At 41.3% G+C, this 55,000-nt stretch overlaps 3 protein-coding genes, 1 long non-coding RNA gene and 3 pseudogenes across 4 annotated transcripts in view; 5 read left to right on the forward strand and 2 right to left on the reverse strand.

Annotated features, from left to right (window-relative positions):
- The first annotated feature begins 10,383 nt into the window (after positions 1-10,383).
- On the forward strand, positions 10,384-12,854 carry LOC148725131 (zinc finger protein 862-like). Its single transcript, XM_088730259.1, has one exon. The coding sequence runs from the start codon at positions 10,674-10,676 to the stop codon at positions 12,852-12,854; it is 2,181 nt and encodes a 726-aa protein (XP_088586385.1). The 5' UTR covers positions 10,384-10,673.
- On the forward strand, positions 12,794-16,993 carry LOC148725132 (uncharacterized). Its single transcript, XM_088730230.1, has 2 exons — positions 12,794-14,789; positions 15,326-16,993. Exons 1-2 carry the CDS (start codon positions 12,904-12,906, stop codon positions 16,143-16,145), a joined length of 2,706 nt encoding a protein of 901 aa, XP_088586356.1. The 5' UTR covers positions 12,794-12,903; the 3' UTR covers positions 16,146-16,993.
- On the reverse strand, positions 16,622-22,112 carry LOC148725133 (uncharacterized). Its single transcript, XM_088730231.1, has 3 exons — positions 18,112-22,112; positions 17,716-17,814; positions 16,622-17,203 (listed from the first exon to the last, which is right to left on the reverse strand). The coding sequence occupies exons 1-3, from the start codon at positions 18,241-18,243 to the stop codon at positions 16,913-16,915; spliced, it is 522 nt and encodes a 173-aa protein (XP_088586357.1). The 5' UTR covers positions 18,244-22,112; the 3' UTR covers positions 16,622-16,912.
- On the forward strand, positions 22,015-23,717 carry LOC148725134 (uncharacterized; annotated as a pseudogene).
- Positions 23,718-31,981: 8,264 nt separating this feature from the next.
- On the forward strand, positions 31,982-33,445 carry LOC148725135 (uncharacterized; annotated as a pseudogene).
- Positions 33,446-41,069: 7,624 nt separating this feature from the next.
- On the forward strand, positions 41,070-42,862 carry LOC148725136 (uncharacterized; annotated as a pseudogene).
- Positions 42,863-53,262: 10,400 nt separating this feature from the next.
- LOC111335741 (uncharacterized) overlaps positions 53,263-55,000 on the reverse strand; it is a 2,439-nt gene continuing 701 nt past the window's right edge. The window contains exon 2 of the long non-coding RNA XR_002695376.2: positions 53,263-55,000. This exon is cut by the window's right edge and continues 123 nt beyond it. This is a non-coding gene — a long non-coding RNA (uncharacterized LOC111335741).

The following is a 55,000-nucleotide window of genomic DNA, read 5'->3' on the forward strand; positions in this document are numbered from 1 at the left end:
GCCCGCAGTGCACCAGAAGCGGGAATGAGGCACATGCCAGCAGGGACACATGCCCAGCCACTGGAAGGAAATGTCTCAAGTGTGGGCGTCTGAACCACTTTGTCCAAATGTGCAAGGGCACGGCCAACTACAGGAGAGACAAGCAAGCCAATGCAGTGGATTGTGAGCAACACACCAACACACACTGGGGATATCAAGAAGAAGAGTTTTTAGAAGATATGTACTTGTACCAGCTGCAGCGAGGCAAATCACAGACTCCAGTGGTCGCCATTCACATCAATGGCATTCCCATCAGTTTACACTTGGACACGCAGGCTGATGTCACAGTCATCACTGAAAAGCATTATGGAAAGCTTCGGACCAAGTGTCCCCTACAGCAAACCAGCATGGCGATCAGAAGCTACTCTAGAGAAGGCAAAGGCCCGGTGCTACCCCTGCTTGGAAAATTCACAGCGGCACTAGTCCAGGGGGAAAAGGAGACGTACGTAGTTAAAGGACAAGGTGACACAGCACTGCTAGGCCATGGGGCCGCTGAACGTATGGGCCTCGTGGAGCTCCACCTGGACCTGACAACAAGCCCACTATTACCAGTCATGGGGGAAATGCTACAAGAGACCGTTGATCTGGTTGAAGAGTACAAGGAAGTGTTCACGGGTTTAGGAAAGCTAAGAGGAGTAACGGTGAAATTACACGTGGACCCCGACGCAAAAGGTGCAGTGCAGAAATAGAGAAGAGTATCTTTACCACTCAGAGACAAATTTGATGAGATCTTGGACAAGTGGGAGAAAATGGATATCATAGAATGGGATGGTGCAGCAATGTGGTTCTCACCCCACAGAAAGACAGAGAAAACATAAGGGCAAGCTTGGACATGACAGATGCCAACAAGCTCATAAAGAGAACTAGACATGTCATCCCTACCTTAAGAGAGCTGGAGACAAGACTTAACGGAGCCAAATATTTCTTGCACCTCGACATGAACGATGGATACATGCAGCTGGAACTGGCCAAAGAAAGCAGAAAGCTTACCGCATTCTACACGCACAGAGGGCTCAAACGCTTCAAAAGTCTACACTTCGGGGTCAACAGCACAGCTGAGATTTTTAACAAGGAGATTAGAAAGATCGTGGCCCAAGAGCCCAATGCCATAAGCATCTATGATGACATATTAGTCTTCGATGCAACGCATGACGATGCACTCTGACATATACTCAAGCTGTGGCACGAGCACGGGCTCACACTTAGCCTGAAGAAGAGCAGGCTCAACCTCTGGGCAGTGAAGCTCTTCAGCAAGGTGTTCTCAAGCGAAGGAATATCACCAGACCCAGATAAGGTGGCAGCCTTGAAGGCTGCAGGTCCCCCACAGTCTGTAGGGAGGTGCGCTCCTTCCCATTCTTCACTGGCACAAATGTGGACTTCATGCAAGGATTTGCACAGGCCACCGCACTGCTGAGAGAGCTACTCAAGGTGAATGCTAAGTTCCAGTGGACACCAGAATGCCAGAGATCATTTCAACGGGTCCAGGAGATGCTGACGAGTGACACGGTGATGGCATACTTTGATCCACGACGAAAGACAAAGCTGAAGACCGACGCAGGACCAGGCAGAATGGCAGTCACCATGAAGCAGCTCGATCCTGAGGCCAAGCGATGGCCACCGGTCACCTATCGGTCAAGAGCATTCACTGACACTGAGGGCAGATACTCTCAGCTTGAGAAAGAAGCAAAAGCGGTGGAGTGGGGCATCTTTGCTAACCAGATATACCTATATGGCATCGGAGACACATTTGAGGTTGACACGGACCACAAACCACTGGTACCGCTGCCCTTGGGCTACAGAACAACAGCACCACTCCGTCTGGAGAGGATGTGCATCCGCCTACAAGGCTTTAACTTTTGCCTTAACTACGTGCCGGGAAAGAAAGAGGGTGCGGAGAACAAAAAAGCAGACTACCATTCACGGCATCCAGAGCCACTGACCACACTTAAAAAAACCCATCCAGTAAAAAACAAGCCGAATTTGAGCTAAAAGAGACCATAGAAGAGTTCAAGAAGGGTATCATGGCTATTGTGAAGTCCTCAGTGCCTGAAGCAGTCACCTCGCAGGAGCTGCTCGAGGAGACACAATCAGACACTGAAATGTCGGACCTGAAACAAGCCATAGCTAGAGGATACTTCACAGCACAAGAGAAGAAAACACTCGGACCGCAGTTCGACTCTATCTTCAGCGAGTTTGCTGTGGTAGGAGGGCTGGTGGTCCGAGGACCAAGAATTGTAGTTCCCAGGATACTGCGGAACAAAGTAGTCAAACTAGCGCACAAGGGCCACCAAGGTATCACCAAGACCAAGAAATATCTGCGTACCACACAGTGTGGTTTCCTGGGCTAGAGAAAATGGTTGAGGTGCACATTCAGCAATGCCACCCGTGCCAGGTAGTGAACGTGTCACCGGAACGGAAGCCATTACACATGACACCCATACCCAGTGAGCATTGAAAAGAGGTTGCTGTAGACTTTTGGGGCCCCATACATACTGGAGAGTATCCGCTGGTTACGGTGTGCAAGCAGTCCAGATGGGTGAAAGTGGAACTGGTCACCTCCACCAGCACCAGGGCGGTGATACCCAAAATGGATAAAACTTTTGCCTCGTTGGGCATACCAGTGTCGGTGAGCAGTGACAACGGACCTCCGTTCAGCAGCTAGGACTTCTGCGACTTTGGCAAGTACTTGGGCTTTCGTCATGAGCGAAAGACGCCACTGAACCCGCAGGCTAATGCAGAAGCTGAGCAGTTCATGAGAGTACTGAAAAAGCTGTACCAAGTAAGCAAGTTCACTGGATCGAATTTCAAGCAGGAGATATACAGATTTCTGTGTGCCTACAGAGCGACTCCTCACTGCACCACTAAAATTGCTCCCGCAGATCTGATATATCCCGGTCGCAAGTTCCGCACCAGACTTCCCATCGGAGTTGTTACTCGTGAGCATAACTTTGAAGAACTGTTTCAAAGAGATTTAGAGAGGAAAATGCAAATGAAAGGGTACGCAGACAACAAGAGATATGTCAAATCCTCTGACATACAGGTGGGAGACTCTGTGCTAGTCTGAAGGGAGGCAATCAACAAGGCCATACCCGCCTGAGGCAGAGCTACTGCAGATGCAGTGCAGGAAAGGCACCAGGGTGATAGCCGAAAGGCCTGATGGCAGTTCCATCACAAGGACCACAGCCCACTTTAAGCAAGTTCCTTTCAGATCGAACGAAGAGGCCCACAGGTGGTCCAGTCCGAAAAGCTTAGTGAAGCATCTCAACGAGTCACCACTAAGCACAAGAGAAGGTGGGCCGCCTGGTTTGGAGCAGACCGACAAAAACATGATTGAGACGGTGGCTGAAGAATCCATCCCAGCCAAGGATGCCCTCTCAGACAGGGCAGCCGCACCACCTGCTTGGGGTCAGGGACCGAGTTGAAGTGAGAGGCACCAAAAAGACCCAGACACATATTTAAAGCAAAACTACCCAGACTGTCAGCTGTGAGGCTGAAGTTAGAGAACTGTTCCCGGTCCATAATGGATCTGAAACATTGACTTCTTTCGTTACGAGTTTTGTTATAATTTTCTTCCTTTTTGTATGTCTGTTGTGTTACCTTTTTCTTTCTTGTGTGCCTCTCCCCTGAAACTGTGTGTAAGCAAGGGGGGAATATAGTATCGTACGTTAGGACTGGGTCCTAGGCCCACTGCATGCTGGGACAATGGAGGCCCGGTTACGGGGCCCTTGTAGTTTACTCACTAGCATGGCCGCTTTAGTCTATTAAACCTATGGCCTATCCTATGGCCTACCAGTGGTCAGATTTTAAAAGCATAGCATTGCTGCAAACCTGTTAACGTTGCCCTGGGGACTATCTTACCAACGACTTTCTTCTGCTGCTCTTACGGACATATAAATATCCGATAAATATGAGTTGTATATCTGCCAGTGGACTGGGTTCCACTTTCTGTCAGAAAGCTTACAGGATATCTGGGGAGTGTCAGAAAGCTTACAGGATGCCTGGGGAGGATTCGGATGTGAGGTATGTAAAGTAATAAATATTTTCATTTTAAGAAGTGCCAAATAATCTAGTGTAGCAAATCCGGCAGTATTCTGAATGTTAATCAAATGTTGCAGCATTGTAAAAGAAGATATTACGTTTTCGCATTGCTTACATCATCCTTAATGTAATAACATCTGGTAGTCTGAGCATGAATGTAACTATTTGCACACATTTTTAAATGAAGATGTAAGTAAGTAAGTTCAGCTGAGGTTTTGGAATTCCTTATATTTTCACTAAAACGATAACTCTGGAAGCTGTGGTTGGAACTATCAGTTCAATGTGCCTCTCCATCCTTGAATGAACATAATCAACTGCGCGTGTAGTAATACTGTGGGAACATATATAGCAATGAATGGTTGTAGTTTCCCTGAATTGGCATATTTTAGGGAAAATACTGTAAGCTTCCTCCGGTTTTCATTGGCTCTTGAATTCTGGAAGACGTTCAAATACTGGTTTTCAAAATATTATAAGCAAGATGTTTGTGAGAAAAGGTTACAAATATAAATACTAAATACTATCCTACTTTAGCGTGGAGGAGATAGTAGCGCGATTAGATGATCTTGAATCACCAACGAAAAAAGGAAACGGTAACCAAAGGAAGGGAGAAGTAAAGTAAGTTACTTCAAAGCGTTATATAATCTCATATGTTTTTAAGAACGCACTCACAGTCCCCTTTAGACCACTGTAAGTTTTGATTAAATTCACTCATTCAGCTTGGTATGTTTCTAGGGGAGGGAGGGGGTACTCAGTTATATTAGTGACAGTCATTTACGAAGACCGGCTTTTGGGATTCAAAAAGCCATCTGATGACAGTTTTGGGCTTAGAATTTTTGTGGCGACATTTCCAGGATTAGAGATTTTGGAGTGGATTATTTTAAGGTGGTGAGGGGGGAGGGAGGGGTCTGACAAAAAGCAAACCCGGGATAAATTCCGAAGATCTTCAACGATTAGGGGAGGTCGCCAAATATTTCCTACAGTCTCCCGAAGATTGTCGAAAACCACCCGATGACTGCCACATGAAGTTCACTTTTTATGATATTCACAAGTAATCATTTGTTTTCTCGTATCTCCAGAATTTGTAAGTGTCTGAAAACAGGCGTAATATTAATATCCTAAGAAAATGATGTACACTGCGTTAGTTCGCCCAATCGTCGAGTACGTATTCTCTGTATGGTCTCCTTACACAGCAAAGCAGCGTAGGCTAATCGAAAATATACAACGAAGGGCTACTAAATTTATACAAAACTACCCAGATAGGGAACCCAGATAGGGAAATCAGCTACACTGCGGGACTGAAAACTCTTAGCCTACTTCCGCTTGAATTCAGAAGAGAAGTCCATGATCTTGTCATTTTATACAAAATTAGGCCAGGTCTTATCAACGCTAGCTTTGACCATCTTCTGCTTCCTGCCAACCATACATACGCAACCCAACGTCATCATCCCGCAAACATCCGCCCTTTATTTACTCATACTCAGTGGTATTTTACAAACTCTTTCTTTCCTCACACAATTAAATTATGGAACGATTTACCGAGCAACATTAAGCAAGCAAGCTCTTTACATAACTTTAAAGCCTTAGTTAAGCGGTTTTACACAGAAAAGCTCACGTTTTATACTCTGCCCTAACCAAGTGTCACAGTTGGTCGGCAAATTATTTTATTCTGTAGACAAAGTACATAAGTGCATGTGTAACCTATATTTTTTATTCTTTGTATTTTGTAAGGGGACAAATGTCAATTGGGGCTCACCCTGTATTTTTCTCCTGCCATTATATTTTTGTTTATTTATTGCGTGTCTCTGTTCCTGTATTTACTTGTAAACTATATTTTTCAGTGGCAAATCTCAATAAACTAAACTAAACCCTACCTCAGAACACACAGGAGCACAGTGACAAAGATGAAGGATGCTTTAAGCAGATATAAAGGTGGATTGAAGAGAGTTGTTTACCAAGTAGAAGAGGACGTCGGGGGCCTTAAAAACTGCAAGTCTGGTGGTCAGTTACCTCGCAATGAAAGACAAGCCAAGTACTTGAAAGTTGAGTGTCAGCCACGCAAAGCAGTTAACCCATTAATGGCCGCAGCTTTTGTGGAAAACTGTGTTTTGAAGCTAGTCCAGCAGATTTCGGGTCACTGTTGGGGTTTTAAAAGCTCGAACTTACCAAAAACCACTTGACAGCTCGTGCACTCGACGGCCTTTCGATCCAAATGTAAAATGGCGGCCTGGAAATCTCGGGCACGCCCCACTTACGACTTCTACTTTTCTCTCTTTCTCCTTCCCTTTTTTTCCCCTCTCCTTGCCTAAAGTTTCTCCTCACTTGCTGGAAATTGAGTAGGCTTCATTTTGGTGTAGAGATTTTTCAGAAACTACTCATTATTTTCAAAGCACATGCTCGGAAAGGTAGGTGGGTAGTGAAACACGATCTTCGTGCAGATTTTCCGGTCAAAGTGACACGGTTTTTTGGCTATTTCTCCAATCTCCTCCACTCAATTGCGCTCATTCTGGTATCGTCTGCAAGATATTTTCAACCCGTTCAAGTACATGCTGGAATTCGTGCTCCAGAGTTAAAATTGATGACGTCACAGGGCGTAGAAAGGGTGTGGGTCCCCATGGGCGCATACGGGCGCACTGGACGTTAATGGGTTAAGGATCCAAAAGCAGCGTAGGCTAATCGAAAATATACAACGAAGGGCTACTAAATTTATACAAAACTACCCAGATAGGGAACCCAGATAGGGAAATCAGCTACACTGCGGGACTGAAAACTCTTAGCCTACTTCCGCTTGAATTCAGAAGAGAAGTCCATGATCTTGTCATTTTATACAAAATTAGGCCAGGTCTTATCAACGCTAGCTTTGACCATCTTCTGCTTCCTGCCAACCATACATACGCAACCCAACGTCATCATCCCGCAAACATCCGCCCTTTATTTACTCATACTCAGTGGTATTTTACAAACTCTTTCTTTCCTCACACAATTAAATTATGGAACGATTTACCGAGCAACATTAAGCAAGCAAGCTCTTTACATAACTTTAAAGCCTTAGTTAAGCGGTTTTACACAGAAAAGCTCACGTTTTATACTCTGCCCTAACCAAGTGTCACAGGTGGTCGGCAAATTATTTTATTCTGTAGACAAAGTACATAAGTGCATGTGTAACCTATATTTTTTTATTCTTTGTATTTTGTAAGGGGACAAATGTCAATTGGGGCTCACCCTGTATTTTTCTCCTGCCATTATATTTTTGTTTATTTATTGCGTGTCTCTGTTCCTGTATTTACTTGTAAACTATATTTTTCAGTGGCAAATCTCAATAAACTAAACTAAACCCTACCTCAGAACACACAGGAGCACAGTGACAAAGATGAAGGATGCTTTAAGCAGATATAAAGGTGGATTGAAGAGAGTTGTTTACCAAGTAGAAGAGGACGTCGGGGGCCTTAAAAACTGCAAGTCTGGTGGTCAGTTACCTCGCAATGAAAGACAAGCCAAGTACCTGAAAGTTGAGTGTCAGCCACGCAAAGCAGTTAACCCATTAATGGCCGCAGCTTTTGTGGAAAACTGTGTTTTGAAGCTAGTCCAGCAGATTTCGGGTCACTGTTGGGGTTTTAAAAGCTCGAACTTACCAAAAACCACTTGACAGCTCGTGCACTCGACGGCCTTTCGATCCAAATGTAAAATGGCGGCCTGGAAATCTCGGGCACGCCCCACTTACGACTTCTACTTTTCTCTCTTTCTCCTTCCCTTTTTTTCCCCTCTCCTTGCCTAAAGTTTCTCCTCACTTGCTGGAAATTGAGTAGGCTTCATTTTGGTGTAGAGATTTTTCAGAAACTACTCATTATTTTCAAAGCACATGCTCGGAAAGGTAGGTGGGTAGTGAAACACGATCTTCGTGCAGATTTTCCGGTCAAAGTGACACGGTTTTTTGGCTATTTCTCCAATCTCCTCCACTCAATTGCACTCATTCTGGTATCGTCTGCAAGATATTTTCAACCCGTTCAAGTACATGCTGGAATTCGTGCTCCAGAGTTAAAATTGATGACGTCACAGGGCGTAGAAAGGGTGTGGGTCCCCATGGGCGCATACGGGCGCACTGGACGTTAATGGGTTAAGGATCCAATTTTTCAAATCACTGAAAAGATGAAAGAACAGTCACAAACGGGAGAAAAATTCATTCGCGCGTACTCATTAGATGACGGTTCTCCAAAGGTCATCTTGTTTACCGACGAACAAGTAGCAGATATTGCTAACTTTTGTTGTAATGATATTGACGGGCACAAGTCTCTCCTGTACGCTAACGTTACCTTCCAACTTGGTCCATTCTTTGTGCTTGTTACGTCATACCGTACAGGCCTGATTTTTTTCAGGTCTGATTTTCGCTCTTGCATAAATAGCGCTCTCTACTGCGAGGATCGTGCATCATACGTATTTTCCGTTAACAAAGCAGCAGGAAAAAAGAATCCCAATCATCAGACCAGACAACGCAAGAAGTCGCCTGATGTGATGAAAACAATGGCATCATGCAGTAACACTCTCGGTGATGCTCTGGCCAACACTGTCACTACACAAGAATACTCAGCTGTTGCCACATCAGATTTGCGCATGACCATAAGGAAGAGCATACCTCCAAAGCCCTCTGTTAGTCCCACAACAACCACGCCCTTCAAGTTAATTGAAATCAAAGGGAAAGTACGCAAGTGTGCAGGCTGTGAAGGAGATTTGAAGGATGGTCCTGATGAGTACACCAAGGATGACTTGGACGAGCTGTTCTGTGTTCACCACAAAGAGCATGATTATGTTTGGATTGTGAAGCACAAACTCCATAAAAAGACATTTGAGAACAAGCATTTTCATGTGTATCGCAATTGCTTAGTTGGCCGGAATCCTGGCTTTGACATGTTCAGATGTGTATTTCTTACACTCTCTTTGCCCATCAACTCAGTTTCATTAAGGATAGGTTGAGTAGCCTGTCATCTTAAGGGCCTGTTTACATGAGTGAGGGTGCCCCTACATAGTAGGGTTACCATAGCTAGTAGGGTGACCCTTCTCTATTGTAATTATACTGCGTGTTTACATGTGAGGTAGGATGACCCTAGGGGTAGGGTGACCCTACTGTGTAGGGACGAGTTTTGCCGCCATTAGCCCATGTAAACGCAAAACCTAGGGCTATCCCTAGGGGTAGAGCTATGTCCAGTCATACCGCTGACACACAGCGCAGGCATCTCAGCGAAACAAAATGGCGGACAGTGGAACAGCATCCACAGCTAGTGTTAGCTACAAACCAGGTGAATATTTTCGCTGTTACCAGCTTACAAAACTCGTTCCTGACTCGAAAGATAATGGAGAAGATGTTGATAGTCTTTTGGGAACCGAGAATTCTGCGGAGAACGTCGAAAATGTCCAGCAACTATCCAAAAAGAATCAAATTAACCGCCAAAACTTTATCTCCCGCCGTCATTTTGGTTGTTTTCCTTGCTGGGTGACCTGGCTATAGTGTCAGCCCTCACCCCTAGGGTTTCAAATTACCATGTAAACGCTCGGTATCTTCAAACCTACCAAGTAGGGTAACCCTATCCCCTAGGGGCACCCTCTTCCAATGTAAACAGGGCCTAATACTTAAAAGCATACACTTTCATGGGGTGACAAGAGTCTCATTTATTATGAAACCGTTCCACTTGATTGCACAGTTCAAACTAGTATAAATAATGTAAGATTAGACAAAAGTTTGAAACCTTGTGAGCCCTATTTTTAATGGAGCTCATTTACAAGGCAAATTTCCATTTTCGATTTCGTAATAATTAGTATTAAATCAAGAGTGGAAATGCTCAAAAGCTAAAAGTACTCGTAGTGATGGAATCTAATTTCCCCAATAATGGTTGTGGTACATATAGATATTTTCATATTCCTAGAAGTTCGTAGATTTTCTTGATATTTCACCAAAGGATGAAGAACTTATCCACTCCCTTCCCTCAAGTCCAATCATCAATACAATACAATCAGAAAAGGTGGTAAACAGTGTTAAGAAGTCAACTATGTCACCTGTTTTCGAGACAAGCCATTACAAAGGTAAATTGCTTAAACGACTCAAAATTAGCGTTTGTCTGTGTTAATATTTTTTGCATAAGTAAGGATGATTAGCATCATCTATGCTCTAGTTACAGTTAAGAAAGATTATTATTATCGTTTTCGAGGAACAAGCCAATAATTAATCATTAACTAACCTTGGGACGTTTAAATTGCAATTTAAAAAAAGAAGAAAAATATTAAACAGATTGCTAAATTTCTCAATTAGCAGTGCTCGAAACTAACGGTCGTTCACTCGTCAAAAACGAGTAAAATGTACCATTGGACGAGTGAGAATTACGATTACTCTTACCTTTGGACGAGTAGGCAGTTTCTTGTTTTTATCTGCTTTGTATTTTACGAATTTTAAGTCAATAAAAACATCCATTAAATGTGTGCTTTGTCTTTATTTACGAACGTGCAAAGGGGCATGCCGTGACGCCATTTTGAAAATGGAGAGGAACTGGTTCGAGCAAAGACTTCCTAGCATGCGCAGTAGATAGCAGCATGGCGGGAAATTGATTCGCATCATGGCCGCTCGCCGTTGTTTTTCTTTGCTTGGCTATTTCAGAGGAACAGAGCAAAATACAAAGCAAAGTACAAGCAAAAATAAAGAAGCTTCAACAACAACAGACTGTGAAGATTCTGAGCCAAAAGCTAAAAAAGCCAAAAAGGAAAGGGCTTTTAAGGAAGCATGGAGAAAGGAATTTGCGTGGTTGATGTACGATGATGAGTCAGGGAAAATGTTCTGCCAATATTGCCTACATTTTCCAAACAGCAAAAACAAGCAGTCTTCGTTTTGTTGCGGGAGTCAAAATTTTCAGCTGGACGGGCTAAGATCTCATGAAAGATCTGCAGGACATGTATTGAGTGTGGATGCTAAAGTTGCTAAAACCAAAGGTGCAAGAAAAGGGACAATCGATGCTGAATTGCTAAGACTAGAGAAAGATACTGTTGCAAAGATGGAAAAGCTGTTTAATACAGCCTACTACGTATGCTATCTCAAGATGCCTTTTTCCAGTTTTCCTCATTTGTGTTCTCTTCAAACTAAAAATGGACTTGTGTTAGGACAAACATATAGAAATGATCATGGATGTAAAGAATTTTGTAAGCATATATCCCAGGTCATGAAAGAAGAACAAGCAGCTATTATTAAGAATGCACGATTTCTGTCTGTATTGGCGGATGGAAGCACAGATTTTAGTGTGACTGAGGAGGAAATTGTTTATGTGAGATGTGCTTTGCCATCAGCAGAAACCATAACATTTTATGTGGGACTGAAAGAGGTTCCTAGTGCAAAAGCACCTGGAATTCTTCATGCCATTGAAACAGTGATGGACGAAAAAGATGAGCACTGGAAAGAAAAGCTTATTTCTACCGGTACAGATGGTGCTTCAGTCATGATAGGTAGACTAGGTGGTGTTGTGGCAATGTTGCAAGCCCAAGTTCCACATGTAATTGGAATCCACTGTGTTGCTCATAAATTGGAACTAGCTTTTGCTGACACAGTCAAGTCATGTGAGGTCATGAAACAGGTGAAAGAAGTGCTTACTGGCTGTTGGAAACACTACAGGTACTCTGCCAAGGCAGTAAGAGAACTGAAGGAGCTTGCAGATGCTATGGAGGTCAATGTGGGAAAACCTACAAAGGCTGATGGGACCAGATGGGTACCACACTTTTTACGAGCAATTGAAGTATTAGTTGGGAAAAACTACAAGGTGATAGTTGCACACTTTGCTCATACAGCAGAAGCAAATGATTCTTCTGCTGAGATGCAAGGAAGAGCGAAAAATGTCTACAAAAAACTGACTAGCTACAGATTTTTACAGTACTTGCATTTGTTGTGGGATATTGCTTTTGAAATATCCAAAGTCTCCCTTGTCTTCCAGAGAAATGAAGTTGCAGTATCAGATGTGAAACATGAACTAGACAGGGTTGACCTTGCCCTGCATAACATGGCCAGACGTGGAGGTAGGCATTTGCAGTCATTCCAAGAAAAAGTTGGTGATGGAGAAGTATTTCAGGATGTGAATCTCAAGAGAGCAGAGAATGATACAGAAACATTTGCTAGAAACAGGGAAAATATTCTCAGTGATTCAAGGAGATTTGTGCAGCAAAGGTTTGAGAGTTTCTGCTCTCCTGTTCTGAAAGCAGCAGCTGTGATTACAGATCACAATTCATGGCCAAGAACAAGGGATCAGCTAGGAATGTATGGTGAGGAGGATGTTGTGGTCCTGGCCAATCACTACAGAGATGTGCTGAACAGAAATGACTTTGATATTGATGAGGCAAAAGACGAATGGCTATCCTTGAAACTACATGCCTTGAATACCAGGGCCATGGAAACCCTGACAAAGCAAGTCTTCTGGAACCAAATATACAAAGTAAACCATGCACAGTTCTCACATGTGCTTATGCTCGTGGAGATAAGCTTTACCATGGCTGTTTCAACCTCTTGTTGTGAAAGGGGTTTTTCTTGTATGTCAAGACTTAAGACTGAATACAGAAATTCCCTTGACGTGTCCACAGTCGACCACTTAATGAACATTTGTCTGAATGGTCCCAGTCCAGAAGAATTTGTTGCTGAGAAAGCCATTATTCACTGGGTGCAAGAATCACAGAGGGCTCGCCGACGCAAATTTCCCTTTCGTAAACGGTCGTTGCCATTTGAAACGGTCGATGCCATTTCTCGGAACGGTCGTTGCCATTGAAAACGGTCGATGCCATTTCTCATGACGGTCGATGCCATCGTAAAGGTCGATGCCAAGAAGGAACCGATATTTCCGACTCTCTCCGACGACATGCGTGACAATTAGAGCAATGCAGACTAGCTTTCCCACAAACCATCGCGATTTTTATCAAATCAAAATGGCGGACAAACCCGACAATTTTCTCAAAGATCTAATATCTTCAGCTATAAAAGAAGTCGAATCGAAAAGAAAATCTTTTGAATCGACCCAAATTACAAAGGAGAGTTTTCTGGCTTCGCTTCCAGATGATTCATTTTACTACCTGAAGGCAATTTCAGGAAATGGAGAAAAGTTCAAAGTGCACTTTTTGACCGAAGATATAACGAAAGAAAACCTGGAGCAATGGATATCCGAATATGAAGTGATAAACAGCATCTCAGTGAAGTTAAAGACAAAGAAGGCACCAACAAGCGGCTATGTGTTGCAAAACTACTATAGATGTCAACACAACACTCGCAACTGGAGTCCAAGTAAAGATCCACAGCAGAAATTGTACTTGAATCCATCTGCCAGAGTAAAGAACACCAATTGCCCCTTTCAGATGATAGTCAAAATAGACAGCGAGGGATGTTGTTCTGTGGACATAGAGTGGGACCACAACCATTCACTTGAAACTCTGGAGACCTCTAATTTCCGTGACCTTTCTCCTGAGTGCACAGAAAGGGTTTTGAAGCTGTTTGAAAGTGGGCATACACCAGCAACCGCAAGGCAACAGTACTTGAAAGAACTCAAAGAATCATGTCAGGATGAATTGGAATTTCACAGGAAAAAGGCCAATCGGGCAGTTATGCCAAGAAAAAGGGACTTTAGTTACCTCTACACGCAATTTGGTAAGGATAGGTATGGTGGACAGGGCGTTATGATGTTTGAAAGACTTGCCGAAAGGCTTGAACAATACAAGAAAGACAACCCTGAAGCTACTACTTGTTACCAGATATATGAAGGTGATAATACGCCTCTTATAATTGCTATTGTAACACCTCTCATGAACCGTGTACACAAGGAAGTGCAGCAGTCTGGTGAGATGGTTTTTGTTGATGCTACTTCTAATACAGAAGAGCACAATCTTAAAGTGTTTTTAATGTGCACAAACAATGTGTCTGGAGCACTTCCACTTGGCATCTTGATCACCAGTGATGAGCAGGAGCGTACACTTAAACAGGGCTTTGAAATGTTTCGGTCCTGTTTACCAGAGTATGCATTCAATGATCGTGGTCGGGAACAAGGCCCCCAAGCCATCCTTACAGACAACTGTAAAGAGGAAAGAAATGCTCTGAAGTCTGTTTGGCCAACATCTGTTTTACTTCTTTGCATCTTCCACATGCTCCAACAACTTTGGAGATGGCTTCACGAGAGCAAGAACAGTATCAGCCAAGCAGATAGACCCTATTTTCTCACCCTTTTCAAGAGGTCCTTGTATGCCGAGACAAAACAAGATTTTGAGAACTGCTTCAGTGAACTTTTGAATGATGGCCGTTGCAAGAAATACCCAGATCTAGTCAGCTATTTGCAAAATCTATACAATGACAAAGAATCTTTTGCTCTATGCTTTAGAACTGAACTGCTTGTTAGAGGTAACCACACCAACAATTTTGCTGAGGCTCAGTTTTTGGTTCTTAAGGATGTAATTCTGCAGCGCACTAAAGAGTACAATGTTGTTGGGCTTCTAGACAAGCTGACTATTGATTTAGAAGATCACTACAAGAATAAGCTCCTTAGTATTGCTGATGGGAGTTTTGATGGCGTGTACAGACATCGTTTCTTTGGCAAAGGGAAAAACGGAAGCACAGGGTTTAAAGTCCCCGATAAAAAAGATCTTGATGCCTACCTCTCAACTGTGGAGAACTTTGGCAATAATGTATTCAAAGTTGGAAGCTCTTCAGATAGCAGTCACAGGTCAGTAGTGTTTTTTCTTAGCCGTCACAATAGCATAATGCTCTGATGGTACAAGAGGGCATGTGTGGGTGGGCATTATTTTCCTATCTTTCCCCCACTGTCTGATTCAAATTATCTTGATAGGGGAAGCAGTGCAGGGGGGGGAGGGGGCAGTGTTTCTAGGCTCCTCCCCTTTGGAGCAAAAATACATAAAACATAGGGACATAACATGCATAACATATGAGATACATGTAATTCCTGCAGTTCATCCATATGCTGCATTCCAAGGATGTTGATTTAGCATAAGGAAGACCAAAACATGAGTAATATATTGTCCAGGGGGTGGGGTACCTTTAGTAATTTCCCTTCTTGGCAGGGTGTTGAGTTTTTTATAGCAGAGTAAGAGCAAGTCCTTACTCTGCTGTTAGGAATATTTCTATTAATATCTTAGTGGATCAACCAGTTGAAGGTCTAGAATGTATCTATTACAGATTGAAAAAACAAAAATTCCAGTTGTATTGAGATATTTATGAATTGTCTCATTGGTTCTTTGTCAGTTATACAGTGGACATGACTCTTGGGATATGTACCTGCACGGTTGGTAAAAACGGGAGCCCATGCAAACACCAGTATGTCCTGTGGGTGGCAAATCTAGCAGACTGCATAAACTTTATTCCAGTCAGTAACCCACATGAGAGGCAGAAATTGGCCTGGCTAGCAATAGGAAAGACACTTCCTGTTGCTTGCTATAAGCCATTACGCTCTAGTGATGCTGGACAAACATCACAAACTGATGGTTCTAATGGTTTTGTAACAGAGGCATCCACTAGTATGGAAACAGCACAACAAGGGCCAAACTGCTCAACTGCTGAACTAATTCAGAGCAATGATGATGAGGATGAACATTCCACTGAACCAACTCAGAGCAATGATGATGATGAGGATGATTCCATTGCAAATGCTGAACAATTGTTGAGAAACTCTTGTGAAAAAATAATTCAAAAGCTCCAAAGCTCAAGAGACCTTAATTTGGCTAAAGGTGTAATCAGGTTTGCAAAAAGGGTAACATCCTTAACCGCTGCTAGATCTATGCATTCTAATTTGGCAAGCGCTCTTTTTTCTTTCGGGTCCAGTGAGGTGAAAAAAACCGGAAATGGAAAAAAGATCCGAGTCCAGCCCAACAGAAAACGAAAGTGTGGTAGTGGAAGCCATCAGGTTGTATCAAAAGGGCGACCAGTACAACTACAAGAACCAACCTCCAAGAGGAAGCGCACCCATGACTTGGCTAAAGCAGTACAAACAAACACTAAAAGTAGTAAGAAGTCTGGGTCCCATACTATGAAATCCAAGACAAAGCACATGCAAAGGAAAAAATAGGAAAACAGAGAAATCTTAGTGAATAAACAATGGAATGTTTGCATAATGTTTAACATAGAGGGAAATTCACTTAAGGCAAATTGCCTAGATTAAAAACCTCTCTTCTTGGATCTGCCCCTGAACAACAAGGTTATTAAAAAGATTGAGGTTTTGACATTGTAAATAAGTTTTAATTCATTCTTTCCTGTTAAAGTCTAACACAACATTTGTAATGATTTAAAATTTGGTTTGAACAGTAACATGATGTACATGTGCCAGAACTTATGGATTCTTCCATGGGTTCAGATAATTGGTACAATGCCATACAACCGTATAGTACCTTGTGGGTATGAAGGTTTGTTTGCTGATATCCTGATTGAGGAAAATTATAAGCAAAATTCAGCCATTGATTCACATGGGGCGCTAACTAATACTCAGGTAAATTAAGGCCTGGGCCTCCAGTTATTTCACCCAAAAAGTGGGGGGGGGGGGGGGGGTGGTCTATCTGAAGATTAAGCTGTACAAACGTAAAACTTTGAAAAGATTGAAGGTTTGAAATTGTAAATAAGTTTTCATTCATTCTTTCTTGTTAAAGTCTAACACAACATTGTAATGATTTAAAATTTGGTTTGAACAGTAACATGATGTACATGTGCTGCAATGACCACAATTAATTTCAAAAATCGATAATAATAATTTAAAAACAAAAACAATTATGTATTATAGATTGATCCAATATTCCTTTCAAATCATCTCCAGTTAAAATCACTAAATGCAGGATAGGTTAATTAAGCATGTGACTTTTGGTGTCTTATAAGATTTCGTTTCTCTGCAAAAGTCTTTTGACAATGATCACACTTGTTGCTGTCTTTATGTTTCTTGTCTTTATGCCTCTTTAGCTTTTGCTCATGGTCAAACGATTCATTGCATTCCTCGCAAATGCACTCATGACAACCTTTCTGGTGGTATTTGAAGTCCTTCTCCCTTGTGAACTGGGTGCTGCAGGTTGGACATTTTTTTATCTCTGCTATTCCCATATCAAGGTCTTCCCTCAAGCTCTGTGCTTTATCTTTCCAGTCCTATGAAGATCATAGCATGATATTTTAAAAGGGGGGAAATATATTAGGGAACAATCGTGTATTTTTGATCCCCCCTATTTTTTATATAAACTAGATTGCAAAGACAGTTTTGTTCACCCTCTATCATAATTTTTTGAGGATAATACCCCCTTGCCTCCCCCCCTTTCCTCAAAACCTGGATCCGCCACATGTAGGTTATTTCTGATTAAAATTTAAGTTAAATTAATTGGTACATTATAATGGGCCTTGCTATCCCCAAGGTATATTTAAGAGTTCTGTCTGGAAAAATAACAAGTCTGAACATTATATTACAAAATTGACATTGAGCTTGAGGTCCCAGCTTGATTCAAGATCAACATTCATAACCTAAAATACTTTTAATTGGAAAGTTTGACGAGAACATTTACACTCTCGGTCCTTACAAAGTTAGCCACGTAAACCACACAGCAGTCCACTGAAATGGGGCAGGGTTAATACACAAACATTCACAATGTTAGAAGTTTATAACTAACCTTTCGTCTGTCTGTCGGCAATTTCTTCCACATATTGCCAACCACTTTGGAAACCTGCCCGATTCCCGCCCCCTTTCCAAGTTGTTCCTTGACATCTGGCTGTGGAATGATACAAAGTACGAGGAAACTATATCAGCTTATATCGAATGTAATTTCAAGGCCTACAAGAATAATGAATACAAGTGCAACACTTACAGATAAGATATTTGTTAATGACATAAACGAAAATTTTAGATGCGGTTTATTTTTCACTGATATTTCTGATCACTTAATCTTAATCACTTGTAATCGGATGTAAAGGATGTAAGGGAAACAACATGTTTTAGACTATTTGAACAAGCACTTTATCCAGCCTGAAAATGATTGAATATTTCGGGAAATACAAAACAAACTCACCGCAACTGACTGCATAAAGGAGTTCCACCCCGTTGGCTTCTTAACTGATTTTTTTTTTGTTTCTGCACAAGAAGAATGGGTTCGTTCTGTTTCAGCTGGCTCAACTCTCGCGCACGTGGATTGCTCCGCCATCTTATAAGCAACACTGCCCGGAAGTGACGTCCGAGCGTGCCAACAGCGTACGAGCTATTCACGAGGGCTGTCGTCTGCTCGGCTAGTTTGAGAAATGGCATCGACCGTTTTCAATGGCAACGACCGTTCCGAGAAATGGCATCGACCGTTTCAAATGGCAACGACCGTTTACGAAAGGGAAATTTGCCTCGCCGACCTAACTTCTTGGATTAAAGTTTAAGGGACAGTGACAGATGAAAACACCTCACAATGTTGATTTTCTAGTTATCCTTTATTTCAAAACTATTTATATTACTGTGGATAGATAAGATATCATGGTACTGACAATTTCAGGTCCATCATTTTCCTTGGAAGATAGATGTAACTGCGTATACTTCTGAGTGAATGATTCAAAAAAATATATGGGACTAGTTAGATTCCTTCCAGGACTACTGAAAATTTCCTACTACTTGTCCCGGGAAAACCATTTCAAAAAGTTAGTTTCGAGCACTGATTAGTATGTGTGTTTTATCTTTTTGAAACAATGTCATGCAATAATTATATAGTATCCCAAATGAACTTCCTGTTGCACAGAGAACAGCTAATACGCCACTTGTATTGTTATGCTACCATGAACACTTCATTAAGAAAAGCAAGTAAAGTTTGTGAATGTTTATGACGGCGATGCCTGCGTGTCCCGGGGTGCTTGTTGCGAATTTAATACTCTACAGTAGTAAAGAGGCAGTTAAAAATTGGCCTGGCTCGTACTGTTTGCATTTTCTTACCTGAACATTTTGTCCCATATAACACCGTTCTTTACATTTTTACACTTGTGCTCCACTATATGCTATCAAACTGACAGCCTGTATCGTAAAGACCGCCATTTTTTATATCCTCAGTGACCACGCTATATTGGCCCATCCTCTCCCCTCCCCCTTAACCTACCATTATGGTTGAGTGCCCAGGTAAGGAGGAAAGAGTTAGGATGTTTCGAGGCTGAGTGCTTTAGAGCACTCATTTAGAGCACGCATTATTTGCACTCATTATTTGCTTTGTGTTATTCCCTCGAGCATTGAAAATTGTGTTAGTGACTTTTTAGTATACCTTTTAGTGACATAGAATTGTACGCCAGCGTACTCATTCAACTCGTACTGATTTTATTTTTTATGTTTTTAAAAATCTGACCACCGGTAGGCCACAGGGTAGGCCATGGCCTAGGCCAGGTTGTGTCCACACCTTCATATCACTGCCGGATTTGCCACACTAGATTATTTGGCACTTCTTAAAATAAAAATATTTATTACTTTACATACATTGCGTCTGAATCCTCCCCAGGCATCCTGTAAGCTTTCTGACAGAAAGTGGAACCCAGTCCACTGGCAGATATACAATACAGCTGATATTTATCGGATATTTATTTGTCCGCAAGAACAGCAGAAGAAAGTCGTTGGTAAGATAGTCCCCAGGGCAACGTCTAAAGGTTTGCAGCAATGCTATGCTTTTAAAAATCTGACCACCGGTAGGCCATAGGGTAGGCCACAGGGTAAATTTTGTCCACACCCCCTGTGGGAGGAATGTATTGATACACAGGATGTAAAGGTCTAAAGGTCTCAAAGAACAATAGGTATCTTAACGCTCCAACAAGGGATACCTTTAGCAGATAATATCATGGCTCCAAGCATGTTTGCACGGCAGTATTACAAGATTGTATCGCTTGGAGATTCACTCTCTCTCAACAAGTGAAGTAATTGAGCAGAGGAAGGAGATTCTCAAAAGCATTATGCATTAATGAAGATGCTTTCTATTCCTTTGAAGATGTGGCCTCTAGAAATAAGACTGCTGTTTTGGAAAATAACTGATTGGAGACCAGCAGGCCTTCAACCTTTTGGCTGATTTGCATTGGTAACAGTTGCACTCCTGATCTGACTTGTCCATGGATTCTTTTATCCTAATCATGAAAACCTGCTAAAGCAGAAAAGTGGGCATGCCAAGTAGACTTTGCGATAAACATGACTGTAGTGACTACTTCCGGTTGTCGTTTTGTTACTCGTCAATCATGTAATTTCCCAGTTAGTAAGTGAGAGAGAGTAGAGCTCAGCACGGTTGTAAAACTTGGAGTTCAACAAATAAACCATTTCGTAAAATAACATTCTAGCGTGCAGTCAATACACTACACTGGCGACGAGTGATTAAAAGCAACACTGAATCAACGGAAGTCCACTCAAGCCAATAGGAACACAGAATCAAAACAACCCAACTAAAGCCGACAGCTTACGCAGCCATGAGCAACCCCTACCACCGTTTCCCTCATTCGACCTTTCTCAAAACCAAGGAACACTTGGCACTGGGTGGAAAAAGTACATCGCACGGTTCCCCAACCTTATTGTGGCGTTGAATGTGACCAACAAGAAGCGACAGCAGGCTCTTCTGTTACACTATGCAAGCAAAGAGGTCAAAGATATTGTTGAAATGCTGCCCGACGCTATTGCAGGAGCAGACGAAGACCCGCTCGGAAAAACAATCATGGCTCTCACAAACCACTTCAAGCCAAAGACTAATGTAGCCTATAAAGTGTACAAGTTCTAATAAGGCGTGACCCCTCCGGAATTAATTCCAGAACACCTTATCGTCCTGAACCCTATGTCATCACTCGCCGGAAGGGTACGATGATTACTGCCAAGGGCGGGGGGAAAAACATCACCCGAAACTCTTCGTTCTTCAAGAAGCTGGAGCCAGACGTCCAGGTTACAGTTGGCGGACCTGTGCATGACAGCTGAACTCCCCCAGCTCTGCCTATTGATGCTAAGGAGAGTACGCTGTCAAAACCTGTCGAGTGTGGACCCCGCCGCAACCCGCAGAGACACAGACGACCTCCTGCATACCTCAAGGACTTTGTCTAAGACCTCTTGAAACCCAATGAGGGACGTTTTCATATGTTTGTTCACTCTGCACTAGATGCTCAGAGTCGGTTTTATATTTCGTTGTAGTTTCGGTATAGCTTATATATATATATTGCAAGGTGGGGAGGAATGTAGTGTCCACTTCCGGTTGTCGTTTTGTTACCTGTCAATCATGTAATTTCCCAGTTAGTAAGTGAGAGAGAGAGCAGAGCTCGGCACGGTTGTAAAACTTGGAGATCAACAAATAAACCGTTTCATAAAATAACATTCTAGCCTGCAGTCAATACACTACAATGACCATTAGGAGATGCTTGGTTCTACTTAGATGTTGACCATCGAAGAATGCTTTGTCTAAATGGACACAAAAAGAAAAGCAACTTTGAGCACAAATACAACCCAGTTCATGCAATTTAAAGGGAAATATAACCGAAATGGGATGGTAATTGTTCATATCACTCAAACTTCCCTGTTTAAATAAATGAGTAACTTTAGCACATTTCCAGTCATCAGGGAATATGTCCAAAGAACAATTAACAATCTTGCAAGAATGAAGGAATGTCAGTTTCCATAAAAATCAGTTAAATTCCTCTAAAAATTGAGGGGATCAAATGTGATAGTTTACCAGGCATGCAGAAAGAAGAGGGAAGAAGCAGAGGTCCAGCAAAGCCTATGTATCAAGTTCAGGGTGAGATGATTAAGGATGTCACTCGAGAGTGCACTGCTATCTTTTCTTTAAGGAATCGAAGTTGTCAGAGATCTCAAGTGTTGCATTGGTAAGGATGGTCCCCAGAGAACTTGATCCAAAAGAGCCCATATAGAGTTCTAAAGTTGTTACGTCATGTTTCTAGGCAGCCAAACAACTTAGGTCTAAACAAAACGGCCAGGAGCCAACATGGCAGCGCTCTCTATATCATCGTTGGCTTCTTTTTTCGCAGATGAGCAAAAATCTTTAACCAGAGGTCAAAATCACTATCAATCTAATCATATTGAAAGTTTTTTCCATAACAATGGCGTGATTCGGGGAGCGGTTCATGCCAGCATGAAGAAAATAGTCTACAAAGTGATGGTGAGTAATCGACACGTTCTGCCATATGTTGTAGTACGTTTGATTCATTCTTAAACATGTTCTTGTGCACAATTCATGTGTCCATTACCTTTGTCGTCTAAATAACGTTTTCAGTGGACAGTTATTTCATAGAAAGCCGTAATTGTGATATCAAAGTCTAAATACAGCCGATGTTTCGCCACTCTTACTTAACCCACTCACAGATGCCTTTCAGTTCGTAAAATAACATCTGGTTTTACCACTTCTTTTGATTTATTTAGATGAAGAAAAGAACATCAAGTCAACGGACTGTCAATGCCCGAGAGGAAAGTTTAAGTGTAGTCATGCTGCTGCTTTGTTTATTCATGGCCTTTATGTCCTTAGTCGAACTGATGTTGAATGCCAGTGGAGAAAGCGTAAGGCCACAAACGTGCTGCTCCCATCAGTGCAAGAAATGTTCCCGCCAGCAAAACCCGGATATAGGGCTCTTTTGAGAGACCCGACTTGCCAAGAATGCAGCGACCTTTTTCAGAAGTTGAAGAACTATGGTAAATTTACCGGTTTATACTGGCTCATGAGCCCTGAACCTGAAAACCAGTCTGGTTCATTGCCAGTTGCTACTGTGGATGACGTGATCTTCCAAGAGGAATTTTTGCAACTGCAAGGCGCTGGAGTACAACGGCAGTATTTCCTGGAGAAGGTCAAAGTCGACTGGAAGACAATTGAAGATGTAAGTCGCCTCACTTCAGGACAAAGGGACAATCCCTCTTGGCAAATGATCAGGAAGGGTCGATTGACAGCAAGCAATTTTGGGTCAGTTCTAAATGCTAAGCGTGTTACCCCTTCCTTGATTAAGAGCATCTTCTTGGCGAATACGACCTTTCCAGAGTAAAAGCTGTCCAGTGGGGGGACACTAATGAACCTGAAGCCATTAAAGCATTTACAATGAGGACTGGCTTGGCCATAGTGGAAACAGGGGTGTGGTTGCATGAGTCAGGTGTCCTAGGTGCATCCCCAGATGGATTGGTTGGTGATTATAGTGTACTTGAAGTCAAGTGTCCCTACACCCAGCAAGACCTGACTATTGAGGAGGCTTTGAAGTCAAATGACTTTTGCTTAGAAAAAAGGGATGGGAAAACTGTTTTGAAATGTGACCATGTTTACTGGCACCAAGTCCAAGGGCACATATATTTTACTAAGAGAAAGAAATGCTTCTTTATTGTTTGGACCTTGAAAGACTTCATTGCTCTCGAAATCCAGCGGGATGATGGTTGAGAGGTTAGGATCCAAGAACTAAAGGATTTCTAACTAAAACATCTCTTCCCCAAAATTATTGAGGGAGAACTTTAAGCTTTTTCAGTTAAATGGTAGAATATCTAATAATGATTAATTGCATTGCAGTTTACAAGCCTATGAATCAGCCTCACCAATTTGGGGCACTTCTGGTGAAATCATAATGCATGCTACCTAGAGCTCTGCATGAAAAATTATAAAACATATTATGGTATGTTGTGTCTTCTATGTGAGACTATAACAAATATGTGCATGTACTTGTCCTATAGTGAGGATATGATCGAGTATTAGGAAAAAAAATCCTTTTTATTGAAGCACTTCTCATTTGGTACTATTACATTGTTAACTTGAACAGAATAAAGTCACTTTCTCTTCTTTCCTAAATGTCAGAAAGTGAGAAAACTGCCGGTAACAGCGATCGACAGACACCAGCGATTCCCCTTACGAGTAATTCAGCAGCATGTGTTGATGAAGGAGACAAAACAGCTGAAAGCACAAACATCCATCCTCTGTTGCCACAGGTACAGTGTGAAGCATTGATTAAAGAGTCTTTCACTCAAGGTAACTTCACAACTACTATACCTCTTTCAACAAATGTTCAAAACTCACTGAGCAGGAATTGCAAAGAGTCAAGCCTAAGAAGTTTAACCATGACTGGGTGGAAAAAATCGACAACTGGTGGCTTTGCTGGGGAAGGAATGTTTTGTATCATTTGTAAAAAAATGGAGTTACAAATCCCCACAACAAAACTGACATTTTCTGAAGTAGCGTCTGACCGATTCAAGTCAGATGCTATTGAAACACACAGAAAGTCAGGGCATCATAAGAGTGCTTTAGAAGCAGAGATGATCTCAAGAATGTCTGTTTTCCACAAAGAGTTTGTTGAGAAAAAAGAAACCGAAATATCAGTCTTAGAGAAAGCCTTTTCAACAGCTTATTTTGTAATGAAAGAGTACTTGCCAAAAAGAAAATTCTTCCCACTTATTCCCACTTGATTCTTTGGAATACAAAGTCCAAAATACCAAGCTGTTTAGTGGAAAACCTATGACACCACAATTGAATACGGCACCCATCTTTTAATCTTAGTTTTGTTTAGACCCAAATTTTGGTCATCATGACAGCGTGACGTCACACTTTAGTACTCTATTTAGAACTGTACCATGGACAGGAAACATCAGAAAGAGTAAGAGAAAGGATGATGTTTTGAGGCCACCCAGTCTTGCACAAGAACACGTTTCCATGTATAAAAGCAACATAGTTGATAACTACTATCACTTTGTGTCATTCAGGGATAACTTTAGTATCAATCAGTTTGCATATAATATTTTTTAAGTATTCTATTAATCTTCCATCATCTCATAGCAAGAAACAATCAAAATTGTCATTCAACAATTACAGAACATGTCTTACCGATATTACTTTTAATAGTCAATGTTACCATCCATTGGTGTCTTATTTGCATTCAATTCTACTAAAATGTAGTTCACTTTTCCATCGATTTTTCTCAATGAAAAATCATGTATATTGTTCCATCATAATATTGGTGAATTGAGTCTAGGATCTTGCCATATAGAGAATTATGTTCTTTATAGCTACACAACTCTTTTATACACACATATTGGTGTATGTTGACCAAGATGCTTACAAGTTCATGGGCCATTTCCCTTTCAAATCAAGTTATTAAAAGGCCTCCAAGCTATTGTGCTGATAATCGTAGGCTAGATTTCCTTACCTCAAGTGCCTATAAAGCCTCATTAAAGGCTGATTGATACCAGATTCCCATTTTCAACACTACATGAATTTGGAGAAGACTCTGCTGTCTCTATCGAGAGGATTGTACAGAACGATACATCACTTCAGAAAGAAATCAAACAACAACTGAAGCACCATCTGCCATCAGCTCTCCTCCAATGCATGAAGGCCATTCAGAACTCTGGCATTGTGACGACTTTGACTCAAAGTATAACTGAAGAGCATTCTACATACATAGTATAAGTTTCCAGTGAGTTTCACACCTGTCTGTTGACTTAAAGTATGACTGAAGAGCATTCTACATATATAGTATAGGTTTCCAGTGAGTTTCACACCTGTCTGTTGAAAAACATGTTTCAGGAAAACACTCTTGTTTTAGGGCCACTTTGATCATTGCTTTTGCACCTTTGGTGGCTCCTAAAAGAGCCATTTTTGCTCATAAGTGGCATTAAACTTTCCTCAATAACAAACCTTTCAACCAGCAGGGAATCTCATTTTAACTGCAAATCTGTTTACAATGTCTTCTACAGCTGAACAGGTCAACGGTGGTCTAATAGTGGGAAAACATGCCACACTTAAATAATTTACCATAAGAAGAAAAAGTTACTTGTGTCCATAGCCCTTCTCCTGATCAAATATCCGGGTATTTCCTGTTGCTTTATCTAAAACTGAGAATCTGACAGTGCTTGAAAAATACCAGGGTAAGATCAAACACAAGTTTAAGTCAGTAGATATGATGTCCATACTATTAGAGCTATTACTTTCAGTTTTCAAGATTAATGAGTGTACAGTCAATGATGTGACTAATACAAAGGAACTTAATCAAGACTCCACTTCTGATTTATTTTGAGCTCTTTTCAAAACCTTTCTTTCAAAAATTGATCTGCCAAACTGTGGCTGTAGCACAGTTTATACACCGGTGTTTACTATATGTTATTTAAAATAATACTTGGAAAAGTTAGGTAGATTTCTGTCAGATCTTTGTAGTTGCAAAATGCATTTGCTGAAGATGCAACCAATGTTTGTTCTTTAACTTGTTACAATGATATGACCAGACACAAAAGAGAGAAGACAGTCTTTCCAATCCTCTGTTATGTAATCCCTTCGGCCACTCTCCCAGTAGTGTTATTTTTGAAGGCTAATGGCAATCTTTATGATTTTAATTCTCATTTACATTGTTAGAATCTAGCATTTCCATTCTGTATCCATGTTTTTATATAATAATCTTTTTTTGATAGTTTATATATCAAGTCTGCATACAACTGTTTCTAGTTTACTTTTAAGATGTTCTCTTACACAAAGTCAGCTGCAGATAAGTGCACACTCTGCAGTCATTTGAGAAATTTGAACAGAAGATGTGTTAGTTTTAGCTTAAAGCAAGGCTTAAAGCAGCTGCAGTCCATGATCTCTGAATGAATGAAATCTCAAGTAGCTCTAAAAGTAAATTTTCCATGACCAGATCTCCGTTAAGCACACACAATGGTCAAGAGGAAATGTGTGTGCCAAATTGCCACTTGCACTGTTGATCCTTGCTTAGTTTAAGGAGAAATTTTGAGAAACCGCTGAATAAAAACCTCTAGGCTGCAGATGCTGCTTAGGAGAAGAAGACCACACAACAAAACTGAGGATGGCCAGTACATACATACATACATATAACTTTATTTAAACTCGGATTTGTGGAGGCACGGTGGCCTCATGGTTGGTGCACTCAACTCCACATCGAGTGGTCCAGGTTCGAGCCCCGGCTGGGACATTGAGTTATGTTCTTAGGCGAGACACTTTACTTTCACAGTGCCTCTCTCCACCGAGGTGTTTAAATGGGTACCGGCAATTTAATGCTGGGGGTAACCCTGCGATGGACTGGCATCCCATCCAGGGGGGAGTAGAAATACTCCTAGTTGCTTCATGCTACAGAAACCGGAGTAGAGCACCGGCCCAATGGGCCACTAGGCTCATAAACAGTCTTTACCTTTACCTTAAACTCAGATTTAGATTAGCTTAAGAGAGCTAGTATCTCCAAGTATAATTAACATTTAAGAAATACAGCAAAATATATAAAAAAAATATATAGATATAATTATAGTTACTACTCACACGCATACGTATCATTGTCTTTAGTCTCATCTACACGGTAAGAAAGTCCATCCAAGACATGTGTGATGCGTGTAGTACTTGCACCCAATATGGCCACTCTGCACCAAAGGAACCAAAAAAATCCTTACCAATACCAACAGGCCCCTGGCAAATTGTCAGTCAAGATCTCTGTGAGCTGGAAACGCAAAGATACTTGGTGACTGTCTGCCACTTCTCTGACTGGATCGAGGTAGACAAATTCGACTACCCTTTCCTCAACGGTCATCAACAAAACCAAAGCTCACTTCGCAAGATACCGTGTCCCAGCAATGTGCCACACTGATAACAGACCACAGTTTATCAGTGTGAAGACTACAGGCAGTTCTCTGTCGAATACGGGTTTAAACATACTACATCATCTCCGTACCATCCTAAGGGTAACAGAAGAGCAGAGGCTGCCATTAAAGTCACAGAATCCATGCTAAAAAAGGCTGAAGACTTCCACAGCACCATGCTGATATACAGGAACACCCCGCCTCAAGGTTACACCTACTCACCAGCCCAACACATGCTCTTACGACGCACCAGAACCACACTCCCGACCACAGACCAACTCTTGACACCCACCATGCTAAACTTTAAAATCGTTGAGGACGCTATAGCAAGACCCACCACAACAAATCGGCCAGTGCATAACTAAGACCACTCATCACTGGTACCTATGCTTATGCCAAACCACCCCCGCACCAGCATGGGAAACCATGGATCTATGGAGAAGTGCTCGCCCATGAAAGCCCTCGTTCTTTCACTATCCGCACTGCTCAAAGCCACACAATTCGAAGGAACAGAGTTCAACTTAAGCCTACAGCCCCCCTTCCTGCCACCATCCCCAAGCAGGAGTTGAAGCAAGCAGACCTCATACAGCCACTTACCAGAAACCATCATTGGAAGGCACAGAGAGAACACAATCCCCACAACACCCTTCAGCTCAGACCCCAGTCAGTTTGCCAATCATAAACTCTGCACCAGTTCCCCCACAAGTCCCTGACGTACCCTCTCAAGACAACACACCAGACACTACACCACCACAGCCCCCTGAACTGACAGGATCACCAGTCAAGCAGACCCAGTCAGGACAGATAGTTAAAGCCCCCAAAAGACTAAAGGATTCAGTCACAAACTATTCATAATTTTGTTTATATTTACTAGAATTGACCAAGACTCTCAGATCATACAAACAGTAAACTTGCAGTTCTACCATTGCAGTGCTACTGTCACTTCAGTGTAGGATACCACCTGTAATAGTCTCAGGTTGGATTTTGTTTTGTTTTCTCGTCTCTTCCTATGTTCTTTTGCAGACAAGGGAAGATGTTGGTCAGCAGCTACTCGCACAGTCATACGTAGTAGAGACGTTCTTGTAGTCTGCCATTCTGTATGGATTAATTATGAATAAAGGAATTTGTGTTACTAGCATCGGTGCCTACACTACATTACGAAAGCGCACTTAAAAGCAGTGAGATTCAAAAGTTCTTGTGTTATCAGGCAGTGCATTCCATGCTTGAGGAGCATCCTATCTGAACAATTGTAATCCATAGGAGCTTGTGGTAACTCTTGGTAGACTAAATTTTAGGGAACCCCTAAGGTTCTACGCCATTTTTCATTCCTCCAGTAGCGATCCGAGATATGGTGGAGCAATTCCGTAAGAGTTTTATACATAGTGACTAGCATGTTCTGAATACAAGAAGATTCAAGATTCACAGACCCCATTATTCTAAATAAAGTTTCATAATCAAGAAAAACTGTTCAGAACCATCCTTAAAGACTGCTTATTGAGTTGTTCCAATTTGTCTTTACAACGTTTGCTACAAAAGTGCCAAATGTCACGACAATAATTAAGAGCAGGTAAAATGCATTCATTTTTTCCTCTTGTTGTGACAAGACCTGATGGCATGATGGTTTATAGAATCAAAAGGTCTCATATTCAGACCCACAGAGAAAAACCTTTCCAAACTCATGATATTTGATATCACTATGATGCAAGCACTTGAATTAGGGTTAAACAAGGTTATTCAAGACTTTACAGTAATGAGAAGTTATGTTATTCCATCCATGTTTGCAAATCACCTTTAATAACAAAACCAAAGTTACGTAGCTACACCAAGCTGAGATGCAGGTGCCAAGGTCAATATTTAAAAGAAAATAATTCCCACATTTTTTTTCAACTACAATTTAATATTTAAAAAAAATTACTGTTTAACCCATTAATAGCTGCAGCTTTTGTGAAAAACTGTGTTTTGTATCTTTCAAAGTGACTTGCAAGAACATCTCAAAGACTATTGATTGAATACCTTTTGGAGGCAGCTCCATAGTAACAAATACAAACACTTATAATTTTATTTACTTTTAAATTATTTACTTAGTTACATTCAACTGATTTATGTGTAGAATTTATATTATATGTTATGTCAATATCCTTTAGTTAGTATTTATCTAGTCATTTATTGATATTTTCTTGGTATAATTTGATGAGGCTAAATGAAATTTAGGCAAGGTTAAAATCAAGGCACAATGGTCAGCGGAGGACATGCTGCGGGGCGCCCCCTTTGCAATTGCAGGGTCACGAGGTTTTCAGTACGTTTTGAGATCGTCGCGGATCCTAACGTAAGCCGCCTCTTGTGCTGAAATATTTTACCGTATTCTCGGCTTTCGCTCCGTTTGGAATAATGGAAGGGCGTCAGACTAGAAATAGCCTTTCCGCTGCGTGCTTTAGCGTCAATGAAGGCCATCCAACATCGACTGTTGCGTCCATGGTAGTTCCGTCTTCATCAGCATGTAACACGCCACCTCTCGTAAACTCACCAAGCATGCCGTCGGATATGCTTGAAATGGTTAGGCTGGTGGCTTCTCAAGCAGCTTTAGCAGCAGTAAATTCATTACAGGGCTGTTCATTACCATCCAGTACCACGTCAACTCCGACGAATGGGAATTCGCTCGCTACGGCAACTCCACCCTCGTCAGTGTTGAATCCATCGGTGGCCAACCACGTGGAAAGTTTCCTGGCAGCAGGTTCTAGCTTGGGATTCTCTGAAACGACTTCGCCCATCTCGGCTACAGGTACGTCTGTTTCTTATTCTGTACCGGAATTTTTGAGCACGTTCTCTATGCCTACGACGAATTCTACTCCGGTTAGAATGGCGACGCCAATGACGGTCAGTAATTTCCCCTCACTTTCATCGAGTTTGTTCGACCAGCACTTCGTTGTTGGCCTGGGGTTTTCTCCGATCCCTCCAAAGATCGTCAATCAAATTCTGGCGGGCAAATTTACCAACCTGAGCGAGCTGCTCACACCAAATCTCCTCCAGGCACAAACGAGCCACAGTTATTGTTCGACGGCAGAGTAGTTCTAACGTCGAGCGGCAAAGAGCCTCACCGGCGGATCGAAGACGTCGTCAGTTGGGTCGAAGCGTTTACAATTTTCATGCTGGTCATTGCATCGTCATTCCCGCAACAGTCAGCCCCCCCCCCAGTCTCTGCAGTGTCTCTGAAACCAGATCGGTTTGAACATGAGCTCAGGGGTCATCCAGATAGAGGGCAAGTCCAGTATGTCCTCGAAGGACTGCGTACTGGCTTCAGACTCGGCTTTACTCCTTCGGGCAATCTTAAATCGGCAAAACGAAATAAGCCTACAGCATATAAACACGGAGGAGTAATCGATTCCTACCTAGCTGACGAGGTCAGATTAGGGAGAGTAGCGGGCCCATTCCTATCCCCCCCATTACCCAAGTTGCATATCAGCAGCTTCAGCGTGATTCCGAAAAAAGGGTCAAACAGGCAAATGGCGCCTTATGGTAGACTTATCCTCCCCCAAGGGGCTCAGTGTTAATGATGGCATAGACCCGGAAGAATTCTCGATGCACTACATACGGCTGGATGAAATTATCAGGATGGTAGCCGCACATGGGATAGGGGCCCTGATGGCAAAATCTGATGTGGAATCAGCCTATCGTAACATCCCTGTGCATCCAGAGGACCGTTACCTGCTTGGACTTAAGTGGAGAGGCCAGTACTACGTTGACTTAGCACTCCCCTTTGGTTTGCGGTCCGCTCCCTATATTTTTAACTCACTTGCGAATATGGTTCAATGGATCCTTGTACACAACTATAAAATCTCAGACCTGGTTCATTACCTCCATGATTTCATATTAGTGGCCCCCCCTGGCTCCCAGGTGTGTCATCATAACTTAGCTACAGCCCTCACAGTCTGCCAACAATTAGGCCTCCCATTGCATCCTAAGAAGTGTGTGGCCCATCAACTGCTCTTACTATTCTCGGCATTCACCTAGATTCGGTTTGACAATCAGCCGAACTTCCGCAGGATAAGTTGGCAGCACTTAGGGAGTTAATCGCAGCATGGACTGCGAAGCGCTGGTGCACCAAGAAACAGCTGGAATCCCTGATAGGTCACCTTCACCATGCAGCCAAAGTCGTCTGGCCAGGTCGGGCCTTCATTCAGAGGATGATCGATCTCCTGAACTGCTTCCGCAGGCAGGATCACCCTATTCGATTGAGCCAGGAATTTAGACTTGACCTCAAGTGGTGGCACCAGTTCCTGTCACATTGGCACGGTGTTGGTTTCTGGCTATTCCCGGGGTTGTCCCCTCCCCCAGGCTTGGAAATTATGACTGACGCATAGGATTCGGGGCCATCTGGAGCTCAGCGTGGTTTAACGGTTTGTGGCTACAGCAGCAAGTTGATAAGTCCATTGCCTATAAAGAGCTATTTCCCATTGCAATTGCCGCCGCAGTCTGGGGCCATAGGTGGCCAAGGTTGCACATAAGGTTTCGATCCGACAATGAGGCAGTGGTCGCCATCCTCAATTCGAGAACGTCAAAGGTGCCAGCCATCATGCACCTAGTGCGCCATCTTTTGCACTCAGCCGCAAAGTTCCAGTCTTCCTTCTCAGAACTGCATATCCCCGGACTCTGTAATTCAGTTGCTGACGCCCTTTCCCGTTTTCATTGGCAGGACTTCAGATGCCTGGCCCCAACAGCACTGGCAGCCCCCACCTCAATCCCCCCAGAGGTGATATGCAATTTGACGTCAGCTCTCTAGAATCCAAGTGCATGCATTTCTTCCAAGGCCTAGCTCCATCCACACGACGTTCCTACGCTTCTGGTCAAAAAAGGTTCATAGAGTTCTGCCAGCAACTGGGTAAGCTCCAACCCTCTGGGTCTCCCTGCCCAGTTGACGAGTGGACCTTGTGTCTGTTTGTGTCCCACCTGGCCGGATCCATTCAGTACTCTTCAATCACTGTTTATTTGTCTGCTGTGCGCGCCGTGCCCTTCAGATTGAGCAGGGCTTCAATGACCCTTTGTTAAATTGCCTGCACCTAGAGCAAGTTCTTCAAGGGATCAAGCGATTTCAGGGCGTAGTCAAACGTGAACGTCTGCCAATCACAGACCAGCTCATGATGGTGATTGTCAAATCGTTGGATCTACACAATTTTGACCATTGCATGTTCTGGGTGGCCTGTTCCTTGGCATACTTCGGTTTCCTAAGAGCCTCGGAATTCACAGTTCCCTCCTCATCCAAGTTTTCCCCCTCGGTGCACCTACAGGTGAAGGATTTGGCTGTAGACGCATCCCTAGACCCAACATGCTTACAAGTCTTCATTAAAGCCTCAAAAACAGACCCTTTCAGAAATGGGGCAACCCTTCACATTGGCAAGGGATCTCCGCCCTTGTGCGCGTTACAAGCAGTGTTATCGTACTTGTCACGTAGGGGAAACGCACCTGGCCCTCTGTTCAGGCTCTAATCAGGAGAACCATTGTCTCGACCCCTACCCAACAAGTGGTTGAGCACCATTCTGGAGACGGCGGGCATCCCCGGGAAGTTTTCAAGCCACAGCTTCAGGATTGGGGCAGCCACAGTTGCAGCTCGCAATGGGATTCCAGACCATCTACTTCAGACACTTGGTAGATGGTCGAGTAATGCATATCAGATGTACATACGGACACTGGCAGATGTCTTGGCTAGCTTGTCACAGCAGTTGTCGTGACTACCGGTATGTGCCATACCAGTGTATAAGCAAAGGTAGGGAGAATGGTGCTTGGTGGGGCCTTGGGTTGGAGGTACTATGGCTCAATCCCGGTCCCTCTTGTTTCAAGCACCATTGTGGGGGTGGACCGAGGTTGTGTCACCATGGTAACCTCCCTGCTGTGGGTAGTCAGCGCGACTGCCACAGTGCTACGGCACCTTCCTCCAAGCTCATCAGTGCCGATGAGTTTAATAACTATTAAGGATAGTTAGCAGGTCCACATCACCTTGTGCTGCCACTTTTCAACACACTTAAGAATATAAAGGAAAGCACAAGGACAACACAAACACCTCCCACCAAAATAGAAAGGAAGTGGATGGGTGTAATGTGAATTTTTATTCCAACTTATTTCTCTAAAATATATGGATATGTTTACCCATACCAGTAAATACCAAATCTGTACCTTCTTTGGCATCTTTCAAAGTGAACCTTGAAAAACATCCTAGAATCTATTGATGGAGTATCTTTTGAATGCAGCTCTACAGTAAGTCTCTTAAACCTGATTAATTTTGTCAATGAACAGTTCCAAGATGCTATGATTCACTGGTAAGTATATCTTATATTTGAATTATGTTGAGTTCTTTAGTGACTTTGCATCATTTATTGTTCTAATTCATAAAAGCTGAGTTGTTGACTGAGGATCCTTGTTTATCAAAAGGAAACATTTTTTTACTTTTTTAATGAGACATATCAAGAAGAACTGTTAGAAAGCATATTTCTTAATTACTCTTTAAGATCACAATATAATTGCTGCAAGGATAGCAAATAGCATACTATTTGTGCTGACCTCAATTATTTCAGCCATTTTCCAAGGTTGCGACATTAATTTATGTCATCCAAATCGGCTAATGTTAATGCATGGTCAGTGGTCAAGTTTGTTTCTTTATGGGAATTATACCACTGCACACACCACAAGGTTGGTTGTTCAAGAGAAGCGTAGTCATTGCATGAATTCTGGATTGAAGAGCATGGTAAAGTGAAGTGAGTTGTGTTTGTATATAATACCTATCAGAAGTTTATAATCTCTGTAAAATTTCTGTCATCAATCAATGTAGACATTACATTTACTTTTGGTTATATTTTCCAATGTTACTGTCATTCCTAATAACCGAATCCATCATTATTGCCACTTTCCCACTTAGTTCCAGCCAGCCAGCCAAGTGGATACAACCCCAGTTGCAGTCCTCTGGTAATGAGTAAGAGAAAAGATAATTTTGTTTTAGCCACCTAAGTGTATATTGGCAGCAGTCTTACACATCATCAAAATTGGTGTCTTATTAGCATTTAATTCTACAAAAATTTAGTTCACTTTTTCATTGATCTTTCTAACTGAAGAATTCTCAAGATTGTTCCATCATAATATTGGTGGATATTGAGTTCAGGATCTTACCATATAGATAATTATATTTTTTTATAGTTTACACAACTCTTTTATGCACACATATAGGTGTATGCTGACCAAGATGCTTCCAAATTCAGGAGCCATTTTCCTTTCCAATCAAGTTATTAAAAGGCCTCCAAGCTACTGCACTCAGCCCGATAATCATAGGCTAGATTTCCTTGCCTCAAGTGTCTATAAGGCCTCATTAAAGGATGATTGATACCAGGCTTCTCTTTGCCAACTAGGTTACCTCAGGGTAACCATATACATAGCATTCCTCCTACTATTTTCAACATTGCATCAATTTGGACAAGACTCTGCTGCCCCTATCAATAGGATTGTACAGAATGATACATCACTTCAGAAAGAAATCAAACAACAACTGAAGCACCATCTGCCATCAGCTCTCCTCCAATGCTTGAATGCCACTCAGAACTGTCTATCATTGTGATAACTTTGACTCAAAAAAACAGGTCCTCAGTATGACTGAAGAGCATCCTACATAAATAGTATAGATTTCCAGTGGGTTTCATACTGTCTGTTAGAAACCATGTTTCAGGAAACCACCTTTGTTTGGGGACCACTTTGATCATTGGTTTTGCTTAGGTTTCAGTGCACCTTATAAATTATGCCAATGCTTGCCATATGTTATCTATTTAAAATAATATTTGGTAAAGTTAAGTAAGTTTTGTTGTGTAATCCATTTCAGTGTCATGTTAACAACTAATTAAATATGCACATGTTTGAAATTAATTAAAAGAACACATGGCGTGTGTTCTTTTAATTAATCCAGTCCTAGCTAAGGCTCTCACAATGACCCAAAATGGTTGGTCTGCCTTTTTAAAAAAAAACAACAACTCCACTCCTGAACTCAAGCCATTCTTCCTCTGCAAGGATGAGCTATCTGTCGAGCAAGGCTGTCTGATATGGGGCCTGCGAACTGTCATACCTCCCTCCTTACAGGAGCAGATTTTAAGTGAGCTACACAAGGCGCACCCAGGAGTCCCACGCGTGAAGGCAGCTGCCCGCAGTCATGCATGGTGGCCTGGGATAGACAGCAACATCGAGGAGAGAGCACATTTTTGCAAGCAATGTTTCCAAAACAGAAGGGCGCGACAAGCAGCACCACTTTCCCCTTGGTCGGGGCCTACAGCTCCTTAGCAACGTATCCATGTAGACTTTGCCACCCACCAGTCCAACCACTATCTCATTATGGTTGATGCTCACTCAAAGTGGCCAGAACTGATTGGTCCCATGAAAACCACCACCACTGAAGCAACAGCCAATGCTATGTGCAACATTTTTGCAAGATACGGCCTTCCAAAGCAAATCATTAGTGACAATGGCCCACCTTTTCAGTCTGCTGAGTACGAGGAATTCTTGAGACAAAATGGCATCCGGAAGATATTGGTTTCCACGTATCATCCATCCTCAAATGGTCTAGCTGAGCAGTTTGTGCAAACCTTCAAGCACTCTCTCGAATCCTCAGCATCTGATCCATCCTGCACACTGCAGCAGAGAATTCAGATCTTCCTTTTGTCTTACAGAAGCACCCAGCATGCCACAACTGGCCCGTCCCTAGCCATACTGTTTCTACAAAGAGAATTGCACACGTCTCTCTCTAGTGAGACTGGACCTCGCCACTTGTGTCACCCACCAGCAAATAAAGATGAAGATGCACTATGACAAGCATGCTAAATTTCGAGAAATTGCTGTTGGCGACACAGTCCTTGCATGCGACCACTTGTCAGGGCAAAAGTGGTAACCTGGAACCGTGGCACAACGCCCCTCTTCACACTCTAGCCAAGTTCACCTTGATGATGGGCGAGTTTGGAGGCAACATGTGGATGACGTCTTGCTGAACAACTCCCACTCTACAACAGCTTAATCTGGTGTACCATCCTTGGAGACAGCAACCTCAATTGTTCCAGAACCCAACCGGTTAGCTCACCTGAAACCAGTTCACATCCACCTGATAACTCAGCTCAATTGGAGACAACTCCTGCCTCCACAAGTCCTATGCAGCGTCGATCATCCTGCTCCCACAGACATCCCCAGAGATTGATTGAGGAGACATGTGAACTGAACATTATTAATGAACACCTGTTCTTGTTGTTACTGACTGATCGTTAGTTACCTGATGAACTCACAGAATACTCAGTTCTAGGGACACTCATATGGAGACTTGTTAGTACTGAGTATTTGTTTATTTTGCTTACGAGAGAGTTATTCTTAACAAATCTCCAGCGGGAGGTGTTACAGTATGGAGATGTTCCGTATTGACTGTCTGTTTGTTGTGAGCCCGCGAAGTATGCAGCGGTAATGTTACCATGTGCCCTTATCAATATAATCTTGCTGTTGACCCGCCATCTTGTGTGTGTGTATATACTCTTCTGCAACCCAAAAACATAACACGGTGGACCACACACTGGGAAAGCTGGCTGGATTGAATCACTTCTCCAAGTTAGACGCCAACTCAAGCTTCTCACAAATTATGCTAGCCAAGGAATCAAGACGACTCAACACGTTTATCACACCCTGGGGACAGTATTATTTCAGCGTACTCCCATATAGTATCAGCTCAGAGTCAGAAAAGTTCCAGAAGAGCATGAGCCAAATTCTAGAGGTGCTAGAAGGAGTCCAGTGCAACATTGATGATGTATTAAAGCACGCACCAACTCAGAGTCAACACGACGCCACATTCAATAAAGTTCTACAAAGACTTTCCACTGCAAGTCTAACCCTCAATGCAGCAAAATGTGAATTCAACATGACAACAATCAAGTTCTTGGGTCACATCATTAGTACGCAAGGAATACAACCAGATCCCAACAAAGTATCTGCTGTAGTAGACATGCTGCCACCAAAGAATGTTCATGAAGTAATGATCTCTGATTGAAGTAAATTTTCACAACCAGATCTCCCTTATGCACACACAATGGTCAACAGGAAAATAATAATTATGTGCGCCAAATTACCACTTGCAATGTTGATCCTTACTTGGTTCAAAGAGAAAATTTTGAGAAACTGCTAATAAAAACCTCTTGTCTGCAGAAGCTGCTCTGGAGGAAAAGACCACACAACAAAACTGAGGATGACAAGAACATTCATTATTTCCCTTGTTGTGGCAAGACCTATGCTTCTACCATGTCATCAGTCTTACATCACTATGGAGTCACATGATGCGCATGCACAATACCAATCAGTGCAGGCACCTTTGCCAAAGTCAGTGCTTTACGTAGAGGTGAGTGAACCAAAATATCATTTTTCTCCCTCATTCAGAGCCATCCCTGTTTCTTATACCCTACAGATTCTTAAGGCATACAACCCACTTAAATTTTTGCAGGTTTACGCTTTTCCTTGTTGCCTTTTTTCACAGGACAATGATTGAACCTACCAACTATAGCGATGCCCACGAGGTCGCTGCTGAAACTTCCAGTGGAAATTCTCACGGTGAGGATAATATCACAAACAAAGACTTGGCTAAAATGCTCCAGTCCATGAATGAAAATATGTGCCAAATTGCAGAAATCTTACTCGAAATGAAACAAAACAACCCCAGCGGGGTATCTGGTAAAGCAACATTGTTGTCGAAGCTACGAAAACCAGATCCGGCGATGAAAACCAGATCAGATGAGTGACTCTGACACTGATAATGAAGGGCCCGCATCAAAACGGAAAAACAACTATGATGATAATTTAAGCCTCCATGCTGAGGATGACTTGGACGTCAATAAGGACATCCACACGCTCACCGAGCAATCAAAAGCCACCGGCCAAAAAGAGGGAAGCGTCCGCTAGTGAAACTCTGTTGCAAGAACTCACTAACCAGCTCGACAATGACCAAGCCACCGGTGACAAAATCAAAACAGAGCTGGCACAAATAGCACAAAAGCGTTGGGGAAAAACCTTAGCTGCTGCAAAAATTAAATTCGTTGCTGAAAAGTACAAATGCCCTGAAAACTGCACAGCAATAAAGGGAACTAAGGTAAACAGTGAAATCTGGACACGGCTTAATTCTAAAAAACAATCTACTCATTTGAATCTGTCAAATATGCAACAGACTATACGCAAAGTCATTTATGCAAACTTACAAACAACTAACCTGCTACTCAGTAACCCCACCGGGGAATCTAATTCAAAGATTTTTGAGCCTCAAGTTGAGTCATTAGCCATGTTAAGTCATGTACACACGCAGCTCTCGCAGCTCAGGAGGGAACAAATTAAACCAACCTTAAAATCAGAATACAACACCATCTGCTCTGCAGACATACCAATCGACAGTGAATATCTCTTTGGAGATGATCTAGCTAGACAACTCGGAGATGCCAAAGAAGCTAGTAAAGTTAGCAAGGCTCTCTATACCACTCAGAAAGGGCATAAAAGCCATGGCCCTACAACTGGGTAACAGAACTACAATGCCTTTAAAGCGAAGAGAGATTTTTTGTGGAAAGGCCACAACAAACTTTACAAAAGGAAAAAACAGCAGTCAGCGGAGAGAAAATATGAGAAACACTTTTGTAACTTAAAACAAATGTAAGTCTATTCTATGAATTTTTACCCCCTCTTGTGGAACACTTTACTGAGATGTGCCAATCATTCCAAGCCGGGTAAATAGGTACCTTCCTTTAAGCTTGGAATGAAATCAGTAATGATAGAATGTTGCTATCTCATGTAAATGGTACACAGATTGACCTATTTGAGAAACCACGACAGCATACCCTGCCTTGTACACTAGTTACTGATGCTGAGCATGAAATTATTGAAAGAGAAATCTCTAAACTGCTTCAGAAAGGCATCATAGTAAAAGTGTCACATAAGAAGGGGCAAAATTAATATTGTCTAGCATCTTCCTATGGCCCAAAAAAGATGGCATGCATAGGTTAATATTGAACCTTAAAAGGTTTAACGAATCAGTTACCTATCATCATTTTAAGATGGACTCCTTGTTTACTATTACAAAACTAATAACTAGACATTGCTACATGGCATCACTTGATCTCAAAGATGCCTACTACTCTGTCCCTGTTTGTGTAGAGTACAGGAAGTTTTTAAGATTTTTGTCGGAAAATCAAATTTATGAATTTACATGTCTCCCTAAAGGGCTTTCATGTGCACCACGAATTTTCACCAAGTTGCTGAAGCCCCCACTTTCATGTCTACACAAATTAGGGCACATATCAGTAGCATACCTTGATGATATCTATCTCAAGGCCAAAGTCTTCAAGGGTGTGTTGCAAATGTTATAGATACAATCGTACTACTTAGTAAATTGGGGTTTGTTATACACCCTGAAAAATCGTACCCAAAACCAAAACAAACTTTGACAATTTGGGGATTCCTTAATGACTCTGTCACCATGACCATACAGTTAACACCGGATAACAAAGTTCATTAACTGCATGACTGTGGTATGCTTCTGAACTCTGACCACCCTACTATTAGGGATGTAGCTAGAGTTATTGGGAAAATTATATTATAATAATAATGATAATAATAATTATACAGGATAACCCCTTCAGTGTACTAAGCACTGGTATCAATGGGGGTCCTGTTATTAAAATACTTAATTAAAAAATACAAAAAGTCTGAAAGGTAAAAAGCACTAAGAAAAACTGTTGCATGGCTGACATCAATAAAAAGAGATGTACATCTACACGAAAACGTCTAATAATTGAGGAAAAAGTCTTTCGTGGCCCTCGAGAATTCAATAAAGGATTCCTTTGCTTTAATATGGCGAGGGAGACCATTAAATTCCATCACGCCTGTAAAATAAAAAGATTTCTTGGCGACTTCAAGGTGGACTTTTGGAAGATGAATGTCATTACAGCATCTAGTCGCAAACGTGTGTATAGAAGTATTTAAATTAAAATAGTGATTCAGATAAGGCGGTAGCGAGCCATCAAGGCATTTTCTAGCTAATAAGACAATATGAAGTTTTCCTCTATCAATCAAGGGTACTAGACCCAAAGTAGCATTCAGCTCTTTAGTATCGAGACCAGAATTTGGAAAAATTAACTTTGCAGCTCTATGTTGTAAGCGCTCGAGTACATAAGAATTATCCAGCTTACCAGGTGTCATGCATGGTGCCCTATATTATCGTTGCCTCAAAAAGGATAAACATTACATTTGACCAAATCAAAAGGTAATTTTGAACACACCATGTAGTTATCAGAAAATGCAATATCAGAACTCCAGTGGTGGACTAGGTCAATAAATGCAGCGTACAATATGTGATAGCACATGACAAACTATCTCACATTATCACCACCTATGCTTCCAAAAAGGGCCGGGGGGCAGAATATAATGGTGTACCCTCTGGAGGACTATGGACAAATCAAGAGAGTGATTAATCCATTAACTATCTTGAGCTGTTAGCCATATTTCTGGGGTTGCAGTGTTTTGTCAAACATACAAGAAAGACACATATCTGTATACTCAGTGACAACACGACTGCTGTTAATGTACTCAACAATATGGGCACCAGTCATTCGGAGCAACTCAATGCTTTGACTAAGGAAATAATTATAGAAATGGTGCATTTTACGAAATTTATGGCTAAGCGCTGCACATATCCCTGGGAAGCAAAAGTTGATCGCAGACTTTGAGTCAAGAAGGAACCAAAAAGAGTCTGAATGGAAACTCGACGCGGGGTCCCTAAATAGAGCTGTACGCCAACTGGGGTTTTACCCAGATGTAGACGTTTTTGCTTCACGCGTCAACTACCAGTTTGATAAATGTTTCGTTCAGGCCTGACCCTAAAGCTTTTGCCATCGATGCTTTCAAATTGGACTGGTCAGAATTAAACTTCTATGCTTTTCCACCATTTAGTGTCATCCCCGCCATGTTGAGAAAAATGCATCACGAGAAAGCATCGGGGATTTGCATGCTCCCAGACTGGCCAACCCAGCCGTGGTACGCCAATGCTCTTCAGCTGATGCAACAGACACCAGTGTACCTGAAAGCAAGCAGAACCCTACTAACCCTGCCAAGCAGTCTGTCAGAAATTCACCCGATCTGGCACAAACTAAATCTCATGATCTGCCACTTATCAGGCACAAATTGGACCAATATCAATTGTCACCCTCAGCAATGGAGGTGTTAATGGCTTCATGGTGAGAGGGCACAACAAAACAACATCAAACATACTTAAAGCGTTGGCAGAGCTTCTGTGAACACAGAAACATTGACATTGATTGCCCAGGAGTTGCCATGGGAATCGAATTTTTAGTTTCACTATACAGGTCAGGGTTGGGCTACAGCGCAGTTGATACAGCTAGATCTGCACTGTCAGCTACAATCTTATCCGAGGATATACCATTCGGTGAGCACCCTCTCGTTATCCATTGTATGAAAGGCATTTTTAGTTAAAACCGGCATTACCTAGGTACATGGAAATTTGGGATGTTAATAATGTATTAAACTACCTTAAAAGATTTAGTCCTTTTAAGGGTTCCTTAACCCTGAAGGAACTAATGTTGAATTTAAGCGTGTTATTATGTCTAACTGGACAAAGAGGACAAACCCTACTTTACATGGACACATGTTCTATTCAGGAACTAGGCGATGGCTTACGAATTATCATCAATGAAAAGCTTAAACAAACTAAGCCAGGTAAACATTTGGCTCCCATTAAGGTAATAGCATACCCGGATGACAAGAGAATCTGCGTCTGGGATTATTTGAAGGAATACTTAACCAGGACGAAACCGTTTAGAAAAGAAGTCACTCAGCTATTAATCAGTTATGCTAAACCATTTAAACCAGTTACCAAGGATACCATCGCAAGATGGGTCAGAAATGTGCTGGAACAGTCGGGTATAGATGTTAAAAAATACTCCCCGCACAGTAGCAGAGCCGCTTCAACTCCGCATTGTAAAGCCAAAGGACTAACCTTAACAGAGATCATGAAAACTACAAGATGGTCAAACGCTCGTACTTTTGCACAATATTATGATATGCCCCTAGACACAGATGATCTCAACTTTGGAAATGTTTTGTTGAACTCTACAACCAGTAACTAGAGATTGTTGTACAATATGACACGTTTTATTCATGTAAAGCTTTGTGGACCCAATAAATTGGACTATTGTTTATGAGTTTGCTCTACAGGTCTTTGAACTCTCATGTGACTCCGTAGTGACGCAAGACTGATGACATGGTAGAATTGTTGATTAAATGAGACTTACCTGTAAGTTGAAGTTTGATTGGGATTCTACCATGTCATCAGTCCAGAATGAAGGAGTCACATGCCCAGCCCACCCTTCCCATTCTCCTTCATTCCTTAGCTCTGTATCACTCATGTGACTCCTTCGTTCCGGACTGATGACATGGCAGAATCCCAATCAAACTTCAACTTACAGGTAAGTCTCGTTTAATCAACAAATTATGGAGAAATGAAAGTGTAAGTATAATGATCTACAGAATCAACAGGTCTCATATTCAGATCCACAGAGATTAATCTTTTCAACTTGTGATATTTGATACCACTACCATGCAAACAATTGAATTAGGGTTAAACAAGGCAGTTCAAGACTATACAAAAACATGAATAACAATTACAAGAATAATTCTAATGACAAAGAAAAAAGGGTCTTATCATCACTCCATGTCTCCAGATCATTTTCAAAGTCAAAACCAAAGATAGTTCAATCATACAGCTACCCTAGGCAGGCTAACCAATACCACTGGCACAGTCAAATATACATTTCTATGACTGTTTGCGTCAAACTACTGTCAACCTCCTCAAACCATAGAAGGAAATTCATTAATGGAAAGTTACCTTATTCCTTCTCTGTTTGCAAATCACCTTTAGGAACAAAACCAAAGTCATGTGCCTACTTCAAGATCAGATGCAAGTGTCAGTAAATATTCAAAAGACAATAAATCCCATATTATCTTTATTTTTCAACTAATATTTAACATTTAAAAAAATTACTACTTTTATTAATAGCTACCCCATCTTGTGAAATGACAATCTTTCAAAGGCTAATGTTTTCTTAAATATTGCTCACTTTAATTTCCCTCAAAATGCTATCAATGGTTATTGTTGAATTGAATCACCTATTGGTGAGAAATTTCCAAGGATCTACCTATCTGAGTACATCACCAAGCAGGACAGCAAATCTTACAACACAAACAGTTCAAACACTGACTGGACCAGATATGCTTAAAAGTCAGGAAAAAGAAATAACTGCAACAGAATTCAATATTGTATCAAAGCTGAACATATTTTGTTCTTGCAAAGTATGCAAAAAAAGATTGAATGATGCAGAATCATTCACATGCACCACACTGAAATGTGAGAATTGTGGTACAGGACAGAGGTCGAAGGATACCAAACTTCAGGCTTCAGCAAAACTTTCCGTCACCAAGTCTGAGGGAAACACCAACCAAGATATCTGGATCCTGGCTTTCACAGAGCAACTACAAGTCATGCTGGTTAGATCTAACTTGTCCCTCAAAGAGAAAATTGACGACATCGAAGTATAACTGATGTCTCTAGAAGATGTTTGTTTGGTTTACAATGTCCAAACAGCAAATACAACAAAGGTCGTTTCCTTTAAACATCCAAAAGAAAAGTCTGATTAGCGAGCAAATATAAGTTTGTTCAAAGCCCAGTTCTACATTTTGTGTGAACAGTGCAATACCCTTGTGCAACTATTATAATGTACAATTTGATTGTTCGTTCTCAGAGGACATTGTATGATTGAAATTGTTTAATACCATTAACGTTGGACTGGCCCATTCATCCCAAAGCAAACAGTTTGTGCATGTCCTTTGCCAGCTGTTTGACTACAAAGGACATTATATAATTGAAATACTTTGTTACTGTCAATGCTCATATGTTAGATATTTCACTAATCTATACAACACGCCTTGGGACAAAATACATGTAAGTTTCTGTAAATCCTCAAACCAAGCTGTTAGTCAATAAAATGTAGACTGATTATAGCTTAAATACATCATTTGACAAGAAAGACATGTGAGTTTGTGTAAATCTGACTTGCATAGTTGTATAAAAAGGTATTGTTAGGTTCATTTTTGTTCTGTATTCGTTTGTTGTTATATTCAATTTTCCAAATAATTTTTAAAAAGGGAAAAAAACGATTATCATTACAGCTGAAACCTTAGTATCACGATGATTTAAAACCAAGAATCTGATTTTCGTTCTGGCAATTCTGCACTGTCAATCAAAATATTTACATCAGAATTTAAGACATTTGACCTTGTTTTGAATACTTGACCACAAAGACGTGATGTGCACAAGACATGACTCTGTTTTTTTGAGTTGCCAGTTAGTATTTGTTTGGATTGGTTGCTCATTTGCACTTAGCGAGGGCTACATCTAGTAATAATAATAATAATAATAATAATAATAGTAATAAAAGCCGTTTAATTCCACCATCATCACAGTTAATCTGTAACCATGTGGTTACAAATGTACACCTACAAAAATTACATACTGTTAATCAATAAGGGACTGGGTCACAATAGATTTTAAATTACCAGTAAAATTAGAAATGAATTTATGCTCAAACAAGTTGAAATATATGCATAGGAATATGGTATAAAAATCTATCGATTGTTGAAAGCTAAACTAGTACTTGAGAAAAAACTACGGTGCAATCTTTAAGTCCTGCATTTGGTTAATGTATATCTATTAGCGCATCTAATTTGATAGTGATACATGTACTGTCTCATGATTGGGAGATGTTTAATGAGAGATCCTCCTCTTGAGATCTTTTCAAATACAGTCATTCCAACTAAGTAATTGAGATATTCAACCGAAATGGACACTTTTTACGAGAATGTTAAAATGCAAAGTTGAAGTTGAATAAATTCTTCAAAAGCCAGCTGTGCTGTTAGACATGCAACATCCTCTGTGAGAAGGGCGCTTATCACCGCTGATAATAGACGTACCACAGTAAATACTCTGCCTTCTTAAAACTCTGCGTATAAAATTTTACATGCACTTTGAAGAACTTGCGTTACCCTATTGGTTACACGCATTTTCGTGTTACTCTTACACGCGCGTAACTTGCGAACAATATGGCGGATTTACACGCATGAAACGCGTATACTGTACACGAAGAAATAACAGTGGTTTTCAACCTGGCCTTGAGAAAGTTCCGTTAGAAAAGGAGGTAAAACAAGTGACCAAACCATTGCCGCACTCGCTGCACGAAATAGGTAATACCCAGCGTGTTTTGCTAGTGTTTGACCCATGTTTAAAATAGTGGATTTTACTGTGAAAGTCCGGCGGACTTGTTGCAAAGAAATTGTACGATTTTCTTTCCTTTGTTGCTGTATATGCATCAGCGTCACTAAGTCGCAGGTTGCAACCATACTTGAGCTAGATTTATAATTATTTTCAGACAAAGTTTGGTGAAAACTACCTCTGTATCGACCTGCAAACCGATAAAATATCCCGAATCAAACCACGGAATATCGACACCTTTAATTCATCTTTATCAAAGCCTGATCTCGCGAACACGAACGCCATTGACAGAAAATCTAAAACTTTGAGACTGTTTCGGCAAATTCAGAGGGTTGATTTGTGGCGATCGTGCAGCTGTCGGCTTCAAATAAACCATAAGCGCCGAAATCGACGAAATCACCACAATATCTTAAAAGAAAGAAAGCTTGGTCTGAATAGTGCACTAGAATAACAGTAGGTTTGAAACTTTAATACCACTAACGTCACGAAAGTGGTTTGCAAACCTTTAGGAGCATTGATCCTGAAAAGCATGATTTCTGGTGCGTTCCAAGTTCCAACCGCCAGCATTCGACTGAACTTCAAACCTAAAAAATAAGACACACAATTTGAAAAAGAGAAAAAGCCATCACACGGAGATTTCAAATGACTACAAAGTAGATTTCGAACGTTACTGAGGATCATGTTTGAAGTCCAACGCAAAATTCTATCCCACCTACGTGTTGCCGCCACATAATTGTGCAAGATGAGCGATGGACTGAGTAATGAAAGTTTCCTTTAAAAAACCCAACTTACCCTGACATCTTAAAGCTAAAAAACTAATAGTAGATTGTAATTGCTCAAGGAAAGCCACCCTCTTCAGACGAAAAAAAGCACGTTCCGAACCGCTAATCGCCGCCAAATGTGTTCATATATGTCACCTCAACACAATCACGTGTCTCTCTCTGGCTTAGGCAACGAAACAACAGTATACGGTCAGCGGTTTTTGTTCTCATTTCCTTTTATGTCGGTATAAAATATGAGCGGGAGCCTTCTTTGGGCATTCAAAACAGTGAATATTTTACCTTACTTAAGAAACGAAACCACAACAATCAGATGCTATTTACTTGAGCGTGCAGTTGACCCATAGGAGTTTGGAAATATTCAGCATTGAATTATAGCAATTCATTTTAGAAGTAGTAGAAATATAGCTCTCTCTCAAGAGCAACATAGAATGCAACACAATACAACACTCAATACTGAATGGGGTGGAAAAGTCTTTGAGGAATGGCAGCAGCGGCAGCAAAATACATGTGCAGTGTTAGAAGTTGTTGTTCCAGTAACGCATATTTCGCCAAATACGCTAACCCTAAGCAAGTTCGTTATGAAGTGGGAGAGCGTTATTTGTTAATTTGCGCCATTAACCGTCATTTGAGCGAGACAGAAGGGAGGATGCATTAAACATTCTCATTAATCTGAAAAGAGGCAAGTAAGCTGTTACGTTTTTAAAATGCATAGTGTGGACGGCATCTCAGTGCACAAAATTAATTGGGTTCTAAATTGTATATAACAGGTTCGGAACGTTTAATAAAGTTTTAGACGCGGAGTTGAAGGTTGCAACGAGGCGTGGAGTCGCCCAGACGCTGAAGACGAAGAGGCGACATTGTGGGGAAAAGGCCTTCTTAGAGGATTTTCTGAAGAGTCATTGATGTGTACTATTTTTTATAACGGAAAACTTTTCGGTCTTCGAAGTGGTGAACACAGGCTACTTAGGCTCTGCAACAATTTTGTAAAAGAAAATTACATTACTTTCGATGAAAGTTTGAGGTCTGAAACTTTTCACGGCGGCCTTAGAGATTTGAAGAAGGAGCCTCGTTTTATAAAGCATAAGTGCCATGAGGTTGGTCATCAGCATGATCGATGTTTGGCTACATTGTACTCAGTTTCAAGGTTGTAAATTCTTCAAGCAAGTGATCGATCAAATGCAGACAAAGTGCTCTTCTCCAGTGTTGTTTAGGTTGGCGGCAAGGACGTTGACTCAATGTCGTCGGTTGCTGAACGTGGCATTGTCGGCTCGACGTTGTTCCCATCAGTAGCCATTACTTTTCCTCTTTCAAACCAACTCGTTATTGCGTTCCTCGCATAGGACGTGAATCACCACAAGTGATTCATTAGCTGCTTCAATACATGTTTGCCCAGTAACATGTTTGATAATGCCACGGTATTTGAGAGAACATGTTCTGCTACGTAAAGGCCAATTATAAGTCAAATTGTCTGACTGAGCATAAGTAATAAAAAAAAGACAAGCAAACAAATAAACAATTATTGTCAGTGAGAATTGACATTGCATGCCGGGGTTCTCAATAAAAAATGTCATGATCAGCTTGTTATTTTCGAATCTGCGACGCTTTTGAAATTAACAAACAAGAACTCTTTTTGAAAGGTACACTTGAACACAAGTAGAATTTTTTAATCATTTTTTTTATCTTATCTGAACAAAAATTTTTTTTTTTATGTAACGGCTATTCAAAAACTACTCCAGTTGTCCCTAGCTCTTTGTTAACTTTTGCGACGGACTTTATTTGTCATTCTTGAAAGAACCTCTTGAAATTTTCTCAGTGCGATTACCCTCGGGCTATTTTGCCGAAAATTTAATCAAAAACAAAAACCAAAAGCCAGTTCTTACTTGGCTTACAGGTAGCTTGGTACGCCCCTAGGCGGTAGCCATTGAGGAACTTACCGAGACCAAAGGTACTGGGGTTAACTGACAACTGACAAATGGCCAAAATTTTAACTGGCAACTGACAAATCGCTGAAAAACTAACTGACAACTGACATTTGTGGTGGGCTTTTACTGACAACTGACAAAAGCCCGGATCGCCCTAAATATCCTAAAAACTGGATGTAAAATAAGGACAGTTGATTTATTTTGTTCAATGAAAGTACATTTTCCATTACATATCAGTAGGAGTACGCCAGAGTGTCCTATTTCGTTAATAATTACCGCATGTGCCATCCACATCAAGGTCATGTGTCACATATCAGTTATATGGTCTTTGATACCTAACTCGATCGTCAACTTAAGCGATGGCCGTGATTGCTGGTATTTTAAGAGCTGTCAGTAAGCTTTTACCGAATTGAGTCAGAAACGGCATTTGAGCGTCACAGAAGCCGCATTCCTATCAAAGATTTTAAAACCGCACTGGCGCTAAAAAAGCACCTTACTTCGTTCCTTGGTCTATAGGAGTTGTCTAGTAAATATGGCCTCGGAGATTTTGATGTGAAACTTTATCACAAGGCTTCGAAATCAGGCGGCAAGAGGGATAATTTTGCGTTAACTACGGACGAGCAAAGGAATTTGGAGCTTCCGACCATGCTGGCTGGAACAGATAGCGAATTAAACAGTCTGTATTAGAGTGGTTTGGTATTCGTTATTGGTATAAATATATCAGTTAATAGCCTACTCTTTATTATAAAACGCCCATTATATTAGATGCCGACTTATAGGCGCCGTCAGAATTTTCTCATTCTTGAATTCATGTAGATTATGTTTTATGTAGATTATAATGACATAGCCAAAGTGAATGTGAAAAATTTCATAATAATGATAATAATAATTATAAAAATAATAATAATAATAAGTAAATATAGCGCCTATCCAATGACAGATCCAGGAGCTTAACAAAGGGAGAGGAAATTTAAAATTAAAATCAATTAAAGTAAATAAACTTAAAATTGAAGTAAAAGCATAAAAAGTCTATGTCCTAATGGCTAAAGTTAAATCTTATAGAGTCGCAGTGATGCGACTGACTGGTCCTATTTCATGATGTTTGTCTGCTGGGCATATTCTGGTTTCGTGTGATTTTAGAGAGGTTCTTAGCTAGCTCGAATTACATTGTGCAGCATTTAATTGTGCACCTCATGGCTTCACAGTAGTAGTCGCAGAGATATACCATTTCGTTATTATGGCCTCCTTGATATCTTAAGTGATGAATTCGGAAACTCGAAGTCTCTGAATTCGGAAACTCGAAGCTTGTCCAGGTTCGCCCGGCCTTCTTTAGAAAAGTCAACTTCAGTCTGTGCTGCAAGTGAAAACATTCTGTTGTGTGCAGACGATCCCCAGAGAGGAATTATACGAGTGACATTACACTACAATGGAGTTGGCATGGCTGGTACCGGAGTCAGAGTCGTGACCTATCCGACTGGCATTTTTAATATCATATCTGTGGAAGTTCTCAAACAAAGAGCTTACTTTGCATCAGTAGGTCTAGACAGTGGCCTTTACGTTTGTGACCTTTCAAGCTTAGAAGTTGACCACCTTCTAAAGAACAACTCGGAGTCTTGTAGAGAAATCAAGACTTTGTGAATTTGAAGATGGGAAAGCGTTCACTGACTCGGGGGATCGAAAGGTAAAGTTCTTCAGTCCTTCTGAAAAAAACGTTAAAACCTTGATGGGCTCTGGTCAGGAAGGAGCAAGTGAAGGAATGGATGAAACGAGTTCTTTTACGCAAGTTCATGGCATCTGTTCTATGGAGAAGACTCTATTCATATTGGATGTGGCTACAGGTTGCATTAAACTAGCGTCGGGACTCAGTGGTACTGTGTCGTACTGTGTCGTACTGTGTCGTACTCAGTCGTACTGTGTCGTTCTTAGAAGTCTTAGAAGTGGTACTGTGTCGTTCTTAGAAGTCTTAGAAGTGGTACTGTGTCGTTCTAGGAAGTCTCTATGACAGCTTTGGTATCGGAGCCCAAAGCATAGAGAAAGCACAATTGTCTCTTCAAGATGCCGTAGACAAAGTATCAGGGTAAATGACAACATCAAAGACCGTTTCTGAGGTGAAACAACGGCACAGTATAAAGGAAACCCTAGCAACCAACGGCCCCGAAGGAACTGTGTCTCATAAAACTCAATTTAAGAATTGGTTCATGCTTTAGCGTGCACTATCGAGTTATGGAGCACGTGGGAAGTTTGGAGAGCACGAAAGAAACGTAAGAGTTGCCCGAGGCAATAGCTTAGGGCAACTCTAGCTTCTTGAGTGCTCTCCAAACTTCCCACGTGCTCCATAACTCGATAGTGCACAGCTAAAAGCATGAACTAATTGTTTTAGAACATAACCGGTGGAATTGTACATCAAATCCAACGCGAAAAACGAACAAAAGTATCAAGTGAAGCGAATCGTGACGGCGCTGATGCCAAGTCTCCTTTTCCGTTGTTTTTCCCTTTTTCTAAAGGCTGATAGTTTCTAAAGAAACTGTTTGGGGCTGCGTCGGTGGGGGTAACGAAATAATTTGGATATATCAACAAAGTTGAAATGATAAATTGGCCACCGTAACGATTACAAAAGCTGACGTTTCGAGCGTTAGCCCTTCGTCGGAGCGAATAGAGGAATTATGGGTTGTGTGTGCTTTTAAAGACAGAAAATGGAGCTACGTTATTGGTGGGAACATGGCAACGAGAAAAATACGAATAAATTAGTGGAATGAAAAGCGTTCGTTGATCCCTGTGGGATTTAGGCTGCCGGTTTGAAAGATGAGCTTTTTTTCAAGAGTTTTACGGCTTTCCGTGCTACCTAAGTGTAAGGAAAGATTGCTGAGAAAAATGAGATTGCTGAGAAACTGAGAAAAAGGAATGGAATTCTTAACGTTTAGAATTCCATTCCTTTTTCTCAGTTTCTAAGACTTCGCCGTTTATGTAGTGATGACTCTGATTTCCACCACAAATCAGAGTCAATGTGCCAGTTTTTTGATAAACGTGGTTACCCTGTTTCTGTAGTTCAAGCGGGTTACCACCGCGCCCAACTTATTGATCGACATTCAGCACTACAAACGTCACAAAAGGAAGATTCCGACCGCATTTCATTCAACCTCACAACCGGTGACCGATTCCGAGAGCACCTTCCCGACGTGGAAAAGAATGACAAGGACACATCGGAACGAGTCGCCCGACACTTTAATTTACCTAATCATTCTAAGCAACATATGACAATCTGCGGTCTTTCCTTACACTTAGGTAGCACGGAAAGCCGTAAAACTCTTGAAGAAAAGCTCATCTTTCAAACCGGCAGCCTAAATCCCACTGGGATCAACGAACGCTTTTCATTCCACTAATTTATTCGTGTTTTTCTCGTTGCCATGTTCCCACCAATAACGTAGCTGTATTTTCTGCCTTTCAAAGCACACACAACCCATAATTCCTCTAGTCGCTCCGACAAAGGGCTAACGCTCGAAACGTCAGCTTTTGTAATCGTTACGGTGGCCAATTTATTATTTCAACTTTGTTGATATATCCAAATTTTTCCCTTTTTCTGCCTCACTTTTAAAAGAACTCTAGCCCATGAGAAAAGGTCAGAAAATTGTCTTCGTTTTGTGAAGAGTGGGCTGAGTCTCTATTTATATCCTTTATTTTTGCTAAATATATTATTTTTCCCCGCGCTTACAATGGCCGCTCGCGCGAAAAAAAAATTTCTGGCGAAGCGATTTGCTCACGCTATCAGCGTGCACTATCGAGATTTTGAGCACGTTTACGTATATTAAATTTAATTGCGCGGCTCTGCTAGCTATGTTCTAATCTCACTTAAACTTCTCGAAGAAGGAATGCACCGCCTGCACAACAGCATAGCTTCAATTAACAACGATTATCTCCAAGATATTGAATTCAGCACATTACTCACAACATTTGCGGAGAATCTACATGCAGTTTCACATCTTAACCATGAGACCTTCACCGCATTACAGTATTCCCAAGACTTTGGATTAATTACCAAGGAGTCGTTGAAGAGAGTAACGAAATGGGCAGCCAAGTATTTTACTCATGAAAAATCCTACTATCCTGTCCCTCAGACCAGCACGGAGTTTGCAAATGTAAACGACTTTATGCGACCTCTACCTTCAGCAGAGATCGACCCCGAGATACGAAAGAATTTGTGGAGAAATATCGTCCCTTGAGGCAAAGGACAGTTCGGGAAGAAACTACCAAGAACAGGGCAGGGGCTTTACCAAGGGCCGTCTACACGAAGCAACAAGTATTTCCTCCCCGGGAAACTCGCCTTTTGGTTTTGTGGTATTTTCTACTTTTTCTTCACCTATAATCATCGCTTTCATCTTATCTCCGTTTTTTTATCAGTTATCTTTTTATGGCCACTGTGGTATTTTTTCTTGTTAGGTTTCGGTCGGTTTCGGTTGCTTTTTTATCCTTTTTTCCCCAGAATTGGAAAACTTACTAGTGCTTGTAAATTCCAAATAACACGAGAAGTCATATGATTACCTATCATGAATATACAATAAACAAGAACAACGAAAAGCCAAAACAACAGGAGTTTTTATGGTACTCAGTTTGCATTACGACGTTCGGGAAATTCAAACCTCTACAACTCCTACCTCTCAAAAGTTATTCAACTGTAAACTCAGAAACGTGTAAAGATTGAGTTTTAAACCATTCAAAAATATTTCAAAGAAAATTCAGTGGACAATAACCTGTAAAAATAAATTGTTCAGTCGGAATTATCCTCGATTATGGAAGCTTGGCCTTTACAAGAACCCAACCGCTGTTTTGAAACCTCACTTTTAACTGCGTCACAAATTTGCACTTGTGTACACGAGAACAGCACTTTTTTTAGCTTAGCGAATCAGAACTGGGTCATTTTTCATGTATATTATTAACTTATTTAAGTTCACTCCTTTATCCGTAGTCTGTATATCACAACCATGACCACCAGAGAAAATCTATATTTTAAACGCGTAGACATTTTTGCCTGGAGCTCTCTGCGAACAACAAATATGCTGAGTGCAAACTCCGGGATTATCATGGAATCTCCAGCGACGAAAACTATGAACTGGAGTATTTGAAATGCACATAAAAATTCTTGTCAACGTTTTCATCTGGAAAAACAAAAATTCATTCAATCCTTTGGTTGGTACATGTAGCTGTTTACCTTTTTAAAAGAACAAAAGTGAACCCTGTTTTAAAACATGTTTAAACAAAATATGGCTGACCCTTGGCCCTAGAAACTAGGTGAAACATTTTAGCTCTTCAGTAATTCTGCAGACCATGACGTATGTACTTTCAATTCTGATTTAAGAAAGTTAACAGTAGAAAATAGACATTGTCATGTATTTAGTCATTTTGTTTGAAAGATCTTTCTCAAAGCGAAAATAGCATTATTGTATCCCCCCTCTAAAATACCAGTTCAAACGGAAATTCTTTACCTGAAATAACTATCAGAGAGCATAAGAGGAACATCTGTAATCTTCTCACCACTTAAAAGACGATTAACGAAATAGCAGATCTGTTCTCTAAAAACTCTAATAAGTTAAGGTTCACTGACAGCCAGTAGCAACTTAAAACACGTCGACAATAGTCTGATAGAATCGCTACATTACTTGCTTGTAACTCAAAGCAACATTTATGTGCTGTATAAAACTATTCGGCTTCATCCTTAACAAACATTGCACACCAAAGTCGGAACGAACAAAGAAGGTCAACCTCGTTTAAAGTACCTCACTAACTTCCATTAACTTCTTTTGTCTCACTTGGCAGAGAATGTTTCATACATCCCACGTAAGAGTTCACGCATGAGTAGCACGGAACCAAATCCCCAACGGTAATTCTTTCGAACAAAAGGGTGCAATGTTGTCTTTCTGAAACACTACGTGGGTATCAGTGGCTTAACTTTCTTTTTTTGTTTAAAAACTAGCCTGAAGACGAGTGGATAATGTTACAAATGTCTTATATTATAGCTCTGTGTCTTCTATTACGTGTACCTTGAATGTATTTCCGTTCACAGTATACTCTTGAATCGATTCAACTTCTTGAATTTGTAGTATCTTGAGTAGCACGTTGGCGAGCTTCGGTTTGTTTGATCGCTGAGCATGATCGTAATAAAGTTCTTCAAGCTGGCTGTACCTTGTGCTCTCCAAAAGTTGATCAAATTCTTCTTGTCGATTCGGTTTTGATCCAACGAGTCGTGTAAATCCAAAACAACCCAAAGTTTCAGGGCATGACTTCATTTTCAGTATTCTGGTTGCGTTTTTGTTATTCTGT

This window comes from Stylophora pistillata, chromosome 8 (genome assembly GCF_964205215.1).
Source record: "Stylophora pistillata chromosome 8, jaStyPist1.2, whole genome shotgun sequence".
Lineage (NCBI taxonomy): Eukaryota > Metazoa > Cnidaria > Anthozoa > Scleractinia > Pocilloporidae > Stylophora > Stylophora pistillata.

What these genes read in the sequence shown, in the direction of transcription:
- LOC148725131 (XM_088730259.1), top strand. Translation starts at nt 10,674, where the DNA reads ATGGCCGCTCGCCGTTGTTTTTCTTTGCTTGGCTATTTCAGAGGAACA.
- LOC148725132 (XM_088730230.1), top strand. Translation starts at nt 12,904, where the DNA reads ATGCCAAGAAGGAACCGATATTTCCGACTCTCTCCGACGACATGCGTG. An exon ending in TCTTCAGATAGCAGTCACAG is followed by an intron (nt 14,790 to 15,325) that starts GTCAGTAGTGTT and finishes GTTCTTTGTCAG; the next exon opens with TTATACAGTGGACATGACTC.
- LOC148725133 (XM_088730231.1), bottom strand. Translation starts at nt 18,243, where the DNA reads ATGGCGGAGCAATCCACGTGCGCGAGAGTTGAGCCAGCTGAAACAGAA. An exon ending in CCTTTATGCAGTCAGTTGCG is followed by an intron (nt 17,815 to 18,111) that starts GTGAGTTTGTTT and finishes ATCATTCCACAG; the next exon opens with CCAGATGTCAAGGAACAACT. An exon ending in TGCCGACAGACAGACGAAAG is followed by an intron (nt 17,204 to 17,715) that starts GTTAGTTATAAA and finishes TGATCTTCATAG; the next exon opens with GACTGGAAAGATAAAGCACA.